We start from the raw sequence: 72,089 nt of genomic DNA on the forward strand, positions 1-72,089 counted from the left end.
TACAAGTAGTGTGGTTATTTAAGCGCCAAGGTCTGCCAGTCCCTATATCTATTGTCAGGGTTTTGCATGTTTGTGGACAGACGGCGCACCCTCCACATAGATAGTGACCACGTACCGGTTCTGTGTTCCAAAGAGTATTGATGACTTCTTTTCGATGGTATCTTGGCCTAGTATGGACAAGATTGTCTCTGATACTAGGGCCTCTTTTAAAGGCAAACAGGGGGCGTGGAACATCTCCCGACACTGTATTCAGTATTTTCCAGTGTCTAAGGACAATTTTCATCACACCATTGGAAAGGGTGTTGAAAGTGTGTACCATGGTCATACGATCTGCAATTGTTTGTCTGTTCTTGGGTTCAATGAGCGCTTTCCGGTTGTTGTTAGACGCTCTTTTACAGGCACGTCTGACCAGATGGTTCAGATAATGTCGTTCTCTTAGCTGTGTCGACAGTTCTTTTGCATGTTGTTGAAATAAGGTCTTGGAGGAACAGTTCCTTCTGACTCTTAAGAATTGGCCTATCGGTATGTTATCCCGGAGTGCCTGGGGGTGGAAACTATGATAGGACAGCAAGGAATTGCATGACATCGGTTTCCGATAAAGTTCACTTTGTAGGCCTCCTGTTCCTGGAAAGATCAAGATATCTAGAAATGGAAGTTTTTCTTTGCTTGATTCCATAGTGAAATTAAGATATTGATTTTGTGAGTTGAGCCAATTATGGAACGACTCGGCGTCATTGGTAGAACCTCTCCAGATGACTATCACGTCATCAATATATCTTCTCCACAGCAACACCTGATGGAGAAAAGGGTTGCTGTGGTGAAGGACGTGATCTTGCTCAAATTGATGCATGTATAAATTCGCAAGGCTCGTGGCGAAAACGCTTCCCATAGAGGATCCAGAGACCTGCAAAAACAGTTCGTCCTCATATTGGAAAAAGTTTTCCATCATGGCCAACCTGGCACATTCCATGATGAAGCCTACTGGGGTGATGGTAGTCAATTGTCTTGATTCAAGGAGACTTCTGATACATTCTAGCGTCTCTTGTTGTGGAATGCATGTGTATAAAGACTCGACGTCAAAACTGACCAGGAGGTCAGTCGTGACGTCGAATTCCATTGCTGCCAATAATCTCAGAACATCACTGGTATCCTTCAAATATGTTGGAGTTTCTGATATGATTGGTTTTAAGAAAAAATCCACAAACGTGGACAGAGGCTCCAAAAGTGAGCCTATTCCCGAAATAATGGGACGTCCTGGTGGTGGCCTTTTTTCTTTATGTACCTTGGGTAGGCAATAAAAGTAAGGTGTTACAGGATGAGTCGTAATCAAGTATCTCGCTTCTTGAGGCGTGATCCAGCCTTCACCTGATGCTTCTTCAATAAGGTTTTTGATTTCGTGTGCGATCCTGGTGGTAGGGTCTTCAGTGAGGCGGCAATAAGCTCTAGTGTCATTGAGCTGCCTCATACACTCTGCTCGGTAGACCTCTGTATCCAGGAGCACAATTGATCCACCCTTGTCAGCTGGTTTAACTGTCAAGGATGTATCTTTAGCCAGATCTGTAAGAGCAGCTTTTTCAGCTCTCGTGATGTTATGATAGGGTCTGCGCTTGCATTGACTGAGGTTCTGGATATCATGGGTTATAGCTTGTTCAAAAGCAATAACCCGTGCTGGAACTTGATGGCTCAGAGGCGTGTAAGCGGATTTAGGTCTGAGACCTGTGTTACAATCTGTCAGTTCCTCGGTGTCAACTGTCTCTCGATTGGTGTTAAAGAAAAAATGGAGACGTATCTTCCTGTAGAAGTTCTCAAGTTCACATCTCAAAGTAAAGGGGTCACATATGTTCGTAGGGACGAAACCTAGCCCTTTGTTCAGAACAGATTTCTCGTCTGCTGTGAGTGTCCGAGTACTTAGGTTTACGACCATCTTCTTTCAGCATCAGGATCTACTGGCACCAAGCAATGACCTTTGGGCTCGCCATATAAGAACCTGCTGATAAAGTCCTAGATGACGATGTTCCGCCATATGGGTAGGCTGATAGGACTCCTTTACAACTGATGGTCCTTCACCGTTAGTCGTGATAGTGGTGTGTGAAATTTCCTTGTGGCTACTTCTTTTTCTCAACTTTCTAGACCTTCAAGTTTTCTTGTTGTTATATATATATGTAGCCAAGAAATTGGTAGGGAAGAACCAGTCCCCACACCTGATGGTTGAGAACGAAGGATTCCATTTCTGCTTCAAGGAAGACACCCCACAAGGAAAGTCAAACGGCTGTTTGTCGAAGATTCAGTATGCAGGACCAGGTGTCAGCTTGGAAGGAATTCTCCTCCAATTTGTAGGAAGGAGTGATGGTCTTTTATACTAGAGTGGTCACTTCAGGGTTTCTTCTAGACTCAATGGGGCATATTATCAAAGATATATCGCCGAGTTAAAGGCACTTTATTGCAGCCAAAGTCACAATAAATTTATCGCACCATTCACAAGCTGGTGCAAACAGCCTATATCACCAGTTTACCTGCAGTAGGAGCCTAAAAATCATCGCCATAGATGACCCTGGCAAGTATCTCCCATGAGATGCAAAATAGGCATTCCCGTGCAAAAAGCTGTGATAACACCATTTGGCAACATTCTCAACGACCAGCCAAATCGGCAATGAGATCCCATAACAAACGAATGGGCGTGTTAGCAGCAGGAAACTAAGACCTGCTCTGACCTGATGTAAAGTCGGATGACAGCCTGCACCAGAAAAGAAAGCCCAGCCCAGAGCCACACCTGAAAGGCAACAGATACCATGGAGCCACTGTACAAGCAGCTGGGAGCCCTAACAGGGCTCCCGATTACCCTCCCTCAGGCAAACACATGTCACATCAGGTTCAAGAAATCATGTACAAAAACATTTGCCTAATGTCGCACAATCACAACAGGCAACATGCATGTGTCTTCACAAAAATGAGCATCACAATTCACCTTCGAATTACCAAACTGAAATGTATTAAAAATAAACTCAAAAGAACATTAATGAAGACTCATGGTGGGACTCCTTGGACAATATGTACTTCACAGCCTGCAAGACAAAAATCCAGATAAAAATTTGTGTCATGCGTTCATCAAAAGACAGGGAGAGAGCAAAGGAGAGAGAGAGATACAGAGAGAGAAAGAGAGGGAGAGAGAGGGGAAGACAGAAAGACGGGGAGAGAGAGTGGAAGACAGAAAAAGAGGGAGAGAGAGAGGAAGACGGAAAGAGAGGGAGAGAGAGAAGAAGAAAAAGAGGAAGAGAGAGAGGAAGACAGAAAGAGAGGAACAGAAAGAGACACAGAGAAAAGAAGAGAGGGAGAGAGAGTGCTGACATTGCGCACCCTGGCCTCCCTGCTCACCTGCTTCCACCGGTGTGTCTTCAACCACATGCCGGTATGTAGAGCAGTTCACCAGGTCCCTCATCTCAAACAGATCCCTCATCTGAAACAGAGTCCAGATACATGAATGGCGCAGTACATACAATTGCACATGCCATCATTGCCTGTCCACCCCCGCACACCCAGGCTGCTGCCCCAGCGCCTCCCACTGCCCAAAGGTGCATGCCCTCCCCAGCGTTCCCAGGCCTCACTTCTCAACTTCTGCCCCCGGCGTGTCACAAAGAGGGCCGACAACATCCTGGTGCAAGCCCCAAACTCAGGCCGTTGAACATGACACCCTCCACATCATGCAGCCCTGCTCCGTGGGCCACCATGTCTCACATTCGATTCTGGGTCTTGATTTCTTTATGGCACAGGTCATATCAGTGCACATGGCATCATCGCAGGCTGCACACCCGCTCATCTCTTAAGGTACCTCTACCTTAGTCCACCGAAAGTCACCGTCCTGTGGCAGTGTGCCTGTGCCGGCCGCAGTGTATCCGGTGCCACCAAGTCTGTGTCCCGCAAGTCAGGGATCCTCTATGTTTGAGTATCGTGGGGCGGACGACATCATGTCACCTCCGGCCCAGGACAATGTAATGTTGCAGGTCCCTGGGCAATCATGCCTTCAGTAACACCACACGGATACACCCAGATAGAGAGTGGAAATGGCATAGAGCACGTGCGCCTGGCCCTTTTTATTGGCAGGGTCACATGTCCTGTGACAGGTGTGCTTGATGGGTGTGGTGTGGGTGTAAACCGGCTGTGATGGATGGCTGTGGCATGCTGACAACTAGACCTGTGATCTCCAGAACAATACAGGGTAGACCTGGGACACGTAGCGTTGTCATCAGCCCCTGTAAGCGTCGGCGGAGTAGGATGGCCTGGCGTATGCCAGTCTAGCGTAAAGGTTTGAACAGTGACCCTGGGGCTCTGGAAATGCTTCTGTACTGGGCTGGACAAGGAAGTAACTAATGCTTGTATCTCTGTTGATGTGTCAGGGCCACCCGGACCGCTATCGGATATGTGTGATCCTGTGACCCAAGTTCAACGTAATGAGCAACATGGACATAAGGGGGAATCTATGACGCTATATTCATCCTTACTTCCAACTTGAAAGATCATAGGCATGGCATATCTGTGTGATTATGAATGTTTAATGCACATTCAGTGGAGTGTTGCAGCTTGAGCAGTACAGGGCCATGCAAACCCCACTTTACAATGTTGGCCCGTGGAGGGCCAGTCAGAGTACTTCAGGGAATGGCAAGTCCATATATGAGGAAGAGTTCAGTCCGCAGTCTGATTGTTGTGTCATTGGCGATCAAACAGTATATGGCAGCCCATGTCGAGGTCCAAGGTGAGTGTCGCAGAGTGTATCGGGGACAGTGGAAGGTGATGATGCACAGGGCAGAAAAAACAGAAAAAAACAGAAACAGGCCATATGGCGGAGATGTATGCTACTGTGTCCTTCATACCACGAAGGCCGGTTCATCCGCATCTTCGTCCACTGCTGTTCCATGTGCCTCATTTGTGGGTGGTGTTGTTCTGTCTCCAGCACTGTGTGGCAGTGACACATCAGGGTCTGAAAGTGGAATGTTTGCCGCACTGTGTGGCACTGACACTTCAGGGGGCGGAGAGGCGGATGTAGTGGTAGCAGCAGCATGCATCAGGGCCAGGCCTTGTGGCAGCAATGCCATGAGGATGGCCCTGAGGTCATTGAGGACCCCAGCTACATGTTGCTGGTGTGCAGCCGTAGCAGCCGCTATTTTTGCTTGTGTCCGCTCTATGGCCTCCATTAATCTCTGCCTGTGTCCCAACTCGTGTGTGACATCTCTAGAGCCACTCTGACTGGACACGTGTTCTAGTCTCTGAGTAAGGGCTCCAGCAATGTCAGCAATGGTCCATTGGAGAGCATGGAACGGACTGTGGGTGTCCATTAGGGACTGTGAGTAGACCCTGATGGGACTCAGGCACCCATGTATGGAATCTAGTTTGGCTGGATGCGGTCGAAAACCACCCGCACCTGTTCGGCCAGCTTCTCCTGGCATACCAACATACAGTGTTGGAAGGCCATGTGTTCTTTGTGGGGGTCCTGGGAACCAGCGGTGTTGGTGGGTGCTGCCTGCTGCATGGTCTTTGCAAGGGGTAGGCTTGCCTTGTGGCAGCTGGGGTGCCCTGCTCCTGGCGGAGGGATGTGGAGGCTCTACATGAGCTGTTGGAGGGCATCTGAGTCGAAGCTGTGGTGGTCCTCCTCGTTATCAGAGAAGAGAGGTTTGGGCTGCTCTGCAGGAGGTATTGTATTTCCCTCTGCAATGTGAAGGGGAGATGCAGTTTAACAATTTGTTCAAATGTATGTTGTGGCATTGTACAGGTTTTCATATAGACTGCATGACTGTGTACATTGTGGCTGTTTGGGAGGAGATGCCTATTTGATGCTGAACAGTGGACATTTCAACAACATGACTGTTGTGTGTTTGTACTTGCACAATATCAACTCACATTTCCCTGCAATGCCAAATGTGATAGGCCAGTTTCTATACAGAAGCTGCACCAGTTATGTGTCCAGTGTTCTGTTGAGCACGTGTTGTGGTTTGTACCACATTGTTGTCCATGTTGATGTACTCTGCATGTTATGTATGTGTGTGCTGCATTTCGGGGAGTCGCCCCTACAGCTCTGATTTTGCTGCCCCTTATACATTCTTTCATGCGGTGTGCCTTTGACGTCTGTGCTTGTACAGTGCTGATATGTTGCATACTTGGGTACATTGGTCTCTTGGAAGGAGTTGTGGGCTGGGGCATGGTTTGTCCACAGATGTGCTCTACTTAATTGAACATGTGTGCCATTGTGCGCATCTCCTCCAGTCCCCCAGTCCCTGGTCTTTATTTACCCTGTTGCTGTTGTGTCCGGTCATGTTGAGCAGTGTCCAGTCCCCCAACTCCTGCCACTGTCTCCTCACTGATGACTGTGGACCCCATTTCCGCCATCTCATCCAGCTTCTCCTGTGGTGCAGGATTCCCACCTCCAGTCTGCATTGCTGCCTTCCAGTTGTTGGAGAGTTTCAGCTTTGTTTTGCACTTGACATCATTCCAGCTCCTCTTGACCTCTTCCATTGTCCTCTTCAGCACTCTGACTGCATTCACCTTGTCCATGATGGACTGCCATGTTCCATTTTGTGTTGCCAATGGCACAGTGGAGGTGATGACCAGTTGTTGAGGGTGTTCTTCCACCTCCGTTATCAGTATCTTGTTTTCATGCGGACTGAACCGCTTCTTCCTACTCTTTCTACTCTTTGACTTTCCCTGACCTGAGGTCCCAGGCTGGTCCTCCGGGGGGCTTGTGGGATTCTGGTTGTCCTCCGTACTTGCTCCGGCAACATCCATTGTGCTTCTCTGTTGTTTGGCATTTGTCTGTCTTTTTTCTACTTTTATAGTGATTTTTCCTGCCTGACTTGTGTGCATTGCAGGCATTTCACTGGTTTTTGCTGAGTTTTAGATCACGATTGGCCTCATCGCAAGTATTTTTGCGTTTGTGTTTCACATTTTTGCGGTGTTGCATTGACTTTATCGTGGACATTTGATGCGCTATCGCGGACATTTGATGCGTTATCGTGTGCCTATCGCATGGTACCTCCGTGTTGTGAATACTTAGTTAAAACAGCATTATTTTCTCGCGATAGACTGCGATATGAAGAGTTGCGTTAAGCTAATTTTGCGGTACTTATCACCATTTTGAGAATATTCCCCAATATGTTTTTAAAAGTATCATAACTGTTTTGGGAACAATAATGAATGTTTTTCCAAACAAATGCGATCATGCACAGCTGGCTGTTGGCCAAGGATGAAAAAAGTGGTGACCCTTGTAAAGAATATTTATACTGAAGACATGTTTATGTACGTCAGCACAGGGATTATGATAGAATACCGAAAGCCTGGTGTCGAAGTGACAGGAGCAAGCTACATGGTTAAAAGTCACCTGTTTAGAATTGTTATTGTTGTGTGGATGGGACAATGTTTGTAAAATGGGGTATACATGACAGGACTATTCTAAAAGACATGACACCCACTCATCATTAAAAGGTCAACAAGGTCAGCTAGGTAATGATACAGCTAACGCTATTAAAAGACATTCAATAATTTACAATAAAACATACTAAAAGCACTTTAAAAGCCTTAAAAAATGTCCAGAAAAGAAAAGGAATTTTTCCCTAAAAGCATTCTAAATGTCCTCTAAGCTTGTATATGTGGTTGTTAGCACACTGAGCACCATAAAACACAATATGCTCAGTTAGAGACCAGAAAATGAAAAAATGAAACAAAGTCAGTTTCGACCTTCAATTTAGAAACGTTTAAAAACTTGGCAAACAGTTACCAGCACAGGAGAGGCCAGATTGTTTAAGAATCCTGCGCTGAAGAATCAACATCGCTGAATATCATATTCGAAGGAGGCAATCCCTCCAGAACCTCCAGTATCATGACAAGCGAGCAAAGATCTTCATCTTTGGTTCACACAGCAGCTGCCAAGGAAGAATTAGATGCCTGAATACCTGAACCCGATGCCTGTGTGTCCAGAGCAGAGCTGATTGCCCTTCCAACAGGAGCAGAAGAATCCCTTGGAGGTTCTATAAATGTTGTCATCAACATGGGAATATGCTGTGTACAACTGTACACATGGGACTGCAAGGGCTCCAGGAGCACTTCCATGTTTGGTGGCGCAACCAATCGAAGTTTCAGATACAGGTCTAATACACAGCCAAATCCGCAGAAGAGGTAATGTAACACAGGCAGGACACAGTCTAGCCAGACCGGTCTAAAATACTGGAAATAATGCTCACTCAGCTCTCAAAGCCGAGGCATAGTCAGGTAGAACACCATATGCTCACGATAATGTAATTCCAGCAGTGTTCTCTCCATTTCTTGAGGGATTGCGACATCCATTGTGAAGCGATAGCATTAAAATTAGGATACCCGCTGCTGATAGCAGGACCAAAGGAAGCCCTCCAAAAATGCTTCCAAGTACAGAGTGTATGAAAGCTGGAATACCTCCGAAGATTGTCTGAAAAGTGGTTAAGAGGCCTGATCCAAGGTGCTTAAATAAGTGTAGGATCCCACATGTTTCAGACATGTTAAAGATACGATGATCCATTTCTCAGAAATGGATCAGGAAGTTTGTATAAACCAGGGCCTGTATCTCTGTGGAAGATCTTGCAACCTGGAGATCAAAGGTCTCTCGCGCTGAAGTTAAGGCCACATTTTTTTGAAACAACATGGCTTTCAGTCTGCTCAGCGAATCAAACTGTAAACTGGAAACATTCAATGAAGGCCATAGTGGTGCCTCCCTAACTGTGTGAGCCAGGGGAAACAATACTTGCTTACAGCAAACAACCCTGAGGTTTACTGTGACTAGATATGCGATGCCTTGCGCCATATGGCAACAGCCTTGATCATTCAGCAGGAAATACCTCCCATTTGAGAATAACTCAAAAACTGGATGAATCACTCCTCAACTGGGGAGCCTTTCAAGCAGCAAGATAAATTTGCTTTTGACGCATTAAATACTCCATGAAACAACACTTCTTTGCACACAAAAAACCCACTTAAAGCCTTCCCACAGTCCGTATCACTTAGGAAAACTTCAGTGTCCGTTTTTATGCCCCTATATCTATATAGTAAACCCCAGGGTTCATGTATGAATCTTTCAACTAACTCTTTAAACCTGCCTGCTTGATGTATCTACAGCAGTATTGGAACTGGAATGTCATGAATGGCAGTGTGATGTAGCCATGAATTAACCATTGCGTAGACGGTGACTCTGCTGCTGTAAAAAGTAACTTCTCTAATTTTTTAAATGAGCAGCATGGTGTACTTTGCATCTCTGCGTGCTATGGTCAACTGTCCGTCAGTGAGATTATAAGCTGAAAACAAACTGGAGCCATTAATGTACCACCATGGCATGTGGCCAGAACGCAGCGATTGCAGCATCCAGCTTAAAATCACAAAGGAGCGCATTTGAGGTTGCCCATGTTGTAGAATAGACAAATCTTGTTCCATTATGTCGATTGCTGAGGACACAATGTTGCCTAGTGAATAAATATGTGAAAAAAGTGTGATCATACCATTGTGTACCATTGCTGAGTCCTTTTCTAGGTTAATCCTATCAATCTCCCGTAATCTCTCAGCAGCATCCTGTTGGAAGACTTTCCATAGTTCATTTTAGATGGCATATAAGAAGTTTTCCTTTATTACGCGGTTTTTTGGGACCTAGCAAAAAATCCCTAAGATCCATTTTGTCAGTTAGAAGGGACAAGTGTTGTTTACCCTGTTGTAGTGTCGAGGTTTTTAGCCATTCTGGGCACAACTTCCCAACACTATAAGAAGCCACTACCGTCTGTGTGTACATAGCGTGGGTTGGGCTTATGGATACTAAACCCTTCAGTGGTACCCTTGAATCTTGACTGACACCTATTTGTGTTGAGAGGCCAAAACCAACCATCCCTTCGAATTGGGAGCTGATAAGTGATATGTATTATTCTGTATAATTGCACCCAGCATCTCCTCACTTATCAGTGTGTCATTAAGTGAACCTTCAATAGGTGTAGGTAAGTGTATGCTTGGTGTTTTTAGGTCTTTAATTTTTAAAAACCTTTAGCAGGAAGTCTGTTGCACTGTTCTGTTCAGGAAAATTGCTTGTAATTGTATGAGGCAAGGTCTAAATAAAGTCACAGATCCCAGAACCTGCCACTCAACGACCAGCCAAATCGGCAATGAGATCCCATAACAAACGAATGGGCGTGTTAGCAGCAGGAAACTAAGACCTGCTCTGACCTGATGTAAAGTCGGATGACAGCCTGCACCAGAAAAGAAAGCCCAGCCCAGAGCCACACCTGAAAGGCAACAGATACCATGGAGCCACTGTACAAGCAGCTGGGAGCCCTAACAGGGCTCCCGATTACCCTCCCTCAGGCAAACACATGTCACATCAGGTTCAAGAAATCATGTACAAAAACATTTGCCTAATGTCGCACAATCACAACAGGCAACATGCATGTGTCTTCACAAAAATGAGCATCACAATTCACCTTCGAATTACCAAACTGAAATGTATTAAAAATAAACTCAAAAGAACATTAATGAAGACTCATGGTGGGACTCCTTGGACAATATGTACTTCACAGCCTGCAAGACAAAAATCCAGATAAAAATTTGTGTCATGCGTTCATCAAAAGACAGGGAGAGAGCAAAGGAGAGAGAGAGATACAGAGAGAGAAAGAGAGGGAGAGAGAGGGGAAGACAGAAAGACGGGGAGAGAGAGTGGAAGACAGAAAAAGAGGGAGAGAGAGAGGAAGACGGAAAGAGAGGGAGAGAGAGAAGAAGAAAAAGAGGAAGAGAGAGAGGAAGACAGAAAGAGAGGAACAGAAAGAGACACAGAGAAAAGAAGAGAGGGAGAGAGAGTGCTGACATTGCGCACCCTGGCCTCCCTGCTCACCTGCTTCCACCGGTGTGTCTTCAACCACATGCCGGTATGTAGAGCAGTTCACCAGGTCCCTCATCTCAAACAGATCCCTCATCTGAAACAGAGTCCAGATACATGAATGGCGCAGTACATACAATTGCACATGCCATCATTGCCTGTCCACCCCCGCACACCCAGGCAGCTGCACCCCAGCCCCTCCCACTGCCCAAAGGTGCATGCCCTCCCCAGCGTTCCCAGGCCTCACTTCTCAACTTCTGCCCCCGGCGTGTCACAAAGAGGGCCGACAACATCCTGGTGCAAGCCCCAAACTCAGGCCGTTGAACATGACACCCTCCACATCATGCAGCCCTGCTCCGTGGGCCACCATGTCTCACATTCGATTCTGGGTCTTGATTTCTTTATGGCACAGGTCATATCAGTGCACATGGCATCATCGCAGGCTGCACACCCGCTCATCTCTTAAGGTACCTCTACCTTAGTCCACCGAAAGTCACCGTCCTGTGGCAGTGTGCCTGTGCCGGCCGCAGTGTATCCGGTGCCACCAAGTCTGTGTCCCGCAAGTCAGGGATCCTCTATGTTTGAGTATCGTGGGGCGGACGACATCATGTCACCTCCGGCCCAGGACAATGTAATGTTGCAGGTCCCTGGGCAATCATGCCTTCAGTAACACCACACGGATACACCCAGATAGAGAGTGGAAATGGCATAGAGCACGTGCGCCTGGCCCTTTTTATTGGCAGGGTCACATGTCCTGTGACAGGTGTGCTTGATGGGTGTGGTGTGGGTGTAAACCGGCTGTGATGGATGGCTGTGGCATGCTGACAACTAGACCTGTGATCTCCAGAACAATACAGGGTAGACCTGGGACACGTAGCGTTGTCATCAGCCCCTGTAAGCGTCGGCGGAGTAGGATGGCCTGGCGTATGCCAGTCTAGCGTAAAGGTTTGAACAGTGACCCTGGGGCTCTGGAAATGCTTCTGTACTGGGCTGGACAAGGAAGTAACTAATGCTTGTATCTCTGTTGATGTGTCAGGGCCACCCGGACCGCTATCGGATATGTGTGATCCTGTGACCCAAGTTCAACGTAATGAGCAACATGGACATAAGGGGGAATCTATGACGCTATATTCATCCTTACTTCCAACATGAAAGATCATAGGCATGGCATATCTGTGTGATTATGAATGTTTAATGCACATTCAGTGGAGTGTTGCAGCTTGAGCAGTACAGGGCCATGCAAACCCCACTTTACAATGTTGGCCCGTGGAGGGCCAGTCAGAGTACTTCAGGGAATGGCAAGTCCATATATGAGGAAGAGTTCAGTCCGCAGTCTGATTGTTGTGTCATTGGCGATCAAACAGTATATGGCAGCCCATGTCGAGGTCCAAGGTGAGTGTCGCAGAGTGTATCGGGGACAGTGGAAGGTGATGATGCACAGGGCAGAAAAAACAGAAAAAAACAGAAACAGGCCATATGGCGGAGATGTATGCTACTGTGTCCTTCATACCACGAAGGCCGGTTCATCCGCATCTTCGTCCACTGCTGTTCCATGTGCCTCATTTGTGGGTGGTGTTGTTCTGTCTCCAGCACTGTGTGGCAGTGACACATCAGGGTCTGAAAGTGGAATGTTTGCCGCACTGTGTGGCACTGACACTTCAGGGGGCGGAGAGGCGGATGTAGTGGTAGCAGCAGCATGCATCAGGGCCAGGCCTTGTGGCAGCAATGCCATGAGGATGGCTCTGAGGTCATTGAGGACCCCAGCTACATGTTACTGGTGTGCAGCCGTAGCAGCCGCTATTTTTGCTTGTGTCCGCTCTATGGCCTCAATTAATCTCTGCCTGTGTCCCAACTCGTGTGTGACATCTCTAGAGCCACTCTGACTGGACACGTGTTCTAGTCTCTGAGTAAGGGCTCCAGCAATGTCAGCAATGGTCCATTGGAGAGCATGGAACGGACTGTGGGTGTCCATTAGGGACTGTGAGTAGACCCTGATGGGACTCAGGCACCCATGTATGGAATCTAGTTTGGCTGGATGCGGTCGAAAACCACCCGCACCTGTTCGGCCAGCTTCTCCTGGCATACCAACATACAGTGTTGGAAGGCCATGTGTTCTTTGTGGGGGTCCTGGGAACCAGCGGTGTTGGTGGGTGCTGCCTGCTGCATGGTCTTTGCAAGGGGTAGGCTTGCCTTGTGGCAGCTGGGGTGCCCTGCTCCTGGCGGAGGGATGTGGAGGCTCTACATGAGCTGTTGGAGGGCATCTGAGTCGAAGCTGTGGTGGTCCTTCTCGTTATCAGAGAAGAGAGGTTTGGGCTGCTCTGCAGGAGGTATTGTATTTCCCTCTGCAATGTGAAGGGGAGATGCAGTTTAACAATTTGTTCAAATGTATGTTGTGGCATTGTACAGGTTTTCATATAGACTGCATGACTGTGTACATTGTGGCTGTTTGGGAGGAGATGCCTATTTGATGCTGAACAGTGGACATTTCAACAACATGACTGTTGTGTGTTTGTACTTGCACAATATCAACTCACATTTCCCTGCAATGCCAAATGTGATAGGCCAGTTTCTATACAGAAGCTGCACCAGTTATGTGTCCAGTGTTCTGTTGAGCACGTGTTGTGGTTTGTACCACATTGTTGTCCATGTTGATGTACTCTGCATGTTATGTATGTGTGTGCTGCATTTCGGGGAGTCGCCCCTACAGCTCTGATTTTGCTGCCCCTTATACATTCTTTCATGCGGTGTGCCTTTGACGTCTGTGCTTGTACAGTGCTGATATGTTGCATACTTGGGTACATTGGTCTCTTGGAAGGAGTTGTGGGCTGGGGCATGGTTTGTCCACAGATGTGCTCTACTTAATTGAACATGTGTGCCATTGTGCGCATCTCCTCCAGTCCCCCAGTCCCTGGTCTTTATTTACCCTGTTGCTGTTGTGTCCGGTCATGTTGAGCAGTGTCCAGTCCCCCAACTCCTGCCACTGTCTCCTCACTGATGACTGTGGACCCCATTTCCGCCATCTCATCCAGCTTCTCCTGTGGTGCAGGATTCCCACCTCCAGTCTGCATTGCTGCCTTCCAGTTGTTGGAGAGTTTCAGCTTTGTTTTGCACTTGACATCATTCCAGCTCCTCTTGACCTCTTCCATTGTCCTCTTCAGCACTCTGACTGCATTCACCTTGTCCATGATGGACTGCCATGTTCCATTTTGTGTTGCCAATGGCACAGTGGAGGTGATGACCAGTTGTTGAGGGTGTTCTTCCACCTCCGTTATCAGTATCTTGTTTTCATGCGGACTGAACCGCTTCTTCCTACTCTTTCTACTCCTTGACTTTCCCTGACCTGAGGTCCCAGGCTGGTCCTCCGGGGGGCTTGTGGGATTCTGGTTGTCCTCCGTACTTGCTCCGGCAACATCCATTGTGCTTCTCTGTTGTTTGGCATTTGTCTGTCTTTTTTCTACTTTTATAGTGATTTTTCCTGCCTGACTTGTGTGCATTGCAGGCATTTCACTGGTTTTTGCTGAGTTTTAGATCACGATTGGCCTCATCGCAAGTATTTTTGCGTTTGTGTTTCACATTTTTGCGGTGTTGCATTGACTTTATCGTGGACATTTGATGCGCTATCGCGGACATTTGATGCGTTATCGTGTGCCTATCGCATGGTACCTCCGTGTTGTGAATACTTAGTTAAAACAGCATTATTTTCTCGCGATAGACTGCGATATGAAGAGTTGCGTTAAGCTAATTTTGCGGTACTTATCACCATTTTGAGAATATTCCCCAATATGTTTTTAAAAGTATCATAACTGTTTTGGGAACAATAATGAATGTTTTTCCAAACAAATGCGATCATGCACAGCTGGCTGTTTGCCAAGGATGAAAAAAGTGGTGATCCTTGTAAAGAATATTTATACTGAAGACATGTTTATGTACGTCAGCACAGGGATTATGATAGAATACCGAAAGCCTGGTGTCGAAGTGACAGGAGCAAGCTACATGGTTAAAAGTCACCTGTTTAGAATTGTTATTGTTGTGTGGATGGGACAATGTTTGTAAAATGGGGTATACATGACAGGACTATTCTAAAAGACATGACACCCACTCATCATTAAAAGGTCAACAAGGTCAGCTAGGTAATGATACAGCTAACGCTATTAAAAGACATTCAATAATTTACAATAAAACATACTAAAAGCACTTTAAAAGCCTTAAAAAATGTCCAGAAAAGAAAAGGAATTTTTCCCTAAAAGCATTCTAAATGTCCTCTAAGCTTGTATATGTGGTTGTTAGCACACTGAGCACCATAAAACACAATATGCTCAGTTAGAGACCAGAAAATGAAAAAATGAAACAAAGTCAGTTTCGACCTTCAATTTAGAAACGTTTAAAAACTTGGCAAACAGTTACCAGCACAGGAGAGGCCAGATTGTTTAAGAATCCTGCGCTGAAGAATCAACATCGCTGAATATCATATTCGAAGGAGGCAATCCCTCCAGAACCTCCAGTATCATGACAAGCGAGCAAAGATCTTCATCTTTGGTTCACACAGCAGCTGCCAAGGAAGAATTAGATGCCTGAATACCTGAACCCGATGCCTGTGTGTCCAGAGCAGAGCTGATTGCCCTTCCAACAGGAGCAGAAGAATCCCTTGGAGGTTCTATAAATGTTGTCATCAACATGGGAATATGCTGTGTACAACTGTACACATGGGACTGCAAGGGCTCCAGGAGCACTTCCATGTTTGGTGGCGCAACCAATCGAAGTTTCAGATACAGGTCTAATACACAGCCAAATCCGCAGAAGAGGTAATGTAACACAGGCAGGACACAGTCTAGCCAGACCGGTCTAAAATACTGGAAATAATGCTCACTCAGCTCTCAAAGTCGAGGCATAGTCAGGTAGAACACCATATGCTCACGATAATGTAATTCCAGCAGTGTTCTCTCCATTTCTTGAGGGATTGCGACATCCATTGTGAAGCGATAGCATTAAAATTAGGATACCCGCTGCTGATAGCAGGACCAAAGGAAGCCCTCCAAAAATGCTTCCAAGTACAGAGTGTATGAAAGCTGGAATACCTCCGAAGATTGTCTGAAAAGTGGTTAAGAGGCCTGATCCAAGGTGCTTAAATAAGTGTAGGATCCCACATGTTTCAGACATGTTAAAGATACGATGATCCATTTCTCAGAAATGGATCAGGAAGTTTGTATAAACCAGGGCCTGTATCTCTGTGGAAGATCTTGCAACCTGGAGATCAAAGGTCTCTCGCGCTGAAGTTAAGGCCACATTTTTTTGAAACAACATGGCTTTCAGTCTGCTCAGCGAATCAAACTGGAAACTGGAAACATTCAATGAAGGCCATAGTGGTGCCTCCCTAACTGTGTGAGCCAGGGGAAACAATACTTGCTTACAGCAAACAACCCTGAGGTTTACTGTGACTAGATATGCGATGCCTTGCGCCATATGGCAACAGCCTTGATCATTCAGCAGGAAATACCTCCCATTTGAGAATAACTCAAAAACTGGATGAATCACTGCAACTGGGGAGCCTTTCAAGCAGCAAGATAAATTTGCTTTTGACGCATTAAATACTCCATGAAACAACACTTCTTTGCACACAAAAAACCCACTTAAAGCCTTCCCACAGTCCGTATCACTTAGGAAAACTTCAGTGTCCGTTTTTATGCCCCTATATCTACATAGTAAACCCCAGGGTTCATGTATGAATCTTTCAACTAACTCTTTAAACCTGCCTGCTTGATGTATCTACAGCAGTATTGGAACTGGAATGTCATGAATGGCAGTGTGATGTAGCCATGAATTAACCATTGCGTAGACGGTGACTCTGCTGCTGTAAAAAGTAACTTCTCTAATTTTTTCAATGAGCAGCATGGTGTACTTTGCATCTCTGCGTGCTATGGTCAACTGTCCGTCAGTGAGATTATAAGCTGAAAACAAACTGGAGCCATTAATGTACCACCATGGCATGTGGCCAGAACGCAGCGATTGCAGCATCCAGCTTAAAATCACAAAGGAGCGCATTTGAGGTTGCCCATGTTGTAGAATAGACAAATCTTGTTCCATTATGTCGATTGCTGAGGACACAATGTTGCCTAGTGAATAAATACGTGAAAAAAGTGTGATCATACCATTGTGTACCATTGCTGAGTCCTTTTCTAGGTTAATCCTATCAATCTCCCGTAATCTCTCAGCAGCATCCTGTTGGAAGACTTTCCATAGTTCATTTTAGATGGCATATAAGAAGTTTTCCTTTATTACGCGGTTTTTTGGGACCTAGCAAAAAATCCCTAAGATCCATTTTGTCAGTTAGAAGGGACAAGTGTTGTTTACCCTGTTGTAGTGTCGAGGTTTTTAGCCATTCTGGGCACAACTTCCCAACACTATAAGAAGCCACTACCGTCTGTGTGTACATAGCGTGGGTTGGGCTTATGGATACTAAACCCTTCAGTGGTACCCTTGAATCTTGACTGACACCTATTTGTGTTGAGAGGCCAAAACCAACCATCCCTTCGAATTGGGAGCTGATAAGTGATATGTATTATTCTGTATAATTGCACCCAGCATCTCCTCACTTATCAGTGTGTCATTAAGTGAACCTTCAATAGGTGTAGGTAAGTGTATGCTTGGTGTTTTTAGGTCTTTAATTTTTAAAAACCTTTAGCAGGAAGTCTGTTGCACTGTTCTGTTCAGGAAAATTGCTTGTAATTGTATGAGGCAAGGTCTAAATAAAGTCACAGATCCCAAAACCTGCCAATCTTTCATCCCCCAGATAGATTTGTATCTATTGTGTCCCTCCAATAGTCGAAACCTTGTAAAGACAGTTAAGAGATAAAAGGTGCTGAATATATGAGCTTGGTATTTGTCAGCCTCATTTTATTTGCAGTTGCATTCATTTGTGTAAGCTTATAATAGTGTGACATTGGGTCTGATGTATTATACCCTGAAAGTATAGACATTTCTGTGTGAATGTGGCAGAGCAACCTTTCGATGGCAGTGGGCAATGTTCCAATTGATGGTAAGTGATAACAGTGCATGGCATACTAGCTCCGTGCAAAAAAGTGATGACCATAATGCTGGTAACAATGAATACTGTCACAGTCGGGTATATCTTGGTACAATTTCCTATAAGAAAATGCATCAGATTGTTCAAAATCTGAGAGCATAGTATTTACAGTCTCAATGTCCCAATCATCAGAGAGTGTACTCGGGGTAATGAAATCATTCACTGAAATTTTGAATATGTGTGGAGTTTTTAAATGTTCAGTAGGACCAAATACATCATATTGAAACCCTATCCCAAATAATACCATCCAGTACTGGAGCTACTGTAATGTTCCCCAGGGACAAGTCTCTTTGTTTATGGTGTGATGACATATGTGGTTTCAGGACCAAGTTCACAGGTTGTACCGCAGTGCATTGTGGGAGGTAATGTCCATTCAGTAGTAGGAAAAAGACAGTTACTATACCAATCCAAATTAACAGAAACAGGATCCCTAATACAAACCAAAGATGCAACCAAGGGGACACAAAGTAAGTATTTTCCAGCCAGAGATAGACTTGTCAAACTTTTTCTTTCTCCGAAATGGGTGGTATTTGCTCAGGTTCACTTTGATCTGAAGAAAAGTCATCAAAATTGATAAAGTATCCAGATGTAGTTCAACCTATATTTGGGAGCTCAGCAGTGTTTGTAGTTGTAGAACTGGCAGTTGACTCTTGTGAAGACATGCTGATGTAAAGTTCATTATAGGGCCTAATTGCAATTTGCATTTCAGTTTTATTTGGATGTTGTTCTGTTTCAACAGGTGTAATTTGTACTCCGTTATTGGCTACTCCGGTATCTTGCGCAGAGGTGTCTGAAACATAGTAGTAAGAAGAGATCTGCAGCTACCCAGGGTTCCACACAGCCTACTGTTGAGAATCGGCACATAGTGTGGTTTGATCAGATCAATGGAGACAAATCTTTTTTCTTGTTGTCCGGCAAGAGGCAGAAGAAGTATTGTTCTTGTTCCTTGAACCACCAGGACAGGTACAAGTGTTCTATAGCATGATCAAAACTCCTTTTTGTCGACGATCTTTACTCTGACCAGGCCCCCAACCTTTGTGACCCAGATAGGTCTTGTGGAACCGGTTTCACTTCCCCTGTGGCAGTGCATTTTACTTGGACATTGCTTGTTAATGCCCAGAATTCATTGAACTCCTGTAAAACAACCAAATGATCATTCAATTCAAAAGGTTTTGTATCCGCCACTGTGCTATCATACTCAAGGTCAGGTACCACATTCCTGTCCCAAACAGGATCTCATAGGGGTACGTCTTCCCAAGGATTTTCTTGGCATATTGTTTAGTGCCCTCTAGAAACCATATAAGTGATTGACCCAACTACCGCCCGCACATAATACGCTTGCTGTTAAGGATTGCTTTATGTCCCAGTTTTTTCTCTCAACCACCGAATTTCCCTCAGGATGGTAGGAGAGGAGTACCACAAGGCCACGCCCATACTTTTCATGGCTTTCTTTTAAGCCCAGGAGCCAAACGCAGGACCACGGTCAAAATGTAACGTGCCAATTGCATATGTCCTGATGAAGACTCGCAAATCCTTTATAACAGTTCAAGCGTTAGTCAAGCCCTGAGTCCAAACCCATAAGAGTATAGATCATGAATCTACTGCCACCAAGATATACTGCTAAGCCCCATCTGAATTTAAGGGGTTGCTGCGATCCAAAGAGACACATGCGAGAGGTCTGTCTGAAATGAGTAATGGTGTTTGTGGTGGCCGTGATACGGTAGAACCTTTAATCTGCTGACAGATGTCGCACTTCACGACATAAACCTTTGTTTGCTTGGACAAACCTGGCCACCAGAAATGCTGCTTCAGTAATGAAACTGTAGCGGTGACTCCTGCGTGTACAGAGCCATGACCCTCGAGTGCAGCTAGAATTAAATCTAATCACGATATATCAGATGCTGTGCTATGCTGTTGTTTACTTCCTATGGCAGGCTGAGCAGAACCATCAGTATAAATGATGTATTCATATTTCTCTAGAGGCAAGATTTCATTCAAGAGAGGATATTCTTTTCGTACTGCAGGAACGCTTGTGTTTTTAATGTAGTCTACATCTTTTGCAATGAGAGAATTAGCCCATTGTATCCATAGCAGATGCAGTGCTTTTGCATTTGGAATGCCCGCTTTGGTAACAGCTTCTAAAGTTTGTACCAGGGTTAGAACAATAACGTGTTTCCCCTGTTTCTTACTACAGCAGTCTGTACTGCGGTCAATATGTTTTCAGTTGCCACAAATTGCATTTCGGCATTTGTGTATAAATGTGATATGTATGCAATTGGGACTGTCTCACCTTCATTAAAAGTAATTTATGTATGTCCTGATAAACCTGGGACCACCCGGATCACCACCTTGGTGGTATTCACATGTGTGTGCAAATGTTTAGATGCTATCATGTCAGCATGAATGGAACGGAAAGTATCTGTGTGTTGCTCTGTCCACTGATGTGGTGTGAAATCAGGTCTGATTACATTTTAGTAAGGTTTTACTCTTTCTGCATAATCTAGAATGTATGTTCTGCCAAAATGTATAAATCCTATTATGAATTGCAAACCTTTGGGAGTCTTTGGAGGTTGGAGCAGTGCACTTTTCTAAAAAGTTGCCTGCCAGTTCTTGCCTTCACTTGAGAGATCATATCCCAAAAACAGGACATTGAGATGGGCAATTTTTGATTTTTCGAAATTAAACTTATAGCCCAAATAGCGCCCACGCCTGCACTTATGAATGTTTTAGAGATTCTGGAATGGGATCGGAGAAAGCAGGCAAAATTATGCTTTCCCCTTTGGGCAATCCATCATAAACTCAGGTGGCCAATCTTTTTCTACTAGCAGTATGTCATACCCATATTTTAAGTTCTCCCAAAAGAGACCTCCAACTTTTCTTGAGATGTCCCCATCTATTTGAAGTGAAATCTTATGTAATCAATGTGGACACTAACTCTTGTATCAGGTGTTTCCACCGTGATGTGCTCTTTCAATACTGCTGTCACCAGAAAATCCTTCAGGTTCTGGCAAGCTATTGTTACTTCTTCCGCGGTGTCTAGCATCATCAGAGCGCTTTACCCATTCAGAAGCTGAGTCATCAGTAACCTGGGCATGTCTAATTTGTAAGCCAGCTACTTTCTTCTTTTTGAATTAAGGATTTGATTTAGGTTGCTTTTCCTATTTGATAATATATTCTGAATTTCAATGTGTTTCCTTTTTTGTCTTTGGTTGAGCTTCTTGTTTTTGTTCTGATCGTGCATCCCTCTCCATGCTTTTTGATGAACTTTGAAAAGAACAAAAGGAACGTGTATCAGTGTCCTGATACCTATCAGGTTTCCTAATAATATCATGATTCCTAAGGTTTTAACTCTTTTCAGAGGACTCCCGTTGGGGAGACCCACCCCTTGATCGTGAATTCTTATCTGAATTTCCTTATTTCTTTTTAGAAGAAGTGGGTGCTTGCTTCGAGTTGTTCTTGTCGGTACTACCTGCCTTTTGTGGTTTCCCTGCTTTGGTTCTTAAATTACCTCTACCTAATGCAGCACACGTTTTTTCAATAATTTTTGGTAATTCTCGCTCCTTATTTATAGGTGCTATTTCGCTTAGGCAGCTGTGTATGGCCATTGCTGCTTCCTCTCCCTTTGTATTACTCAGCATTATTGCAGATACATGGGCAAGGTTACCCATTAGTTGTATTCCTAAGTCCAGGGTAGGCCCTGCCCTGTACTCATTCTGTATCTGTTTCAATACCTTGGAATGACTGCTATGGAAAGGGCACCATGTATTTTAATGTATACAGCAGCAACGATTGTCTCCCAAGTGGTACAATCCTCAATTGAGGGAACCATCACCATTGGCAAGCAAATGGTTAGCATTCTTTTTTTTCTGCTGACCCGTATAGGAAAATACTGCTTCCAGCTGTGCAATTTTTTGTGCAATACAGTACAGAATTTGCTCCAGTTTGGAAGGAAGTGCCCCATTACTGATTTCGGAGTCTATGGGTTAAATATAGGTGTGGTCTGATGTGGACCAGTGGGAGCATTTTTCGCAGGTTGGACAGTTAATGTTCAAATGACAAACTGGACAATGTGTCTGTATAGCCTGACTATGTCTGTGTATATTGCACAGACTTTATCTACTGGTAGCGTATCTATCTCAGGATGTGGAGTGTATGTCTCTAAGACCGGCCATGTCACTCCTTCTATACAGAGTGGACTGAGTCTCACTTAAGATATTGTGTGTGGAAGGGTGCCTTTAAACCAGTTCTTGTGTTGCTAGTGAGTAACAGGATTTCAATGTTTTCGTACAGAATATTTCCATCTGGTGGTATACCTACAATGTGTGTGTGGAACAATTAGTCTGCGGATCTGCAGACGGGAACTGAACCCAAGAATAGAATACCTCTGGTCTGAACACCTTAAGTGCCTAGCTCACAAAGGTAACCGATTCACCTGTTGCTGGTACGCTGTGTTCTATCAATTTATTAGTTACAGCATTTCTACAGTTTCCATACTGTTGAGAGCATTTGCATACTCGTCTCCTCCCGAGCCCGAACCAGCTCTCTATGACTCAGTCATTCTCAGGAAAAGAAAAAGCTTTAGTTACTAAGGATTTTGCACAATGTGGGGAACTTTTTACCCTTACAAGCTTGTAAAACCTTCAGCAATACACAGAGTATATCTGCTCAGCTGAGGTGGGTTTCTCTTCCCACCTCAGACGTCTCTGAAAAGGTGTGAGCAGGGCTTTCTAAAAAAGCATGACTAAACTACTCAGATTTTCACTGTTATTATAAGAAGCAGACCAACACTGGCAGCATCATGTCATGAAGTTCCTAGAAATCCTCTTGACCTGCATGTTTTGGATGACCTAAACTGAGGGCTTGGTGTCAGAAATGATTCCGGACCCCACCACAGGATATGCCACCCATTAGACCAGCTAGCTCTACAGGGCCATACCACCCCCCTGTATTCTACAGTGGTGTAGGTAATTTTTGGCAACCACTGAACATGACAACCCTGATTCCTCAGAGATTGTGAAAAAGAGTACAGCATGTTTCTCTCAGACACTCGTGCTTGCTTTCTCCACGAAAATACACAGGATGGTGATTAGGACGTTTCAATAAGTATTTATTTCTCCAGGTACAGTCTTGTGTGAAACACATGTGGTGCGACAATCAGGAGACAGAAGCATACGAAAGAGATTGCTAGTACCAATATAGTAAATAGTAGATACATTCCCACCATAGTGCTAATAGGATGAACATAAGGAGTTCAGATAAAAATAATTGAGCTAACTATAACTCTCGCCCTCGCAATGCACTGCTGATGACATCACATATTACATCACTCATGACATGGTCAGTGAAATCACTGATGACAGCTCAACTAACTATAATGGCCAAATTTCTCTCATTTTGTACGAGTGAAATATCCTACTAACTACAATGTCCCTGAAACCGGTGTTTTTTTCAGTAAATCTCCACAGTATTTAAATGCTCATTTCTAACTATAACGTCCCTGAAACCCATGTTTTTTCAGTAAATTTCTAAGGTTTTTTAAATGCTAATATTTAACTATAACATAGTAGTCTTGTTTCCAGGGTGGTGCAGAAAGGGGAATGGCCCTCCAACCCGTACTCAGGAAGTCTGCTGCTTCGGACAGCAGGATTGGTAAGTTCTCATAGCAGGCTACGCCCCTTGGCCCACCACTCTGCAAATACGCTCCCTGGTGCACTTTTGGATGGGGATTAAAGGCACCTTTACTGCTGGGGATCCTTAGGGGCCAAATAGCCAACCTGATACCTCCAGTATGTCCCAGATAGTGGGATTGCTGAGAGGTGGACACAAGCCACGCCCCCTTTCTCCACCAGTATGCAAACACGTCTCCTTGCTCGCTATTGGTTGGGGGATGACGTCCCCTTGCTTCCTGAGAGTCCCTGAGGGCCAGCTAGCCCTCCTGTTATCTCCCTGGGGGTGCACTGCTGCTCGGGGGATGAAGTCCACTTTAGTCCTGAGGTCCTCAGGACACAAGAGGACCTCATCGCCCCACCAGCAGTGCGCAACGGACTCCCATATTCAAATGATGTGTTCCCCATGGAGGTGGTGGTCCCCGGGACAGTCTAGGGGGCTCGAGCCCCTCAGACAAATTTTTCAGAAGTAGCCCCACAGAGGTGGCGGGCCCCCCGTGCTTGGGAGGCCTGCAAAGCTACCCACCCAATACTAATTAAAGCCCCGGGATGGTGGCTTAAAAGAAATGAAGCACTGGATCCCGTGCTTTGTTTTAAAAATAAATCTGACAGATTTGCGCACCCAACGTGAATCCCACCAAAAAGTTTTTTAGAAAGTACTTTTTTAGCAGGGACCCCCTGACCAGGCCTAGGGGGACAGTGTGTTTCTACCCTGTCCTCTTTTCTTCTTTTTAATCTTTTTTACCTTTTTGCTTGTGACTCGGTTCAACCTAGTCACAAGATAGCTACCAACACTTCCTGGTTTGAAATGTTGACAGCTAATCAGAGTCAAGGTTGTGATCTGGAGGGCTCAGCCAATCAGATCTCACAATTCTCAAATATCGATATCTGTAAATATTTACATTTCTCAAAAACTACTGAACGGATTTACATCAATAAAAGCCTGTTTTCCGGACTAAAAGCTACCTTTTTGCCAATTTTGGTGTAATTCCGTTTAGCAGTTGAGGCTGCAGCCGTGTCTAAAGTTTCCAATGGAAATTAACATGGAGAAAGCAAGTTTTGGAACCCCCCCTTTTTTCTCGGCCCCCACAAGACAAATCACCCTGAAACTTTCAAGACAGCCGCTTACCTGAGCAGTTCATTAGTTTTGAACAATTTGCGAACATTCGTCAACCAGTACCACAGATTTTGGCAAAATAAAAATGACTTTTTGAATAGAAACAAGGTTCTAACTATAGCTATATATGCAGGAGGTGAAAAAGATAGAGGTACTGTCCCACAATGGGGGTCCGCCTGTTGCAACTCAGCTGGCTGTTGCGGTAAGTTGTGACAAACTTGTGGTAACTGCGAGTGGTGGCATGAGTTAAATCCGAGCAAGGATGCGTGGCGTATGGGGGAGTGAGGACACAAGGCCAAGCCGTTAACACCATCAGTACCCGGGCGAGAAACTGTGAGGCGTGAGCCTGTGTAAGGGCCAATGCGGCGCAGAGGCAAACAAATATTTATGCCGGCTCCTAGGCGGATACCAGGGCGCCGGCGGGAGCGGCCGTTGCGGGGTGCTATTGTGCTGCCACGCACTGCGTGAGGGCTGATGAATAAAGTGGGGCATTCCGTTCACAATGACCCTAAGCGCGACTTACCGCTCAGGTTTAGCGTGGAGTCACCGGGGCACAAGTTCCCAGGACAGGGACTGTATTGGTTTTACCACTGTGCATTAAGTAGTGTTGGATGGTCACCTGTCTAGTGGGAAGCAGGGAGGATGATGGGAATTGTGAAAACACTTCCTGATGGACGCTCTACCTCCGGAAGTCTTGGAAATGAAGGGATCGTAGTCAGGTTGCCCCTGGGCAGGGCCTGACACACCAGGTGTAAATTGGAAACTCACATACGTAAGCTACACGGTGAGCCGGTGAGCATGACACGGAACAGACCGCTTAGATGAATAAAGTGGGGAATGTCAAACGACCATGCTGCTGAATGTACCATTATGTGAAATTTATTTTTAATAAAGATAAGAGGAGGCTGAGAATATGGACACAGACCGAGTCCTAGACTGGTAAAAAAGATCTAATTATAAATGAAGGCCAATTTTGCCAACTATAGGAGTGAGTAACTGTGGATCGAACCAGCTATAGGGGTGAGCGACTGGGGTCTGAGATATCACTTAAGTGGCTCTTCTTGGTGGGTAGAGGCCGGGTGAACCACTATAGGAGAACGTGACTTGAAGGTTAAGAGTCACCCAATAACTACTTTAGATGGAGGGTAGTAGCAAACTGATGAGTATGAGTTGTCAACTCAATTCAATTCATAAGCTTTTATTCGATTTGAAGATACAAATCATACAAGCGACATTAAATACAACACCATATATATACAATTGGTACTCAATATTCACATTAATGGTGTATAAAAAGCTAATATAAATAGAAACATATACATCAATCATTGGGCAGCAGCTGAGTTAAAAAAATAGAAGCGATATAGTGATATATACAAATATGTACAGACAGGAAATCGATAAATTTGACACACAAGTGGAGTTTCCTGGCAGCTGTACATTAAAACAAACCAAATCCAAACCGCTCTAATGGTATAGGAAGGTGAGTGTTTAGAGTATAAAAAGGACCTTACGATACATACTATGGACATAAAACACAAGTGACCGTTCCGAAATTCTAACCATTTAAAAACTGTTATGTACAGACAGGGATGTATAAAAAGAAAACAACATTATACATTTCCTGGCAGCTGTACATCTCAAAGATTTACAGACAGGTAAGTATCAAAAGGTTACAGTACTATACTTTTCCTGGCAGCTGTACATTTCAAAATATAGGTGGCCGTAAAAAAACAGATATCCACATTCTCCATTGAAGTTAATAGTATTAATGCGGTCTTTGTGGTACGAGTATTGTATTTTATAAAAATAGGCTTAAGGTATTTTAACCTAAGGAAATGGTAAAATTTACAAAAACGTAAAAAATGGCAACAACTCTGGCGTGAAGTGTTGTCACATGGGCAGGGAGTCTCTGATCTGACTTTCTGAGTTGGAAACGCAACAAGGTGGTGGACAATACCCAATCTAACACGGGTTAGTACAAATTGGTGTGACGGGCAAGTCACGTTCACAAGGTAAGATTGTAGCCCCGGAGTTAAATTCAGGTCTTTATAAAACTTCACGGTGGCTAATTTACCGTACACCTGGTCCCGCTCCCCTTTTTTAAAGTTTAAAAATGTTAACTTAATTTCTTTTTTGGGGATGACAGCAGCCTGCTCTTCATCAAGAAAAACATCGATGTCAAATAGAAGGTTATACCAGAATTGAATATATCGCATCCACTGTATGCGCAATGAGTGGTCAAGACCTATACAATCAAGAATAATCTCTTGAGTGAATCGAGTCTCTGACTTAGCCCAAATAGAACGCCACAATAAGAGTGGCCGAACGGCTGCTAAGTCAGATATAAACTCGATCCCTACCTCATCATGAATCAATTGTACTGAGGCGGAGGGAGGAACACATAACAATCTCTTTAGAAATTTGTTTTCATCAGCTTGGAGCGAAGGACCTTCATTGTGGCCCCATACACCTGCCCCATACAGTGCAGAAGAGACACAGCGAGTGTTATAAATGTTAATCATATCTGGGATACTTCTAGAGCCAAGTTTAGAGGCAAATCGGAATATGCTGCTGGTGGACCGCAACATTTTCAATCTGATGTTGTCAAATTCAGAGATCCAGGACCCACAGTTATTATACGTAATACCCAGGTAACAGAAGGTTTTGACGTATGTCATTTTATCTTTGGCCAGGAAAAAGCTATGCTTAGACTTATTTACAGCCTGCCCGCATGCCATGACATACGTCTTGGATTTGTTCACACAGAGCCTCCTATTTTGAATGAACAACATAAAACTATCAATTAGGCGCTGGAGACCAATCTGTGTGCGGGATAAAAGAACAGCGTCGTCCGCATAAAGTAAAAGTGGGATAGGTTTTCCTCCAATCAATGGGGCATCTGCAGGAGTATCAACCAGGTTACGGTCGACGCCATTAATAAAAAGTGAAAATAAAAGAGGGGCCAAAACGCATCCCTGGCGAATTCCCCGTGAAACTTTGAAAAATGGTGTACATTCGCCTAGGGTGCCATAGCGGACCTTACATGAAAGTTTTTCATAAAGCCTGGCTAAAAAATGGACTATTTCCTTCGGTGCCCCAGATTCAATTAAAACCTCCCAGAGAATAGCGTGGTTAACTAAATCAAACGCGCTGCTCAAATCAGCAAAACATAAAAAAAGGTTGCCTTTTTTGGCCACAGTATATTTATTAATAATAAGGTCCAAGTTAACACATTGTTCCAAGGTGCCCATACCTTTACGGAACCCATATTGTACTTTAGTTAAAATATTCGAATCGGTTGCCCAGGTTTCTAGCCTTTTAAGCAAAATACGACTCATAACCTTAACCGAAGCATCCAACAGAGAGATCGGACAGTAGTTGGAGGCCTCAGATTTACTGCCTTTTTTAAATAGGGGAATTATAACTGATTGGCCCCAGGAAGGGGGGAAATTATCTACTGCCGCACAATTAAAGATCCGCACCAGGATGGGTGCCCACAGGTGTGGTTCGGCTTTTAGCAAGTCGATTGGGACCCCATCCGGGCCCGGGGCTTTTCCTCCTTTGCTATTGGAGAGCCCATCATAGACTTCCTCCAGTGTTACTCCCAAAGGTAAGGGTATCCAAGATGTAGCCTCGAAAGTTAGCTCGAGGGGTATCCCATCAGGATTAAAGATGTTGGAAAAATGTGTAATCCAGTCATTGCATGCGATATAGGAAGTTAATTCCGGGATGTCGTCATTGTGGAGAAAAGGGCTGTTAATCGTTTCCCAGTATAATTTGCAGTTTTTGGTTTCTGCTGCTTCCTTTAACTTATCCCATGCCTCACACTGCAGGAACTTTTTCCTGTTGGTGATGGCTGTTTTATAGTTAACCCTGAGGAGTTTTATTCCATCCCTGTCTCGTGGTTTGGTACCCAAAGCCCTCTTTAATTCCCGGAGTGCAACCATGCAAGGTTTATCAAACCAACCCTGCTTTACCCCTCGGGCTGATGATGGTACCCTAGTGAAAATACTTTCAATGGTAGCATTGATATTGATAAAATTTAACAATAGGGACTTGGGAATAACTACATCGCTTAAACAATAGCTTATTTGGATTTTAAAGCTAATTATTATCTCCTTCTGTTTGGCTTTTGAATTTGTTCCAGACCATCTGATCCTTGGGCCATTTGGTCTGATGGGTACTAGGTCAGTAGAGCACTTTTCTCCTGACTCAGGTGATGATATACCATGACCCAGGAGTGTAATACAAATACTATTGTGGTCGCTGAGACTTTCTACTTTAACATATAAGTTAGTGAAGTCTCCAGTGCTGGACAGCAAGATATGATCTATAAATGTCCCAGCATCCCTTCCTGTAAAGGTAGGACATGTAGCTGCCTGTGCATTTCTATTACAATTTAACAGGTAAAGGTCTAGCTTAGTTGACATTTTGTTAAGCAATGTGCCATAATGACAATGTGGGAAATGGGGGAATTCCTCACTCTCACCCAGTCCCCCCCATTGATCAGACATTACTACTCCTAGACCACAGGGATTCCCATTGGACAAATGGCATGGCTGTAAGTTAAAATCCCCTGCCCATAGGATCTCGGCCTTTCTATTCGAAATGCCCATGACCCTTACAATCTCCTTTTCAAGGGGGTATAGAATGTTCCCTCTAGTGGCATCGAAGTTATTGTTATAGAAATTAACAATAATCAAATCGATCCCCTTACTGCACTTAACCCTCACTACCTGGCTGTGAGTTCCCACAGTCGTACTGCTTCTAACTACCCAGTTATTCATCCTGTTGGACACGAGCAGCAAGAGACCCCCCTTAGCCCTACCTGACCTGGATTTGGTAGCTTTAAGGCAATGGGATGAGTACCCTTCGATATTAATTTGTTCCTGGCTCCAGGTTTCCTGGAGGAGGATTATATCATATCCTTCCCCAATAAACCTGGTCCAAAAGGGTGAATCTAGTTTCCCTGCAATGCCAGCGATGTTCCAAGAGATAAGGGTAACACCAGCTGGCTTGGTGGAATCCTGGATAGCAGCTCCAGGCTGCGTAACACAGGATATAGGTGAACTAATATCCAGGGGACTGGCAACTGAGCCTATTGTGGGAGCGTCAATAGGTGTGTTCGCATCAGGACTAATGCAATAGGTGCCTTTAAAGGGGGAATGTTTAAGTCGTTACTAGAATCAATATATGAAGTAGGCTGTTCGTTGGGACTTCCCTCATTTACCGTATCATATCGTCTGTCCACCCGTGCAACGGCGGGTACACAGTCCGACCTACGAGATGTCATAACATTAGCATAGACTGATACCTTGGTGGCAAGCTCGCTAGAGGGTGTTGGGGCACTACGTCAGTCGACCATCTCCAGAAAATCGAATCTGTTGCTAGTATGGATACCTTGCCATCCGTTCCCCATATGTTGGCCTTTGTTGGGGTACCAGGGACGTGATAGCCAATCCTTGTTCCTACTTTTTTGTGTTGCCCAGGGGCCTACAAAATTCATGGTTGTTCATGAGGAATAACCCAATTAGGGGCTGATATTGGAGCGTGGAAGTTAAATACTGATGGATAGAAAAAGGAGAGCCGCTGAGTATCGATTCCCCCTTTCTTCTCCAACTCAGGCCAAGAACAAATGTGGTTCACAGAGCATGCGTCTTCGCAGGTAACAATGACGAAATCCCCCTGAATACTCTTTGGAGTCGCCCCCACCCATGGAACCCTACGGACAGAAGATATTCTACAAGTATTAGTAGGCTGTAGTGGCCTGTTGATGCTAAGCCATTGGAGGATTTTGTTCAGAAGGGACCAGGAAGGTTCATCAGTACCCACTGGAAGTTCCGGAACTCCCGTTAGGATAACCGTGAATGGTGTAACCTCTGGTGGAAGATGAACTGGGCGTTTAGACCTGGGCCCCCTCTTGGCATCCATATAATGTGATTTTTGAGTGACCGGGGCTTTATCTTGAGATGGCTGCAGTGACCCCTGTGCAACGGTGATATTAGCAACGGGGGGTAAAACTGCAGGGGACAGTTGGGTAGGGTTTTGTTGACTGATAGGATGTGACTGCGGTACTGATTGTGATACAGGTTTAGCATTAGATTTGGCAGATACACTCTTGTTTGGAGCAGGTACGGAGGTAGTTGGAAGCTCTTTGGTTTTTGCCTGTACTTTAGGCGTAACCGGCGGCCTGGCTGGGTTGGTCGGTATAGTCCCTGGGTTGGTTGAAACGAGTCCCCCTCCAGTTTTGGTAATACCCGCCCTGGTCTGGTTAGGTAGTTTGGTGAGGAGTGTGGCAAGCTGTTTTTCTATTGCCATGATACTCTTCTCCAAGGGTTGAAGGTGGATTTTTAATATGTCCCTGAAAGCAGCAAGGAGTCGTGATGTGTCGCTGTCAGGCGAACTGTGGCCGCTTTCTTGAACATTGCCCAATTCAGGACGTTGTGGGCTAGAAGGATCTGAAGTAACAAAAGTTTTGCTATGAGAAATATTCTTGGATGAGGTAGTAGTTGGCCCTTTCTTTTTGCTAATGGTATGGGGGTTTGGTTTGGTATTCCCCTTTTTGTGCTGTGCGGGCTGCTTTGGAACTGCACCTTCCCTGGCCCCCCTGAGATTGTTAGTTTGTACAGGGTCCTGAACCGGGTCTACAGAATGGATATGCTCAAGGTCAGGGGTTATCTCGAGGTTCTCAGCTGAATCCAAATCCAAATCCAGTGACAAGTTAGTAGCTGACAGATCCACCGCACTGGGGATGGAGTGGACTTGTGCTATAGTGCCAGATTGTATTAGGATAGGAATTGGGGTAGCTGAAGGCAATGGGGTTAGAGCAGTTGCTAAGGGACCCAATGAGGATCTCCGGGCAATTGCAAGGTCCTGTGAGACCCTGCGTTCTAGAACAGCGATGTTCTGGTTAATAGCCTCAGTTGTTTTAGAAATAAATAGGTCGATAGGACCTGTAAATGAGGCAGCTTTAAGGGCTGTTTTACTTCTTAAACCCCTAGTCATGGTTATAATACTTTAGGATTTCACAGTAAGTTAGACAAAAGTCCAATGTCAGTGTTTGGAAAAACAGTACCTTTAGGCAGAGACCATATGAAGATGTCAGGGTCAAGGGGGGTGGCCCAGCCCAGGCTGGAACGGGCTGAAACGGGCCCGCCCTTGGCCCGGGCTTCGCCCGGCGTCCCGCGAAGCGGGGCAAACGCTGGATTTAAGCGCCTCCTGGCGCGGCTTGCTACGTTGCAGCCCGCTTGGGCCGATGGGACTTGAAGTCTCCTGCCCCGCGCTCCACTCGGCGGCTCAGCTTAACAGCGAGCGGCGGGAGGCGGGCAGGATGTACAGAGGCAGGATCGTTCTTCTTTGCCCCTAACGGCGTTTGTCTGTCAGGCAGCAGGCTCACTATGGCAATGGCGATTCCGGGATTGTTGGGGCAGACGCCGGATTTAAGCGCCTCCTGGCGCGGCTTGCTACGTTGCAGCCCGCTTGGGCTGATGGGACTTGAAGTCTCCTGCCCCGCGCTCCACTCGGCGGCTCAGCTTAACAGCGAGCAGCGGGAGGCGGGCAGGATGTACAGAGGCAGGATCGTTCTTCTTTGCCCCTAACGGCGTTTGTCTGTCAGGCAGCAGGCTCACTATGGCAATGGCGATTCCGGGATTGTTGGGGCAGACGCCGGATTTAAGCGCCTCCTGGCGCCGCTTGCTACGTTGCAGCCCGCTTGGGCTGATGGGACTTGAAGTCTCCTGCCCCGCGCTCCACTCGGCGGCTCAGCTTAACAGCGAGTGGCGGGAGGCAGGCAGGATGTACAGAGGTAGGATCGTTCTTCTTTGCCCCTAACGGCGTTTGTCTGTCAGGCAGCAGGCTCACTATGGCAATGGCGATTGTCAACTCATTGCTGCTTGGATAGAGGTGGTCAATGTGCAGCAAGGCTCAGGAGAGCGCCACAAAGGAATGTCCTCATTCAGTCCCACACTAGAGGTGCCCAATCTAAACACCCATTTCTGCTTAAACCAAAGGAGTTTTGTGGTGAGGCCTGGTGTCGCGCACTGAGGTTTGGTTTATCAAGGACTTTCCAGGTTAGAGTGTCTGCCTGGTGACACATTTCTAAGAAATGCTTTGTGAGTTTTGTTGTTTTTTTGGAGCATCTAATTGTGCTCTTGTGTTCAAGTATACGTGTGCGTACCTTGCTAGTGGTCATCCATACATATCTGAGACCACATGGGCAGGTAATCAGATAAATCACTCACTTGCTGTTGCAGTTAGTGTGGTGTTGTAGCTCCCACGGTCTAGCTGCTCCAATATTGACAGTTTTTGTGACATTAGTTTGAGGACAAGCTGCGCAGGACCCACATGGAAAATGGCCTTGAACGCTTGGAACATGCCAGAGGGTACTGGGTCTGTGTGTGACTGTGGGTGGAGGTCTGGTGTGGACCAAACTGTCTCTCAGGTTACAGCCCCTTTTGAAGGCGAGCAAGGGTTTGTCAAGGGACAATTGTCCTTTATTCAGAATGTTCCCATTGCGCAGGATAGCTTTCTTCACAGTATTGGAGAGAGAGCTGATGGTGTTTTAAGCAAGGAGTTGCCCCTATATTGAAGCATGACACCTTTGGTGTGTGATGGGAACCATCCTTAAAGCGTTCACCCTCTAGTACATGGTTGATGAAATTCTTTTGCACCCCATTCCCGTATCTTGGACCCATGGCCCTTTTTTGTGTTTGTCACCATATCCACCTATCTGGATTTTAGTTGATTTATGGTGTGGTCTACACCAAAGACCCAGCTCATGTGCTAGGGCAATCTCTCCCACCGCTGCTGGCGCTCCTTGGTGGGGTAGCCTAGGCAGATACTACCCCTGTAGCTATCATGTGGGGGACGTAATGGGCCAGGAGACAAAGCAGGCCCCCAAGCTCTCCCTTTGATAAGTTCTTTGCTTTTCCCTTCCCCGACAAGGTCATATCTGGGCAAACCACCCTTTCCACTATGCGAAATACCCCTTAACCTTGCCCCTACCCATAAAACTGCAAAATCTCATAATGATAAACACCCAACAATACAGTGACAATAACAATACAAGTGACTAATACAATACACAATTGTCACTAGTGGCACATGACAGGGACAGCACAGAAATCTGCAAAAGAATCAATTGATGGACGGAATGCTTGACAATGCAAACATTCACCCCCAGTCACAAGGATCTGGGTTAAAAGTCAAGTTATCCTGGCTGATGAGGGTTGAAGCCCCGAAACTAGTCCTACGATGCTTGTTTCTAGTTCAGGGAGGACCTCGCCTGGCAGTTCAGGCTGCATTTTTCCCATTGGGCACAGGGTCAAGACTGATTTGCATATGGCTGGGTTCAAACTGGAATGGCATAGTGAGCAAAAATGATGGATTTAGGTCCAGATCGCTGTACTTGATTGAATATATGACATTGTTCAGCATTCTGTCCATCAATTGTTCTTTTCGTGTTTGTTCCCCCAAGTGGGACGGGCATGCCCAGATGTGGGTCCCGAGCTCTCCATGCCACTGGAGTCAAGCTATCTTGGCTGATGAAATCCCGAAACCGGTCCAAGGATGCTTGTTTCCAGTATAGGGAGGAACTTGCCTGGCAGTTTGTGCTGGACTGTTCCCATTGGGCACAGGGTCAAGACTGATTTGCATATGGCTGAGTTCAAACTGGAATGGCATGGTGAGCAAAAAAACAATGGATTTAGGCCCATATTTCTGTACTGGGGTGAATGTATGACATTGCTCTGCATTATGTCCATCAATTGTTCTTTTTTTGTATTTGTCACTTGAGTGGGACTGGTGTGCCCAGACTTGGGTCCCGTGCTCTCCATGTCACTGGAGTCAAGCTTTCCTTGCTGATGAGGGGTGAAAGCCTGAAACCAGGCCTGGGATGTTTGGTTCCAGTTCAGTGAGGACCTGGCCCTTCAGTTCGGCTGGACTGTTCCCATTGGGCACAGGGTCAGGACTAATTTGCATATGGTTGGGTTGAAACTGGAATGGCATGGTGAGCAAAGAGCTATGGATTAGTCCCAGGTCTCTGTACTGGGGTGAATGTATAACATTGTTCTGCATTCTGTCAATCAATTGTTTTTTTGTGTTTGTCACCCTGAGTGAGACGGGTATGCCCTGATGTGGATCCTGTGCTTTCCGTGCCACTTGAGTCAAGCTATCCTGGCTGATGAGGGGTGAAACCCCGAAAACGGTCCTTGGAGGCATGTTTCCAGTTCAGGGAGGACCTGGCCTGGCAGTTCGTGCTGGAATGTTCCCATTGGGCACAGGGTCAAGACTGATTTACATATGGCTGGGTTCAAACTGGATTGGCATGGTGAGCAAAAAAACGATGGGTTTAGGCCCAGATCTCTGTACTGGGATGAATGTATGACATTGTTCTGCATTCTGTCCATAACTTGATCTTTTTGCGTACAGCACAGAAATCAACAACACCAAAAACTCCAAATTCAAATGGACAAGCCCCATAACTCCTCCTGCAGCGAGCACAGACAAAAAGACTGTAAGTGAAAAGTGAAAGTAACTTCACACCTCCTAGTTTGATGCCTTTTAAGTACCATTGCCTCATTTCCTGGTTTCCTCCTGCCTATTTTCCACAAATATGTTTTTTTAATAATGCATTGACACAGAATTAGCTAAATGCGTGAATAACGCACAAGGCAAGCTAATGCACAATGCATTGTTTTTGATACATTCTCATTGATGCATGGCTTCTGACCGACTCTCCGGGTGCAATGTGATGACTTTGGGGTCAATGCATGATTGAGACAAACTCAACTGACCTATTGTCTGTAACACAGTGTAGTAATTTGTGGAATGCAGGTAAACACACCTTTGATTCACTTTCCTTGCTCCACTTTTCGTACCTGACAACCTAGATGAATTTGGATGTGTTGAATTTTATTGGTAACAGTGCGCCTATGTGTAACTGCCTTCCTTGTGCTGACATTATGAGTGACAATATATTTTTCAGTAAAACACATACACATTCACTCTGATGTGTAGAAAATTTACACAACATTTGTTGGTCCTATGGTGTATAATATGCATGGGTCAATGTAGGAAGCTGCGGATAAGGGATCCTTTTTGTCAAAAATATAGCACTGCTATGCAAATGTGATAGACCATAGTTTTCATGAATACACAGTCTAAATGCATTCTATCTGTCTACATTCCTACCATTTGATGTGGTAGGAATGCTATACACAATCAAGAATGATCAAACACTTACTGCTACCTCTAGTGTACAATGTATGTGGCATTCAGCTCACCGATCAATTGGATAAATATGAAAGGTAAGTTATTAGGCCAGCATAACACCTGTGATTGTCAGGCAGACATAATTTAGCAGATTAAAATAGCCAATACGCACTGTGGAATGTTGCGGTACAGTCATAGCTGCTGTCTGGGCTTTATTTCTAGAACTATACGTGTGACACATGTGCAATACACCTGACCAAAAGTGTTTTCAAAATCAGTTTGGCTATAGTTTGACCATCACAGGTCCAGCTTGAGTTGTGCCACTATGTATTTCAATTCACTGCATCACATTAATCTTCACTAGAGAGGGGTTCCTGGAGCTATGAATGTGGGTAGCCATTCACACCAGATGATCATATGTGCATGTACTGACATATGATGCCACACAAACATGCTATGAGTCAGTGAGCACTACCTTGACAGAAGTAATATTACATATAGTTAGACCTTGACAACTTATATTCACTTTTATTTTCTTTGAGTCCTATGAGAAGCAGCCCACATAAAAGGAGTTCTAGAACTTCCAGCATTCTTTGGTTTACAGAAAGAAGCACCATCACGTCACTTTGATTCCTGCATGTAACAATTGCATCCTTGCCTCATGGGGCACATGTGCCTGCATTGGGCCTAGATAACCAATTCAGCACAGGTCAAGAGCCAACATTTTTAAGTGTTATGTTAGACACTGTACTAATATTACTATGTGCTAGCAAACATTACTGTGTCATAGAGAGACTATCTGTGCTGCACTGTGTGACTATGACCATTATATGTCCCTCTCAGTAACAGGACATTCCATAAACTTTACTGTAATTGACATATGTAAGAGGGAAACATACATCATGAAGTGCATGTCACACACTCAGTCACTACACACTGATTGGTACTACACTCACTTTGGACTGCGGCAGAGAGTCTGTAGCTGAACACACTGTAGTGTATGTACACTTTTGACATCTGAGTATCCTTTAGGTATTCAGAAGTTTGCATATGACCTATCCAATTTCATAATGCTCTAGCCATGTATGCACTGCACAATGTAATCTGATCATGTTGTATTTTAAGGTCTTTGTTGGTCATTGCATTGCTGAGCAATACGTAGTAAATGAGTCTTATATCGACTGAACCATGATGAGGTACATGAGACATAGTAGCCAGGAAATAGTTTACATGAGCTTTGTTTAGTGGTTCTCCACAAATGCATGTATGCCTTCTTTCCAAGTGACTGTTTTTATATGTTTACATGACAGTGGGCCTTTGCCCACGGCAACTGTCACTCATTTTCTCTGATGGTATCTGCAACGACATGGGTTCTGGAAAAAGGCCATTTCTCAGTATGTGAGCAAATTGGTGAGACACACTGCAATGTGAGATAATTCTCAGGTATTGTTAGTTTGTGTTTTGTATTGCTAACTTCATTGAGTACCATCTGTTCTACACTTTGCAGTCGAACAACGCAGCAGGACATCTAATTGTGCAGCCCTTCAATACTTAAGTGCAAGGGGGAGTAATGATCCATTTAAAACGTTAACTGTGGTACAACTGGCCTGTCCATTTAATGCAGTACCCTGCTTTACTTAGCAGTTGTGTATGTGAGCAAATGATAAATGTGAGGCATGACATGGTGTTGGTCAACGGGTGTGATGACATGATAGTTACATTTAGAATCCTATTTCTAGTTGACAAGATGTGTGTGAGTTGGGGTTTACTGGGACTGGGACATACATGCCAACACAAGTATTGGATTCAAGCATTTGTTTCCATGTTGATCCATCATATTATGTGAAGACAGGATCTTCAGCTCTGTACATGTCAATCTTGTGAAGGAATCTTGAACAATGTGTGTGCTTTACCAATTTCCAACCACTGTGTTTGTTTTGTATCTTTCCTGAATCCTCATCGCCATGCTCATCCTCGATTGACTCTTGTTCATCAGGGACCACATCCCACAGGACATTTGTCCAGACACATATTTTATGGAAAATGGCAGAAACAAGTATGATCTTGCAGAGCATAGAAGGTAAGTGTAGCAATCTCCCCCCAGACATGTCCAAGCATCTGAAGCAATTCTTTAGCACTCCAAAGCTTCCCTCAATAATATTCCTTGTCTTGGTCAGTGTCTGATTGTAGTGTTGTTCTGCCTCAGTGTAGGGATGTACTCTTAGGGTCATGACCCATGGCTAGAGGCCAATCCTTGGTCAGTTGAAACTGAAAAAGAAACTACAAGTGGCTATGCATTTGCTCTGTTACAGCTACATTCATGTCCATATGTGTTATGTGCATTGAATAAATCAAAACCAAATGGAGGACACTGTTCCAAGGGCTGTATGCAAATTGTCATCCATATCCCTACAAAATAGAAGAGAAAAATATAGAAGAAAAAGGGACAGAAGTTCTAGGAGTGGTAGTCCCAACAATGAAGGGGGAAAACATATCTTGTCTCTTGTTGCCCTCACACACCCCAGGAGGTGTCATGCTTCATCATCGGGCATTACCCAATGGGTCCCCTGAAGGGTCACTTTATCGGAGATCTTTTGAGGCATGCCGGATGGTGCATGAGGGTGTGTGGGGTGTGGGTCCTATATGAGGGTAACATAAAATGTGCATGCATAGCGATTTAAAACTGACAAGGGGTGACCTTAGAAAAGGTCAATGTAGGTAGTTGCCCCCTTTGACGGAGTAAAAAAGCTCCAAATGGAGTATAATCCAAAAAAGGGGCATATCATGCCTTGATGTCAAAAAACGGTCAACATGTTTCGTGCCTCTGTTGCCGCTAAAGGTCGTTGGCGCTTCATCGGGGCCAGGATTATGAAATTTGTTGTGAAGTGCACGTGATTCTAGTAAAAAGTAATAAATACCCATAATGCATGTCAGGGTGGGCCAATGTACTGCTCCTGATCAAAACCTAGAACAGAAAGGAATAGACACACACACAGGATGTGCATTAGACTAGCTTAATGCTACATACTGTGCCACAATCGGGTGCAAAACAGACCTGTGACAACAAGAAGTTAAAGAACACAAGACCTATTTTTGTAGGGATATGGATGACTATTTGTATCCAGTCCGTGGAACAGTGTCCTCCATTTTGTTTTGACGTAATAATGGGGAGCATGGACACTGGACCATTAATGGCTCCTGGGTTCCCCTTCTTTTGTTAATAGAAAAGCATTGAATAAATTAAACACATTTCACACAGTAATTTGCAAAGCATATATATTATACAGATGGCCACAGGTTTATACATGTCTATTCAAGTTATCTGTGTAATTGCTAATGTTGAGCAAGGCCTGATACATCGCACACTTCTATATCATGACTTTCATATTTCGCCTGTTGCTTACTGTGATGGGGATTTCGAGATGTTCCTAATCACTCAATGATAGGTGTACTCTCTACATGTATAAAGTGACAGTATAATGATCTGATATGTGTTTATTTGGTGGTCCCTAGGTAGGGTGTGACATTGCCAACACATGTGGCACTCACACATACATATTTCCATGTTGAGGCACAGCTTTAGTTTGTGGCCTACCTGACATTGGCACAGCCACTTTATTGATCACTTCCTCTACCATGTGATTTTGATGCAAACACCTGGTGCAGTTCATACATGTGACATGGATTGGTAGGCTATTTCTTAACAGCATTCAACTTAAATGTTTTGCCAACTAAGTTGTCATGGTACACTTTATTTGACACATATGTATTGCAATGTGGGCCATCTTTATATGGGTCAGAATGCTGTTGTTAAAGGGAGCTATCTAGTCAGAATGTAGACACAAGACAAAGATTTTTGACATGTATCGGTATGGCTGCAACTTGTAAGGTAATGTGTACTTCAATGCATTCATATTTGACTCATTGCTTGCGCTATTGTATATTGTGATTGTCAATCTGAGTACACTGCAGTACCTTGTCCAGCTTGGAATTGATTTTGTCAATGACTGATGTATGACATGTTTGGCTGCATTGTGTTTGACTTTGTAAGTTTCTATTTGGTAGATTCAAATGCGTTTGATTTGGGCTGCTTAATCTACAGAATAGGTGAGCCATCTCATTGTTACATCAGTCAATTTGGAGGTTGGGCTTCCTGTATGTACGGTGTGCACCTGTTGCAACGCATTTTTTACAACGCACTACTGTTACAACGCATCCATTACAACGCGGATACTGTTACAGCTCATGTTTTTACAACGCATTTTTTTACAACGCAGGTACCTTTACAACGCATACCATTACAACGTAAGTATTGGTAAGTATATAGTTATTTTTTAAATGTTATATGTTTGGGGTAAAGGGGTATTTTTAGGGGTTAGGGTCAGTTTTGGGTTTTTGGGTAAAGGGGTATTTTTAGGGTTCAGGGTCAGTTTTCAGTTTTTAGGTAAAGGGGTATTTTTAGGGTTCAGGGTCAGTTTTCAGTTTTTGGGTAAAGGGGTATTTTTAGGGTTCAGGGTCAGTTTTCAGTTTTTGGGTAAAGGGGTATTTTTAGGGTTCAGGGTCAGTTTTCAGTTTTTGGGTAAAGGGGTATTTTTAGGGTTCAGGGTCAGTTTTTAGTTTTTGGGTAAAGGGGTATTTTTAGGGTTCAGGGTCAGTTTTCAGTTTTTGGGTAAAGGGGTATTTTTAGGGTTCAGGGTCAGTTTTCAGTTTTTGGGTAAAGGGGTATTTTTAGGGTTCAGGGTCAGTTTTCAGTTTTTGGGTAAAGGGGTATTTTTAGGGTTCAGGGTCAGTTTTCAGTTTTTGGGTAAAGGGGTATTTTTAGGGTTCAGGGTCAGTTTTCAGTTTTTGGGTAAAGGGGTATTTTTAGGGTTCAGGGTCAGTTTTCAGTTTTTGGGTAAAGGGGTATTTTTAGGGTTCAAGGTCAGTTTTCAGTTTTTGGGTAAAGGGGTATTTTTAGGGTTCAGGGTCAGTTTTCAGTTTTTGGGTAAAGGGGTATTTTTAGGGTTTAGGGTCAGTTTTCAGTTTTTGGGTAAAGGGGTATTTTTAGGGTTCAGGGTCAGTTTTCAGTTTTTGGGTAAAGGGGTATTTTTAGGGTTCAGGGTCAGTTTTCAGTTTTTGGGTAAAGGGGTATTTTTAGGGTTCAGGGTCAGTTTTCAGTTTTTGGGGTACAGGGTAAAAATAAATTAAATTTAATTTTAAATTAAATTATTTAATAGTAAATAAATTAAATTAAATTACATTGTATTATTTTTGGGGTTGAGGGTCAGTTTTGAGTTTTTGGGGTACAGGGGTACAGGGTAAAAATAAAGTTATATATTTTTTTATTTTCATTAATTAATTTAAATTATATTTCATAAAATTACTTTAATTTATTTTTGGGGTTTAGGGTCAGTTTTCAGTTTCTGGGGTACAGGGGTACATGGTAAAAATAAAGTAATATTAATTTAAATTTAAAATAATTAACGGAAATTAAATTATTTAAAATTACATTAAATTATATTTTTAAAATTAAGTTACTATTATATTATTAATATTAACATATACTTACCAATACTTACGTTGTAATGGTCTGCGTTGTAAAGGTACCTGCGTTGTAAAAAAATGCGTTGTAAATACATGCGTTGTTACAGTATCCGCGTTGTAAAAACCGCGTTGTAACGGTATGCGGAGTAAAAGTCCGCGTTGTAACATCATATATCCAGTTGTAACAAATGTATGGCAAATAAACTATCTCTGTGTCTGTTGACAGAGAGAGGGCCATGTGTACGAGGAGTGTGCCTCATTCATGCACCATGCATCATGGTGCACATGTAAAGTGATTCACCAAGTCACACATGTTAAGGCAAAATGCAGTGTACCATCACTGTGTTGTGATGTCATAGTGAAATTTCCAGGGTTCATGAGGCATAGCATGTATCCCATATAACTGAGGTTATCAAAGTCATTCTCAGTACCAACATGTGCAGCGTTCTTTTGCACGCACACATAGATAATCAGCACTCAGAGGTCCTCATTTTAGAGATTTTTGTGTATGGTAGTGCAGCAAGGCAGCTTGCTGTACTGTCCTACACCAAGTAGAAAGGGCAGGAATGCACTGTATTAAGGCTAAACGGTGCATTCCTGTACTTTCTCCCTGCATTGGCACCATTTTAGCTGTCTAGTGCCAATACAGGCACTCTTGTACCGTGATAGAAGGGTGCCTGTGTAAGTTTTAAGTAGCACATTGTGTGCCACTGTAGTCTGAAATGTGAGGAAAGTGTGGTATTGCTACATTTGTGTGCACTACGGATCTTTTCAGTGATGCAGTGTAGTGCAGATATGTGACTTGCTGCACTGCACAGAGCCAATTTCCCAATTATCTGGGCCACAGTGTCATGTGCACATAGTGGGAACAACATACTGCAACTTGTAGACAAAAATGTACCACATTGCCATGCACTTGCCAATTGATCAATGGCAGTAGTGACAAAATGTCAGCATGAAGCAATGTGTCCGTTCGCCTTGTGCGGATGGATGGAACCATATCAACTGGACTGGATAACAAATCACTAATGAAACCATGTGGCAGGACAGAGAAGCCAGCATGAGTACTCAGACAACACATGAGATAAGTGTAAGATCAGTATCTCTTCTATGGTATACCAGCTATTGCTATCAATCAAAGGTGAACGAGGTCAGTAATGTGTGAAAAAGTACTGTGAACATGAGCAAGTGTGTCATACACAGGAGAATAAATCTATTTTGATCAAAGTTATTGGAGCAATGTGTGGCATGGCATGCTAGTGTAGGTCACAAAGGTGTAAATTACAATACTGGTTAACAGTGTGACACCAGCATTTAAAAATATAAAGACATATGTCACAGCAAAGCTAAGAGTCTACGTACACACGTACATACAGGATATATGATGTTACAACGCGGACTTTTACTCCGCATACCGTTACAACGCGGTTTTTACAACGCGGATACTGTAACAACGCATGTATTTACAACGCATTTTTTTACAACGCAGGTACCTTTACAACGCAGACCATTACAACGTAAGTATTGGTAAGTATATGTTAATATTAATAATATAATAGTAACTTAATTTCAAAAATATAATTTAATGTAATTTTAAATAATTTAATTTCCGTTAATTATTTTAAATTTAAATTAATATTACTTTATTTTTACCATGTACCCCTGTACCCCAGAAACTGAAAACTGACCCTAAACCCCAAAAATAAATTAAAGTAATTTTATGAAATATAATTTAAATTAATTATTGAAAATAAAAAAATATATAACTTTATTTTTACCCTGTACCCCTGTACCCCAAAAACTCAAAACTGACCCTCAACCCCAAAAATAATACAATGTAATTTAATTTAATTTATTTACTATTAAATAATTTAATTTAAAATTAAATTTAATTTATTTTTACCCTGTACCCCAAAAACTGAAAACTGACCCTGAACCCTAAAAATACCCCTTTACCCAAAAACTGAAAACTGACCCTGAACCCTAAAAATACCCCTTTACCCAAAAACTGAAAACTGACCCTGAACCCTAAAAATACCCCTTTACCCAAAAACTGAAAACTGACCCTGAACCCTAAAAATACCCCTTTACCCAAAAACTGAAAACTGACCCTGAACCCTAAAAATACCCCTTTACCCAAAAACTGAAAACTGACCTTGAACCCTAAAAATACCCCTTTACCCAAAAACTGAAAACTGACCCTGAACCCTAAAAATGCCCCTTTACCCAAAAACTGAAAACTGACCCTGAACCCTAAAAATACCCCTTTACCCAAAAACTGAAAACTGACCCTGAACCCTAAAAATACCCCTTTACCCAAAAACTGAAAACTGACCCTGAACCCTAAAAATACCCCTTTACCCAAAAACTGAAAACTGACCCTGAACCCTAAAAATACCCCTTTACCCAAAAACTGAAAACTGACCTTGAACCCTAAAAATACCCCTTTACCCAAAAACTGAAAACTGACCCTGAACCCTAAAAATGCCCCTTTACCCAAAAACTGAAAACTGACCCTGAACCCTAAAAATACCCCTTTACCCAAAAACTGAAAACTGACCCTGAACCCTAAAAATACCCCTTTACCCAAAAACTGAAAACTGACCCTGAACCCTAAAAATACCCCTTTACCCAAAAACTGAAAACTGACCCTGAACCCTAAAAATACCCCTTTACCCAAAAACTGAAAACTGACCCTGAACCCTAAAAATACCCCTTTACCCAAAAACTGAAAACTGACCCTGAACCCTAAAAATACCCCTTTACCCAAAAACTAAAAACTGACCCTGAACCCTAAAAATACCCCTTTACCCAAAAACTGAAAACTGACCCTGAAACCTAAAAATACCCCTTTACCCAAAAACTGAAAACTGACCCTGAACCCTAAAAATACCCCTTTACCCAAAAACTGAAAACTGACCATGAACCCTAAAAATACCCCTTTACCTAAAAACTGAAAACTGACCCTGAACCCTAAAAATACCCCTTTACCCAAAAACCCAAAACTGACCCTAACCCCTAAAAATACCCCTTTACCCCAAACATATAACATTTAAAAAATAACTATATACTTACCAATACTTACGTTGTAATGGTATGCGTTGTAAAGGTACCTGCGTTGTAAAAAAATGCGTTGTAAAAACATGAGTTGTAACAGTATCCGCGTTGTAATGGATGCGTTGTAACAGTAGTGCGTTGTAAAAAATGCGTTGTAACAGGTGCACACCGTTACAACTAGTTGTTCTGTAATGTACCTCAAATTTGCTTAGCCACAGGTAGGCCATTCCCCTACCGCCCATTCTGGAAGTGGGCGTTGATAATGCAGTGCCTGAAGATGTAGGCATCACGTGCACTCCCTGGGTATTTTGCCAGCACATTGGTGAACATTCCCCAATGGTCCACTATGACCTGGACATTGATAGAGTATGTGTGCTTCCAGTTTCGGTACAGGTGTGATGTTGCTGCAGGAGGTACCAGCTGCCCTTGTGTGCAATTCATGGTGCTTAGCACATGCAGGAATCCAGCAATGACAACAAAACCTTGCTTGGTATCCAGCTGTTGTTGTTGTGTCTTGGGAAAGAAGAGGTACTGGGGTGTTAGGCGAATTATGGCATCCAGGACATAAGGTAGGAATGCAGAAAAAGATGGCTGTGATATCCCAGCTACTTTGGCTGTTGTTATCTGGAATGAACCAGATGCCAGCATGTGGAGGACATCCATCAGCTTGACCTGTGCATGGATTTTGGTGGGCCTGGCAATTTGTTGCGGAGCCTTGGCGCTATCTGGTTCAACAGTTCTGTTATGGACTTGCTTCTAAGTCAGTAGTACGTGATTATCTCATTTTCCCGAGGTCAATGAGAGAAGAACGCCGGAGAAAAAGGCTTTCCCTTCTCTTGCGCTGCCTATGTGGTGGGGTGGGTGTGGTAGTGGGGGACACCCTCACGACCCCCATCTGCAAATTGAGCACCTCTACAGTGTAATGGAGCTTACAAAAGTGTTTTATGTGGCATATTTTTATGTACCACCGCCATTGCGTCATTTTCTACGGATCTATGACAGAATTTCGACAGACAGAATTTCGACCTACACAAATATCGGCGTAATTATATCGATAGCAAAAATATCGACGCCCTATGTACAACATGGTAAGTACCAAAATATCGAAAATTTAATATCGATGTAAAAAATATCGTTGTTAAATATATCGATTTTTTTAAAATTTAAAATAACATAAAAAAACTGTAAATAATACATAATAATTACTTAAACATATTTAAATATATGTAATAATTGTTAAAAAAAAATAATAATACATATTTAATTAAAAAAAAATGAATCATATATAATATATAATTACTTAACAATAATTACTATTCCCACTCCAGTGGGTGCAACAGTAGGGAAAACTGACCCTGAACACTAAAAATACCCCTTTACCCAAAAACCTAAAACTGACCCTGAACCCTAAAAATACCCCTTTACCCAAAAACCTAAAACTGACCCTGAACCCTAAAAATACCCCTTTACCCAAAAACTGAAAACTGACCCTGAACCCTAAAAATACCCCTTTACCCAAAAACTGAAAACTGACCCTGAACCCTAAAAATACCCCTTTACCCATAAACTGAAAACTGACCCTGAACCCTAAAAATACCCCTTTACCAAAGAACTGAAAACTGACCCTGAACCCTAAAAATACCCCTTTACCAAAGAACTGAAAACTGACCCTGAACCCAAAAAATACCCCTTTACCCAAAAACTGAAAACTGACCCTGAACCCTAAAAATACCCCTTTACCCAAAAACTGAAAACTGACCCTGAACCCTAAAAATACCCCTTTACCCAAAATTAATTAATATTACAAATAAATTACTTCCCACCCTATTCCCCTATAAACCCACAACCCGCTCCAGTAGTAAAACATATAATTTAGTTAAAAATATACATAAATTATCAATTAATTAATCAATTAATCAATTAAAATAAATCATTGCCAATTAATATTTAATTGCAAAATAAATTAATAATTGAAAAATAATTATTTAATTACAAATAAATTACTTCCCACCCTATTCCCCTATAAACCCACAACCCGCTGTGGTAGTAAAACATAATTTAGTTAAAAATATACATAAATTATCAATTAATTAATCAATTAATCAATTGAAATAAATAATTGCCAATTAATATTTAATTGCAAAATAAATTAATCATTGAAAAATTAATTATTTAATTACAAATAAATTACTTCCCACCCTATTCCCCTATAAACCCACAACCCGCTGTGGTAGTAAAACATATTATTTACTCTTATATATTTTTAAATTATAAAAACATAATAAACACATATTATAACAATTAATTTAAATACTTAACTTATATTTCTAACACATATTAGTAAATCGAAATTACTTACATCGATATATATGCTATCGATATTAGTAATTTCGATATTACTTACCTTAGGGTCGATATTCTGGCCATCGATATTCTGGACATCGATATTCTGTCCCATCGATATTAGCAACTCGATATTAGTGTAGGTCGAAATTAAAAACTCGATATTTTGACTGTTTACCATTTTCTACACCTGGGTTGCAGAGTTGCAGGATTTTTTGATGCAGTTCATGCTCTGCGCGCTGCTTACAGATGATGCATCACATATTGTCAAACCCATAAGTATCAGTGCGTCAGTTTTAGCCTGGATTTTATGATGGAACATCTACCGTGAGTATATTATTATCTACATGGCGCAGCCGGAACTGGCCCAGGCAACTTCCAATGCAGGCCTTCCAAAACTGACGCATTCAGTGACATGCGTCAATGTGTAAATATGCCCCACCTTTGTGTCAAAAAGAGTGACACAACAGCAGCACAGGTCTCTCATAATTAAGCCCCTTAATGTCAAAACCAAGGGGCATATTTAAGAGAATGGTGGTGCAGGGCAACACAGCAATTTACCTTGTTGTGCTGCACCACAGGAAAAGGCAGGAATACACAATATTTATCCAATAAAATGCATTCTTGTCCTTTCTCCCTGTGCTGGCGCTGTTTCTGCAGTCTAGCACCAACACAGGCAGGCTTGTTTTTGTGCAGGAAGGGGCACATTCCTGCATAAAAAAAAACCATAGAGGCGTTTTCCTCTTTTTAAGTGTGCTACAGAATGCAGCACATATAGAAAGAGGTACAAATGAGAAGAAATAAAAATGTCTCCTTGTTATGCCTCACATGGGGAGGTGTAAGATTTTGACAGATACCCAGGTTTTCAAGTCCTTGTAAATCTGTGAATGTGTAAAAAACAATGGGAATTGCATGGACTACCCACCACAATGCCATTGAACTCCTGCCTTGTGCAGAGTAAGGCACTAAAGTGATTTGTGCTGAATTGCATTACTTCATAGTTATAAAGCCAAGCAAGGTGGCTTTGCGTAGCTTCATAAATATGACTGAGAGGTTTGTGTCATGCATTCACCTTGTTGCGTGGTGCAAGCATGATGGAAAGCCCTCATAAATATGCCCCTAAGTCCGTACAAAAGTTAGTTGTTTAACTAAAATTGGCAAATATTTGGGAAAAAATCTATGATAGTAAATGAAGAGACCATTGTTTAATAATTTTTCTGTGATATAAGTGGGCACAGTCATTACCAATGGAAGTTAGTCAGGCTTGTTTACTTTTATGAACATTTTTGGGGAAAAGTTAGGAAAATGGCTTAGCCCCAAAATACAACTGGGTCTTGAAAGAGCAGGATATTTTATGTACAACACAAATCCTGAGCAATATGATAAGCTATTTATTAGGCTCAGTAAGTACATCACATTCCGAGTTTTCCCATTGAAAATGCGCAATTACATGATAGTATGTTGTTCTGAAATATGCAAATATCATAATATACCACAGTTGACCCCTGTAAATGTCAGCAGGCTTGACCTTCAGAAATTACTGCAGTATTTGTAAGAATACATGGAATTCTGATTACCTGAATAGAGGGGTATGCAGGGAATCGTCTGGCCCACTTGTAATCCAAGTGATAGTTTTACTGAAGGTGTTATTGAGGAGACATGCTGAATCATGAATGAACAGGGCTGGACAAGGGCATAGGGGTTTAATTTTAGTAAACTAAGTTATGTTCAAATGTTGAAGGTTAATGAAGAAGAAACTAGGGAGACCCCAGGTATCCAAGGGACCTGGGTAAATATTATTATAAAACAACAGTGGACTACAGGTAGAAAAGATCATACAAAATGCTAAACAACATATGCAAATCAAAACAATGTTTGTATTATATAATAATTCATCCATAAAAAATACAAAATCAAGTACTGCTGTGTGCTGTGAACAAAGTGAGGGAAATTCTCAGGCAAAGATGCAATATGTGTGAAAATTAGGCACACTGTATGTGTAACAATTGCATTTGCAGAGATACAGCCCATAAGATTCATAAGATGGGGTCCCCCAATGCAAAATCCCCATGCAGTTTCCATAGATGTATTTAGAAAAGGCTACAGCAAAAACTGCTGAATGGAATTCAATTACATTCACAGGAAGCTAGATCTTGGTTCATACATTGTGCTTCTCATGATATGGTGTAATTCCATTTAGTAGTTTTTGAGATATTAAGAGCAAAATATTACAGATATTTGGACAGTTGGGCTCACAAGAGTCTTTCTAGCGTCCCGATAGATAGTTCCATGAGCCTTCACTCTCTTGCAGGAGCGTGAAGGCTCCCATGGATTTTACAAGAGCGAATACTTTGATTGGCTGGCTGTTATAATTTTAGATATTAATTGGCCTCCATTACTGTTTACTGTGAAAAATTGCACGTGTTGACAAAATTAATCCAAAAATGTGTGTAAAGGGGCAGGAGAAAGGCATCCTACACCCCTAGATTTGGAGAGGAGGTATTGAAGGCATAATTGCTGTGTTGAGAATAAATGTATATTGTTTTAAAAAATATTGTGGTCTTACTGGTCTATAGTGCAATCCAAAATAGTAAAAAAGGAGCAGGTGAGTTCTCAATAAATTCCACTAGTAGAAATGCATATGTTGGCCGTTGTTATTGAGTGGAAGTATGTAAGACATAAGTGCTGTCATGAGTAGAAGGCAAATTACTTTTTTCAAAAATGTTATGATCTCCCAAGACTCTCGTGGGATCATGGAAAATAGGAAGGAGTAGGTACTCTTGAATACTCTTTTGGATACACACTTGGTACTGTAGTAAATATTTTTAGTGGATAGGGTGTTTATCAGATGTTATGTTATGTTATTAAATTATTTATTAAGCGCACTAACACTGATTAGTTTCTTGGCGCTGAGTTTGACAGTAACACAACAGAGGTAAAAAAAATAGGGTTTAAAAAGCTTGTCTGAATTGCCAAGTCTTCAGTGCTTTCCGAAAAGGTAGAAGATCTTGACAGAGCCGAATTTCTAGTGGCAAGGTATTCCATAGGCGGGGGGCAAGTGCTGCAAACCTACGTCCGCCAGAATGTTTGAGCTTGAACGGGGGGATCTGAAGAAGGCCCAGATGGAGTGAGCGAAGGTTGCGGGGGGGAACATATCAGGTGAATATTTGATTAATGAACTTGGGGCTTTTGCCATGCAGTGATTTAAAAATCATGCAGCCTGCCTTGAAAGCACAGCGTTGTGTGATCGGAAGCCAGTGCAGTTTAGTAAGAAGGGGGGTCGCTGCTTGCCACCTTGGTTGCTTCAGTATCATCCTGGCAGCATAGTTCTGTACCATCTGGAGACGCTTGAGTAGAAAGATTGGCAGACCCAAATAGATGGCGTTCGCATAATCCAGATGGGACATAACAGTGGCGATCAAAACCTGGGTCGTGGCCTCTAGCGTTAATAGTCGCCGAACCTTCATGATTTTTTAAAGCTGATAGAAACACTTGGAAACCACCTGGCCCACTTGTGCCTTTAATGAAAGGTCACTGTCCATGATGACTCCCAGCGTTTTAGCCGATGGTGATGGTTGTGGAGCTTGGCCCAGGTCTAAGGGCCAGTATTGAGGGCCCCAGTGCTTAGCGCTGTCCCCAGTCAATACCAGTTCTGTTTTCCCCGGGTTCAATTTCAATTGATTTTGGTCCATCCAGGATTTAATGAACCTCATGGGTGACTGGAAGTGACTGACGGATTTTTCAGAGTTATCAATGGTGAAGAGTAATTGCAGATCATCTGCGTAGTTAAAAACTCTCACCTGTTTGTCCCTCAACGTTTGTATCAGGGGGAGTGTATATATATATTGAAGAGGTGAGGTGACAAGGAAGAACCCTGTGGCACTCCGCATGAGGTAAGCTGTTTAACGCCAGTTAGGTCCCCCAGGCTTACCGCTTGTGAACGGTCCTCCAAGAAGGATCTCAACCAGCAGGCCGCTGTGCCCTGTATGCCGGCCTGTCCGACACGGTCGATTAAGATGTTGTGGTCGACCGTGTCGAACGCGGTCGACAGATCCAGGAGCACCAGTGCCTGGGGAGAGCGTCTGTCTGCACAATCTCGGAGAGTGTCCAACACCGCAGTGACTACTGCCTCTGTAGAGTGCGCAGGGCGAAATCCAGTCTGATGGGGGTCAAAGCAGGAGGACTCCTCCAAAAAGTTGGAGAGGATTTTCGCCACATGTGCCTCTAAGATTTTTGCCAGGTAAGGCAACAACGAGATGGGCCTGTAGTTTGCTTTACATGCCGGGTCAGCCCCAGGTTTTTTCAATAGGGGTATGACCGTTGCTTCTTTGAAAGCAGACGGGACTATGCCCGACATCAGAACCTACTATTTACTCACATCAGCTTGGGAAGAGTTGTGAGTAGAGTTAAGACTCTTCCCAAACCCTACCTTTCACACTTATCATTCAAGAGAGGGGTTTCAGTGGAGATGCCAGTGCCTCCACACACCCTACTATGCACATCTGTCATCTGAGAGAGGAGTCTGAAAGGAGAGGCCCATCCTTCCCTGCACCCTACTATGCATATATGTCATCTGAGAGAAGGTTCTGAAAGGAGAGGCCAGTCCCTACCGATACCCTACTAGACACACCTGTCATCTAAAAGAAAGATCTTGGCTAAGAGACTAGTCCTTCACCACAAACTACTATGCACACCAGTCATCTGAGAGAAGAGTCTAAAAGGAGAGGCTAGTCCCTTCCCACATTTCTTTGTTTTGTTTTTTTCAGTCCAAAACATTAATGGTGTCACTGGGAAATTCACCTAACTACATCATTACTTAAACCTTTGCATTGTTTTAGTGAAAAAACGTAATCTTCCCAGGAATCAAGCTGGTACTAAACATGGTATTGGTAAAATCAAATGGCCTCCAGGTGTGAGAGACATGGGACTGCAATTCCGATAATGCCTTTGCTGCAATATAAAGGAATGGGGAACAGCAGTAACGAGGGACGCAAGACTAAATCAACTTGAAAAAGACAGAGAGTTGAACTATTCTGTCACATAGCCCTTTATCAGACTGTATATACCATTGGTGTTTACATTTTGCTTCCACCCACCACAACAAACAGCTTGATTGTTGGATCTCTTGTGCTGTGATGGTATTTTTCCTGAAAAGATGTACATATCTACTTACAAAGAAGTACACTTCTTTGAGCGCTGATAGGTCAATGTTTTACTATGCGCTGTTTTTTTCTTTTTCATTCTGTTTACTTTTTTGCCTACAGTACATTTTCTTTTCATTGATAAGTCTCCTGTTTGCATATTTGCATTGATAAGCTTCATATTTTCTTACTATGGTGCTGTGTATGAAAACTAAAAAGTGCTTCTCTACGAGTTCTAAATAGGCCTGATCCCTAGAAGCCATATGTCGTATTTTAATGCAATTATATGCATTGATCATTTATTTTTTATGAGGACCATTTATATTTAGGTTTTACTTTTCCTTCTTTTTTAATGTGGAATGTTCTTGTCATTTTTATTTTTTTTAAGTTACTAGGGGCATATTATCAAGCCAAGCGATAAAATTATCGCCATTTTAGGGGCAGGAAACTGTGTTAAATGTGAAGTACATCTAACATGGGCTTCAATTGGAATTCCATAGAGCATATTATCAAGCCCATTATCGCCGTTTTAGCGGCAGTTTCCTGCCGCTAAAACAGCGATCATTTTATCGCCTGTCTTGATAATATGCCCCTAGATTGCATAGGCCAGACGTTCAAGCTTTGCCAATAACAGTTATTCTATGAATCTCCACAATTGAGTAATGGTGCACACTATTCAAAAGATAATAGCGGTGTTACTATAATGTCACAGTCATTGCTTTAAAGAACAGATTTCAAGTATCTAATCTATTGGTGAAAAGAAAGGCGAGTTGAGGTGGCCCTGTCAAGATTCGATCTAGAGGTCTAAAATTACCCTGGTTAACAGCAATCAGTGACCACATGGAGAAATGTTAGCAGCATTAATGTTGCCCATGCAACGAATTATTTTGTTTGGCTGTGCTCGTTTCTATGGTATATTTTGTTTATCTAATACTTGCGTTTTATTTTATATTTATCCACTTCAATAATTTTCTTTTTAGAACTAACAAAAAGTATGTATTTACTTAGGTCTGTGTTCTTTCAGTCTATCAGGCTTCCTAACCTGTTTTTCATTGTGAGTATCAGAGCTTTCCACGCCTTGCTGCAATTTATTGACTTCTTTAATGATGTGCAATTACTTTGATCTTATTTTTAGTCGTAGAAAATGTGATTTGTAGACTTATTCTCTCCCAGTTAACATCAAAAACAAAACACTGCAGACATGTTTAATGGTTGCCAGGAAAACAAGCAAACCAAAGAGAGGTAATAAAAGCTGCATTTGCTATGACTATAAACCTGACAAAATAAATTGTCTTACACTATGTTGTACACAAAATCTTTTTGCTGGTGGATTTAAGTATGAACATGATTAGAAAAGGAAGAAAACTGATATATGTACAATTGGACAAAAGTATACATTTTACCCAGTCGCTTAAATGTGACGTTTGAATCATTTGTTCAAATACTACACATTTTATATTTACTCATCTATTATATATTAAACCGAAAAAAAGAAGTGCACTATATTGTGACTGCCTTTACAAAGTGCTTCCTATGCATGAAGAGAAGGCAAAGAGCACTGGCCCATTGGTGGAAGATAACACTGTGGAGGAGTTCTAGGTTTTAGAACTGTTAACGTGCAGTGTAGTCTACGTGGGAAACATTTTGGTGTATTCGAAAAAATTGGTACTTTCTTGATTAAGGTCACAGTATCTAAGAATATTGTAGAGAGAAGGGGAGACATACCAAGAAGTTCTCTGGTTGAGAGTGGTTTATGAGCACAACCTTTGTGGGAAAAAGTTTGCTGCTCTTCATGAAGAGTGTTGGAATGCACTCTTCTTGCCACTGCATTAGTGTAGTTGTACTTCCACCTGAGGTGTAACAAAATAGTGGGAAAAATATTCGCACTTTTAGACTGGTAGGCCATCCTAGAAGAGCATAATGGTTCATACTTGAGTTTGTGAAACATAGGATTAATCAATAGGAATGTTCAAAATAACAGGTAGGCATGTTACATGCTCTTTGGAGCCCACCAGAAGTGACGGAGGGCAACCACTAGGCAAGTACTATGGACAGACAGACACAGCAAATGATCTGAAAAGGCCACTTATGGGCGACAAAGGAGAACATTACACACGTGCACTGCATTTAAAGAGCTACTGAAAACCTCCTGAACATTTCACGCAGGTGTTACAGAAGAGAATGGCGCTTATTTAAACCATTTACAGGCAGCTAGGGATGGCAGATGAGCTACATAGTCAATCCAGGTGTCTGCACAAAAGAATTGCATCCATGAAAAATGCTATTTCGAGCCCACTCGGATTCAATACATTGGAATTTCAATTAGGCAGTGCATACAGGCAGCCATAGTCAGTGCTCTGAAAAGTTCATCCTGGAACGATAAAGAGCAAGTCTCATGCATGAAATGGTTCCAGCCAGCCAAGGTAAGCGTTCTCTTGAGTCCCACTAGGTGGGAGAGTAGAGCAGTCCATTGGAGTGGACTGCTAACAGTCAGCTATTGTTAATCAGACCAAGAGCTAAAGAAAAACACCCCACAGAGATGCACTGAATAAAGTACTGTATTGTATGCACATTTTATAGCACTTTCCTACACCACATAAGGTCCAACCAAGTGGTTGAATAAGAGACCACGCCATTTGATTGGGGTACTTTTATTTATGTTGATGTAATAAGATTTTAGATTTGTGTGTCAGGGATGGAGGACTGGACTAGTCATGTTGCTGTGATTGTGTACTGTGCTTATGCATGGCTTGTAGCAAAGCTCTGTGGAAAAGATTGAGGTATTAATGCATATAGTATACACAGTAACCCTAATTACTTTATGTTAGATTTGGGGGTTTCTAGTTGGCAGAGGTAGGTACCTTTGACCAAATAGGGCCCCTTGTGTCTACTCAGGGTAAGTGGCAACACTCCTAAAATAACCCCTGCCCCCCCCCCCTCGGTAGCTTGGCACGAGCAGGCAGGCTTATCTCAGAGGCAGTGTGTAAAGAATTTGTGAACACATACAGTGATACAATGACAACACTACAGATGGACACCACACAGGTTGTATTATAAAAATATATATTTTTATATAGACTTGACACAAGACCAGACAACAAAAATCCACAATACTGTGCTAAAAAATAGTAGAAAATAGCTCAGTTCTCCCAAGTTGTAAATGCAACACTTTACTCTCAATGTACCTTGAATGCGTAACGCAAAGAAAACAAAAGGGCCTCAGGGAAGGTGATTCGTCTGTTCCTTACACGCAGGGGAGTAGATGCGTTGGTTCCTTACTACTGTGCAAGGGAGTTGATGCTCGCTTCCTTACTGTGATGTGTGGGGGGGGGTGATGCGTCGGTTTCTTACTGCTCTCCGGTGCAATGCGTCAAGATGGCACGTTGATGCAATACCCTTCTCTGTTGCGATGCGACAAAAAGGCGTCTTCCTCATGGTGCGACAAAGATGATGCGATGCGTGCACGCCCGATGGCCATGCAGCAATTCGATGATCTTTAGAGCCGTGACAGGCCCTGCGACGTGCTTCTCCAGTGATGCGATGGCGTCCTCTGTGGCAGCGGCATGTTTCTTCAGTGCTCTTCGGCAATGCGATGATGACAGCGGCAGCGGTGGCTCGCTTCTTCTGCGATGCGACGACAGTTGTTGCTACGCCGACACGCTTCTCGTTGTTGCGTCTCCCCTCCAGCTCCCAGCAACAAGCAGTCTCTCAGAAGGCCCAGCATAACAGCAGGCACTTTAATTCCCAGCAAGGGAATTCAGGGGGGAACTGGTTGGTGAAGTCTTGTATCCCTGAGACTTCAGGCAGGAGGCAAGCTCTAATTCAAGCCCTTGGAGATTCTTCTTCAAGTTGGTGAAAAGCATACTCAGTCCTCTTCTCCTTTCTTTGGCAATGAAGCAACCACTGCAGGCCAACCCCCAAACACACAGCCCAGGGATAGTCTCCTCCTTCAGCTTCCTGGTTCTTCTCCTCAGAAAAGGTTTGTCTTGATTCCCAGAAGTGATCTAAAGTTTAGGGGTCTGGCTCCTCTTTTATAAACAAAAAATCCTTTGTCTCTGAAGGCAGAGAGTGTATGTGCCTAGTCCAAACCAGTTCTGTTCAGTCCTGGAGCACTTTGTTTACAGGACTCCATCTCTTCCTTTGACAGTGTAGGCCAGAGACATCAGACACACCACAGGAGGTAGAGTCAGCATTATGGAAGGCCCTGTGCTGACTCACCCTGTCTCCTGGAATCCCCCGGCCCCTGTCACTCAAACTCCAGACAAGGAATACACAACCTAGCAGAGGCAGGCTTGGACAGTTAGGCAAGAAAATACCTACTTTCTAAAAGAAAGTGGTACTTCAATCACAGAATGTTAAAACAAACTTCACTAAACAATGTATTTTATTATTCTGTGTTCAGGCACAGTAAACTCTAATTTCGACTAGTTCCCTGAGTCAGTTAGGATTATAAGCTGTTATAATCAAACTACCCATTCTGGCCTATGGGGAATAGGTAGCCTTGCAATAGTGAAAAACGAAAATAGCTGTAATTCACTATCAGGACTTGCCACACACATCAGGGCATGTACTACCTTTTACCTACAATGCACCTTGCCCTTGGGCCTACCTTAGGGGTGACTAATATGTATAAAAGGGAAGGTTTAGGGACTGGCAAGTGGGTGCACTTGCCCAGTCAACATGGCAGTACCAGAAGAACAAATCCTGTGCACACGCAAGTGCAGTTAGTAGTCCTAGTGTGAGGACATGAAATCTGCTGAGAGAAAATTAATGCTTCAAAGTTCAAAAAAGTCGGATACAAAGGTTCATGTGAATAAAGTTGTTTATAAGTCAAGTATTGGTCAGTACAGAAAATAGTAGCCAGCCGTTACACCGTGACGGAGATGTGACTCATCAGGGCTGAAGGGCTACAGTGGTAACGGGATCGAGGAGGCAGGGAACGGTGGAATGCCAGCCATTCCATTATCCGAACCTCGGATGACCTACAGACGCACGTATGGGGTGCACTCCCCTTTTTTGCCACAGGCACCTCACTGAAGCTCGGGACGCAACCGTCCTAGCCTTCCACACCTGCTAGCTTAGCAGCTCTCTGGCGTTACTTTATCCATAGTCCACACGGACGTGGCTGGCATTCCACCGTTCCGTGCCTCCTCGATCCCGTTATCACTGTAGCCCTTCAGCCCTGATGAGTCACATCTCCTTCACGGTGTGACGAAACATGTGCCGGCTGGCTACTATTTTCTGTACTGACCAATACTTGACTTATAAACAACTTTATTCACATGAACCTTTGTATCCGAATTTTTTGAACTGTGAAGCATTAATTTTCTCTCAGCAGATTTACTTGTTCTCATACTAGGACTACTAACTACACTTGCATGTGCCCAGGATTTGTTCTTTTTCCCTTTGGTTTAGGCCTCCCTACACCATCTCAGGGGTTCTTTTTTACTATTGGGTTTGTGTTCCCCTGTCCTGTTCTGCACCGCGTCCCTACCTCACAACCCTTTCAGCAGCAAGATCACACTGCTCAGAGCGCCACTACTTCCTGCTCTCTCAACGCAAACCCATTCTCTCTCAAAAACATGGCAGTACCAGACTTCACACAGGCTCTGCAATGACAGACCTGAGACACACTGTACAAGCTGCTCCAGTGGGTGGCACAATCACTGCTGCGCCCACCAGCAGAATTTGATTTACAAGCCCTGGGCACACGCAGTGCACTGTACTAGGGTCCGACAAGTAAACCAAACAAGCCAATCATGGAGTCACTAAGCCATACATCAATTTACCATAGGGAGCATTTGCACTGTGGCACTGAATAGCAGTGGCACAGTGCCGACAAGCATCTTAAACCAGCAAAAACATGAGACAACAGCAAAAAATGGAAGGGAGACCCACACCAATGGTGCCAGGTAAGACCTTACCAATTGTATTCTCTTCCTGGGTTATGTAATCTAAAACGATTGGAAAATAAGAGTTGCTAAACAGTTGGCCGACTACATGTTTCTTGGCCTGTGGGACTACTTGAGGCCCTGAAAGTGTAACCTAAGAGATAAGGACACTGCTGTAATGTGCTTATGGGTCCACTCAAGTACAATTAAAGCGATACCACATTCATCACAATACTCCTCCAATAGGGTGTAGCTGTGTACACTCTTCACATTTATTTTACAATTCTTACCCTCTGCAGAACCTTCATAATCTAACATGAGAGTTGATTTAATCAAGAGTCAGTAGTAGCAGGATCCAGGATGTCATGTCACCAAATGTATTTCAGACTATGAGATCACATGGAACACAATGAATAGCAGGGACACCATAGAATTCAGCTCATTGAAAGTACTGTGAGTCCACTGTGGAATGGTCAATGATTGGGATCTTTCTGGAATGGTGGAGGAAAGCCCCAAGGAATTGTATACACACAATAGTATTGGGCCTAGGGTTTCTATCCTGGAGGAGTGATTGTGAATCTTGAAAATAGGTGTCTCTGGGAGACAAGTGGAAAGGTGACCTTCCATTTAATCTTCTGTGGAAATGTTACATGGGGCTGTGAATCTAAATGAAGATTGAGTGCAGGGAGGGATTACAGTGCAGGACTGGGATCGTCAATGCATTGTGGTTAGCCAGTAATATGCCAGGCTATTCAGAGGTGTTGACAAGTGAGGGCGCATTCGTTAAGGGGGAACACTGAACTTAAAATGAAGAAACAAATTGTGAGGAAAGAGAAACACACAAAGTATCCAATAAAGATCCTATGAGCATACAATAATCACACTTCACAAAGACTCACTTTTCAACCCAATAAAACTAAACATTTTAGTGTATTAATTATAGCTTTTTATTTTCACCCTGAATAAAATCCATGTGTTTTGTGCACGTTTACTACATAGCACCTTTACATGCATCAACAATTAGGGTTCTGCTCTGGCGAAAAGGTGTATGGGTGCCTCATCTAGGCAGGGTTTGCTTTGGCCTCTATTTAATAGATTATTTATTTTGACCAGGCAGAATGCCACAATGTATTAAGATGCATATACTATATTTGCCCTGTATCTAGCTTCTCTGCAGCAGCGGATGCAAATTTGTACAACTGAGTGAGTGTGGTCCCTGACCATTAGCCAATGTGTTTTAGAGGGAAAGTCCGCCAATACCCAATGTCTTGGTTTTTTATCCCACTGAGTTAAAACTCCACAGTTTTGGTGTTTGATTATAAATGTGTGAATGAGGAAATCTACATAATTTTGTCTCCATTTAACCTAGTAGGTAAATACAATTTTCCTGCAGTTTTGCAGCAAGCCTCTTCAGACATGCTTTTGATGTATAACAACAGTTCCAGGCCAGTAAGAAGCCTGCAAAAAAACATTTAATTAAACATCATACAGATGCACCCCTAACATTTACTCCTACAAATACTATTTTTTGGGAATTCTTACACCAACTCTTAATTCTAGATGTAATTCTACTTACTCCTGCTCATATGCTTAGATTTACCCATGGACCTTCAAAAACATATTTCTTATATGTACTCCTGTACCTACTTTAATATACATTACAACTTTTATTTCTATACTTACTCCTATTTACAGTCATTCTTGCATCTATTCTTACTGTTTCTTCCATGCTGATTTCAAATTACTGCAACCTACTTTAATGCTATGTAGTCATACTCTTACTGCTACTTATTCATACTTACATCTGCTGATTCCTACCCATGCTTACACCTATCCCTATGAACACATGCACAATCTGTTTTCTTCTTGCGACTACTCTTACTCTTACTGCTTTGTGTAACTATGTACATTTTTACTCTGGTTTATGAAAGTCTTGCTAATATCTATTTCTATTCACGTCTTATTTCTTCTAGCCTTTACTCCTACATACTATGGAAAACTCAAAGTTGTTCCTCCATGTACTGATACCTTTCCCTAAGGTTACTTGTTCTTCTATTCCTGCACAAATTAATACTTAGTCCTACTCTCATTTCTACCTCTGCTTACTCCTTGTCCTACTCCTACTTCTAATGAAACTTATCTAATCATATGCTTATTTTTACTCTTAGTCTACTTACTCCTACTTACTAGTTCTTTCCCCTACTGTTACTCCTACTGTAGCATATCATTACTCCTTCTTATAATCCTGATCTGCTCTTTCTCTGAATTGTATCTGCTTCCAGTCATTCCACCTTACTCCTATTTATTCATTCTTTTACTCCTGCAAATTGTCCTTACTTCCACTCTAAACCTACCCTTTCATACTCATAGACTTGCTGTTATGTACTCTTACTTTTATTCCTACTTTCACTTAAAATTATCCCACTTTCCTTCTAATTACTTCTACTTATTGACACTTTTATTCCTACTTAGTCCTACTTCAACCTACTTATAATTTACCCCACTCTTACTCCTACCTACTCTCTCTAGTGTTTCTTCATTATTTTATCCTGGCATAGACGTACCCTCACTACTGCTGATGCCGATTCTTCCTGCCAGCTATACAAAAATGTACTTCTCCTTACTGCTATTTATCACTGTCTTCCACAAAAGTTCCCTCCGAATGACAACCACCGACCCAGATGACGCATCGCTCCCCATGGGACATCTCCACTTCCAAATCAAGACCAACCCCAAAATGTCTCTCCGCGGAACACTCATCTACAGATAGCAGGGCCCCATGCTCCGTTTACCAACTTCATTGCCGACCTCATCGCCCCCCAGCCCACGCCCTTGCATCCACAGACTACATACTACTCAGAGACCTAAACTTCCACCTGGACAACCACGACAACCTCGACACCACCACCCTCCTAGAGGACCTCACCAACATAGGACTGAAGCAAATCATCTCAACCCCCACTCATACAGCAGGAAACACACTTAACCCTGTCTTCGCAGGAGGAACAGCATCTCGGGAACTGCTCTGGATGGACCACCACTGCATCCACTAATCCTTAAGGAAGAAACCCACAGAATACAAGCATGGGCACGGCCTCTTGTGCAGAAGATGGAACAAAGTCACTAAAGAACACCTCACCAGCACTCTACCCCCAACGATGCCAGACGTCAACACTGTCGCAAGCAACATCCACAGATGGATCACCAAATGTGCTGACACACTCGCCCCCTCCAGAAAGCTACAGGACAACACAACAAGAACGAAAACTGGTTCACCATGGCACCACAAGAATACAAGAGCTCCTGATGACATCTTGAAAAGACATGAAGAAACAGCAAAACCCCTGAAACACGCACACCTACAGAACAGCCACCACAGCACACCACTAACTCATCAAATCCACAAAAAAACTTCCTACAATACAATATCCTTTCCAATGCCCACAACTCCAAGGAACGCTTCTCCATCATACAGGAATTTGCCAGACCCAACAGTGAAACAACAGCCTCCCAAGACCTCTGCAACAGACTCAGCTCCTTCTTTCACCTCAAGCTCAAGGCACTTTACGACAACTTCGACAACCAAGACCTCTGCAACTCCTACCCCCAGCATTGCCACCCAACAGACCCTACTCACCTGGATCCCACTCAGGATGGAATACACCTTAAAGATCATGAAGAGCATCACTTTCGAGCACCCTCAGACCCCTGTCCACACCAAGGTTTCCACAGTGTCGCCACAGCCATCACACCTGAGCTACATCAAATGATCAACTGTTCCTTCGAGAGCACCACATTTCCCAATGACTAGAAGCATGCAGAAATCAACCCCTCCTGAAGAAACCATCTGCAGACCTGACAGACCTCAAGAACTTTAGGCCCATCTCTCTGCTTCCATTTGCAGCCAAGGTAATCGAAAATTGCTGTCACACCCAGCTAGCAGTCTTCATTGATGACAACAACATCCTGGACATCTCCCAATCCGGCTTTGCCAGCAACCACCACACTGAGATCACCCTCCTTGCCACCACAGATGACATCCTCATCAGACTTTGACACAGTCTCCCACCACACACCAGCCACCAGACACCATGACGCTGGTATCCAAGAAAAGGCCCTAGACATGATAAGTTCATTCCTCGCAGGCAGAATACAGAAAGTCAGACTCTTGTCCTACCTCTCAGAACAGGAAGAGCGCAGTTGCTGAGTACCCCAGGGATACTCCCTCAGCCCCACCCTCTTTAACATCTATATGCCCCCCTCACATCCATCTTCAGAAACCACAGGCTCCAGATCATCTCTTATGCCGATGACATCCAGCTCATCCTCTCCCTCACCAAAGAATCGATCATGAACTGACACAACTTCCAATAAGGGATGAAAGCCATCTCAACCTGGATCAAGAACAGCTGCCTGAAACTAAGCTCAGAGAAAACAGAAGTCCTCATTACCGGCTCCATCCTCTCAGCTTGGGACAACACCTGGTAGCCCCCTGCCCTCGGAAACCCACCCAACCGTACAGACCATGCACATAACCTCAGCAACATATTGGACTCATCGCTCATGATGAACCACCATATCAACAATGTCTCCTCAGCCTGCTTCAACACCCTCCACATATTCCTTAAAACATTTAAATGGATCCCCCCTGAATTCCCAAAACTAATTGTGAATGTCCACATCACCAGCAGACTGGATTCTGGCAATGCCCTCTATGCCGGAATAAACAAAAACTCTTCCACAAGCTTCAGACTGTACAGAATGCAACAGCCAGACTAATCCTCAACATCTCCTGGCACAACCACCCCATCCAACACCTCTGTGATCTCCACTGGCTCCCCGTCAAAATAAGAATAACATTCAAGCTGCTTACGCCGCATACAAGGCCCTCCACTACATCGGACCACAATACCTCAACAACCATCTCTCTTTCTACGCCCCCAAGAGAAACTTTCACTCAGCGGACCTCTCCCTGGCTATCGTCCCATGCTTCTACAGGACCAGAACAGGTAGAAGGTCCTTCTCCTACCTCCCAGCCAAGACCTGGACCATCCTCCCCCTCTACCTCCGGCAAAGCCCTACACTGCTCAAGTTCAGGAAAGACCTAAAGACCTGGCTTTTCAGATGACCCCAAAGGTACTGCACTCCCCTCCCCCAGAGCCTTGAGACCCGAATGGGTGAGTAGTGTACTTTACAAACCCCTGATTGATTGATAGATCATTTAATTAATCCTACTCTTGCAATACCTTCTAACCCTACATTTACTTCCACTTCCTCCAACTCTTAATTCTACTTACTTGCAATTTCATACACCCAACCCTGTAAATCCATCCGCCATCGTCAGCCTAGTGTAGATCCATCCATTAACCATATTTGCAGTCTTCAAGCTATGCAATCACACTTGTGAGAACCAGGGTCACTAACAAAACCTACACAAGCAGCAACCACTTTCATTGTATGAGTGAGAAGCAAGCGAGCCCCAAATTTACTTATGCTCAGTCCTGTGGTTGCTTGGCACAGAACAGCCAGGCTTCACTTAGAGGTAGTGTGTATAGTGTGCATGCAGTACTTCAGACAATATTCAAGTGAAAAATCCCATACCAATTTAGAGTTATAGAGTACATTTTAGTAGATAAAACAAGACCAAAAATGACAACATTCCAATCAGTAGAACCTGAGATTCAATTTTTTAAGATTTCAAGGAAAATGGTGCGAAAAAGCACTGAAGATATCTAGTTGCGCCAGACCAGAACAAAGTCACAAATTCATGCCGACCGTAATTGAACCTGGGCCTTCTACAGGGACACAGTTAGGCCCACTGAACAAGAGTACCTTAAGTCTTGGTTGTGGAGCATTGTGAGGTCCCAAGTCGATGATGCTTTGAGCAGCTGAGGTGATGCACCAATAATGAGGGGCTGTGGAGTTGCATTGCGAGGTCCTAGATCATCATAAAGGATTCCATTGATGAGGGCATGCAAAGCAAAGTCCGGCATAGAGGATGTGTCGCTCAGTCAAGGCAATGCATCGGTTCCGAAGAGCTGTGAGGCTGTGATGTGAGAACCTAATTCATTGTCAAGGCTGCTGTCAACTAGATTTGTGGAGCAAGGGCCTGCATCGGTGAAGCTTCACACATCAGCAATTCTAATGCGGGCTGCAAGGTTGATGCAAAGTCTTTGCACTTGGAGAACCCTCACAGCAGAAGCAATATGTCACTTCTGCTTGGGATTGCGCTGGGCAGCAAAGGTAATGTGCCAGGTCTGCGTTCATCGGATGCAAGTCCAGTACTTCTCAGGCAGTTAAGAGAGCAACAGGTAAGCACAGCAGGGCAGCAGTCCTTCAGAGCACAGTCCTTCAGAGTGGCAGTCCCTTCATCAGTACAGCAATCCTTTCCCCTGAAAAGGCCATCCACAGGACCAGACGTGTACAAAAGAGTTCATGTTAAGGGTCCTATATTTCTCCTTCAGCCCTCCTTTGAAATGAGAGAAGCTTCTAGATGTTTCCCTTTGAAGTGCACAGGCATCATGCCTTCTGTCTGTCTCAAGACTAACTACAAGGGGTATGCAGTCCTTTGTGTGGAGGCAGCATACAGCATATTCAAGTGTGAGTAGAGCTGTGCCCATCTCCATACCCCACTCATGCCAGTGATGGCCCATCCAAGAACACCCAAGATCTCTATTGTATGTAACTGTCTAGGAGGAATACACAAAGGCCACCTGTCAGCTGCATCCAGTCATATGACCCATAGAAGGGCTACAGGCACTAAGTAGTTAAGGCAGGGAAATGCCCACTTTCTAAAAGTACAAATGCCTATGTCGCTATTTCTGATAGAGACAATATTTTGTCAAAACATCCGGGTAAGACAGTATGTTTTGTTGATTTAAATCTTTATTCTTTATGTACTTTTTAAATTTCAGGTAATCACTTCTATTTGGGTGATTTTACTTGTTTGTACTAATTTTAAAATCTGATATACACAACAAAATTTGATTTGTATCAAAATCCACAACCAGTATTTACAAACATTTACATTTTAGTGACCATTCAATCCACATTCATTCGTGACTCAAACCAATACACACAACCACAACAAAACAAAAATAATTCACAAAAAGTTGGAATTGCAATATTCACAGCAGCAAGCCAATATTTTTCAGCACAAATATATATATACAGTTTATATTTCCCTTTATTCTTGATTTATTGAATTTGGCTTGAAAATTAAACAGGTCTACGCTTTTCGAACTCTCGTAATTTCGGAGTTCTCATCAGGACCAATATCTGAAATGGAAGAACAGAGGTTGTTTTAAATTCTAGGATGGCTACTGCTGTCCTGCCTATCCCCTAAACTACAAGTTTCCTCACCTGCCTCGTGCTCAACAGAGCATAGTTGGAGTTGTTCTTGGAATTCACGTCTGCAAAACATGCAGGAAACCAAAATCAGGAAAAGATCGCACTATTGAAAACTGATTCAACACCACATTTGTCAGCATTCAACTTCCATAACCACTTACTTGTGAATTTCTCTAATCAGTTATATATATGCCTGGCTCGCCATTTCTGAAAGAAAGGAAAGAGGGGCAATGGCGTGGTTTATTGGTTTGTGGGTGCTCTGGTGTAAAGTTTAGCCCTGTGCGTTTGGGGCGCATGCTAGTGATGGAGCAAGGATTCGCACGTAACGCGACTTGCTCGCACTCATGAACCTCGCCTAACGTATAATCATATTAACCCCACTGTCCGTCATTTATTTAGCATTTTTCCCAACACGCGGGTGTCCCCGAGAGGCTTGCCTGTGTGTCTTTTCATCCTCACAATGCTTGCACTAAGAGAATGGCTGCTTTGCAGAAAATCCAATCTGCGCATGCGTCGGTCATACCCATGTGATGTGACGCACTCGCATTTTGGAGGGATTGTATTGCTCATGCGCACTGATGCAAAAATGGCCGCTTGTCTCTCACCACGCTCTCTGCTTGCTACCGCTGCTTTCGCCTATCTGTCTTTTCGCACTAAACTTTAATACTATTGATGTTATAAAATGAGGGGTGCGTTAAAATCTATCACGGTATACAGTGTGATCATTTTTATGTATGATTCTAATTTGTTCTCGCTTACTTTTCATGTACCGCGTCTCTGGGGGCTGGGGCACACATGAGCTACGCCATGATGAAGCTCCTCTGAAACCTGTCATGTGACCTGGGAGAAACCTCACTGCGCAGAAGCTAATACAAGCCAGCTGGCTCCTGAAGCCCAATGCGCCTGGGAAACCTCTCCAGGAGACTGAATCCTACCTTGAGCGAAGCAACACTGTTGCTATATGCTATGTACTGTATTGTCTTGCTGTATTCCTATGCCTGGGAACGTGAACCCAAGGGGCGGGTAGGCAAAAATTACTATTAATGATGGGAACACTGAATTCTAGGAGGCGACAATGACCAAGTCACCTCTCCTGACCAATCATATTGTGGGAAACTGTCACTTGCAACATTGGTGGGTGGTCTAAGGGTCCCCAAACAGTATAATTACCCTAGTGTAGCATAGAGAAATTGTCCGACTTGTCCGAGTAGCAGACCTGTCACTGACCCTACGAACTCTATAGGTGCTCGATCTAGAGTGCTGCGGAGCACTCTGTCCATACTTTCCACAAACTCCTAGGGGTGGAAATAGTCTTAAGTGCTGGCAAAGCATTTTGCTGGGGAAATTCGAAACCCAATCGGGGTTACTGGCGGATTACTTGCAGAGAGGGGTAACGCAGGCGTTGCATCCGAAGCTGTGGGTGTTGGTCGTACCTTGGTGAGCCCAGTCCTGACCCAGAACCTGAGGGGTATCCTGTCCTGACTATCCGTGAGCTATACCTGCTCGCATTCTGGTATTCCTTTCCTTGAGGGTCCTTGTCCCCGTTCTTCTAAACTGACCCGTGGCCAGGGTTAGTCCTCATTCCTAATTAGGTAAATATTACTCAGTGGGTTTGCGTCTTTCTATTACTTTCTCTTCTTTTCTTAATAAAGCACTCTTGCCTGTGATATTGCCCTATTGCCTTTGAAAGCAACATATATGCTATTGTTTATTAGACTGTTCCACTTTTTCCCTGCCCGTAGGTCGTTACTGAATTGACATATTATAGTAGTATGTTCCAATTTTTCCCTTTTCCCTTAGTATGATTGCAGTGAAATTCAGTAAGAATAGAATAACTAGTCTAGTTAAGTACTTGTTTTAGGTCCGGTTTTCCTGTCCCTTGCCCTAGTTTAAGTTTGCGGTGAAAACCTATTGCTTTCCAGTGTTCTCACTTACTCTAATGATCCTTGCCCTAATTCATAGTTATATTGTGGCTTTGGTTCTACTGATAGATGTGTTACTATGTATTTGGCTTGTCATTTTGGCATATTCATTCTGAAATCTTTTGATAAACTTTAAAAACTCATCAGGTGTCTGTGGTCATTTACAATAACGTGTGGTTAAACGTACTTGGTATATGCAAAGTTTTACTCCCTTTAGCAGACTTGTCACCTATCCACTGCTAGCTCCTGATCCGTCAGGAGTAATGTGCCTGTGGTAAGTCAGGTACATGAATAGTAAGTGGTGTAAGAATCACCCCCCGAATTACTCATAGTGGCGTGCAAGAAATCACCCGGTTCGCGCAAACTCAGTCCTCTTACTCACGCCAGGGCCCAGTGCGTGGGGAAAATTGGTAAACTTGTGACCCGAGTGACCTGAGCGCTCTATCAGTAATTTTCTGGTAGCAGAGTTATGGTTAGGACTAGTTAAGATAGGTAGATAGGATAGTTGATAAACAAACCGTGAAAATAAAATGTGCTGCTGATTTTTCTATTGCATTGATTCAAATAATTTTGCAATGTTTTAAGGATTTATATGTAAATGTATATGATTTTTGCATTGCTGCTATAAGTGTTACATGTCGTATTAACAAACAACTGTTTCTAAGCGTTCAGTGTAGTCCGAATCCCCGGGGAAGTATATAGCTAACGGTGAGGAGAATCCGGTTAGCTGGAAAAGTCACTTGTCTAGAGTCATTAGTGCAGGGTTAGGAATACCTGGAAGCACTAATTAGGATCTTCTTGCATCTGAATATATGATAGCTACGAGTCCGTTATAAAACTTCCATTGTGATATCACCTAGAAAGGGTCACATGTGGGAGGAGTAATAGGGTCTCCGAGGCTTGACTGGTAAGTAAAATAGTTCGCTGGTGAAATCCTGGCTCAGTATATATCCCGGAAAGAAGTGGATGAGTCAGAAGAATAACAGGTTCTATATTGCTCGTGTGAGAGGTTAGGCAAAGAAGTCTATCCAGAGTGAATGAAAAGTAGACAGAAGTGGTTTACTTGTAGTGAAAGAAAATTTTTCTATCTATTTAGAACACTCAGACACAGTGGCAGACATTGTGTGTTATTGACTAAATTTTGCACTCGCACTTTAGGAAAAGTTAAAAGTTTCCGTTACCTTGTGAAGGAGGGAGTCGGTCGGAAGACTGCTCTGACGTCACTCCGTGCCGCGCTGGTATTGGTCACGACAGCGGGTGTGTAGTGAAGCTGAATTTGTAAAGGAGGGGTGAGTGCCGGAGCGTGAGACCTGGTCTCGCGAAAGGCCGCGCACCCATTGGACAAGGATTTTTGTATTCACAGTATTGATTGGTTTCTACAAAATAAGAGTCGCGCTAGCATTGGAAGTACAAAAGTAAACAAAATTAATCAGGCTGAGTTAGAAGCGAGCCTGGAAAGGCATATGTGGTATCCTGAGTTCTTACCTAATCCACAAAACTCAGGCTTCTATAAGGAACAGATTATACGAGGTAGACCGCACATGATGTATGGAATAAAAAGAAAAATGTCATTTGCCGACAAGGTAAAGAATTTTTTTAAAACAGACAAGCCCATTAGAACGAGGGAGGGTATAATCGTTTCTCCACCGAATACTCCCGCTTCCTTCATGATGTTTGAAAAAGGGTATCATACCTGTGTATGGCTAGAGAATTGGGCAAAGTATACTGCAGATGATGGAGTCCTAGCATTTCCTATTGATGGTACGTTTAATGGCAGAATCCTGTTTAACTTAAGGACCCGCATGAATGAATTACATCCCAGACCCAGATTAACCCAATACGAAGCCCTAGAAGAATGGGAAATTGAGGCTTTGGAAAGAGATAGACCCCGGATGGACAAAGGAGTGAGTAAATGGTATCCAAGGGTCCATAGAGAAACCAAAGAGCAGAAAATGAAACATTGGAGGCAAAGCATGATGGTGGAGGGGTTGTTTCCCATGATGGGGGTATTAGAACAAGGGAAAGGAAAAAGTAAAGAAAAAACCCATCACTCAATGCCCGTAGGGGACTCAGAAGATGAACACCTAGAAGATTTGTTGATGAAAAACCCACCTCCCTATGTAGCAGAGTCAGAGCCTTTAAGTTCACCAAACCCGTTTGCCAAATATCCCAGATGTCGGAGGGATAGCGAGACAGATGGAACGGGTACGGATAGTAAAACCAGTGAAGGGAATGGGTTTTGCAGACCTAAATCCACGGTCCCGAATTATCAGCCGTTTGGAGAAGGCCCACCTCGGTTGGTTACTCCAACTGCCCCAAGTATTTACCCTCCCTTGGTACCCCAAGTATTGCATGACAATTCCGCAGGAAAGGTTTTACGAGAACAAGAGAAGGAAGCCCTGGCTAGGCAGCGAGATGATTTAGTCCGGACCATAGCCCAGATACATCCCCATCCAGATTCCCTGACTATCCCCGTAACCATTGGGCCCGCTATTCCACTTTACAGGGATAACCTGGCTAGTCCTCGTCCTCCTGTTATCTCCCCCATAATGCCAACTCCTAGCATCCTGCCCCCGAGAAGAGAAGTACTCATAGATGATGATCAAGAAAGTGAGTGCGAATCAGTGGTCCTGATGGATATGCCCATTAGGGAACCTAGAACTAGCATGCCGGGGGTAAGAGGTCAGAGTAGGACAAAAGAGGTTCTGATTGAAAGTACGTCTGGGGTTAGGAGTGCCACGGTAGTATCCCCAGAAGAATTAGACAGATGGACCAAAGAGTTGTAGAAAGAGACCACTCCCCAATCCAGACCATTGGAGATCTATAAACTAAGGATAGAAATAGTAGAGATGATGGCTGGAAATGTAGGATTAGACCGCTTAAACTCCTTCAGTGAAGAAGAATTACTGTTCATCAGTAAAAACCTTACCCGGAATGCTAGATTGCTCCATGAAAGATTAATGGACACAGCCACAGAAATGGGAATCAATGTCAGTCGCTCCAAAATCCTTCAGAAACCCTACAGAGTAGATTTTTCGGACAAAGACTTAGAGAGCTTGAATGTAGTATGAAAACAGATCCAGATAAAGGAATTATTGAAACTCTTGCAGAAATGGGGAGATGTAGGGAAATGGAGAACCCGGTGGGCAAAGAAAAAGGAAGACAGTAGGGCTAAGTCTCAGGCTTCAGAATACGTGCTAAAAGAAGTAACCCAGACAGAAAAATTGTGTCCCATGAGAGAGGTCCCGGGGGGAAAATATGTCCATGTCCCTTGGTCCCGACAGGATATTGTGTCATTTACTAATGACTTCCCGAAATTACGGGAAAAGCCAGTTGATTGGTACAGACAGGTCGAACGCTTCATAAAAGTTCAGAAATGTCTTCTGAAAGACCTGGATGGGTTTTTCGACATTGTGGTGCCTGTAGATTTATGGACCGAGTGTAAAATTGAAATTGATTGGCCCAGTGAGGAATATGCAAGGGACGACAAAACCGGAGCTCCCTCACCCGAAGTAATGAGGAAGTATGATCAAGTCATACAGTACCTCAAGAAAAAGGTGCCCGCAAAGGAAACAGATTGGACCAGGATAGATAGAACCACCCAAGAACGCGATGAAACTGTCCACTCCTTTTATGAAAGGTTACTGCAAGTATTCAAAACTTACAGTGGAATCGATAATGTGGACATGAAGGACATGACCCATTTCAGTTACAGATTCGTGCTAGGATTAAGGCCTGAAATATCACAATGGATTCAAGCCCATAGATGATGTTCTAAAATACGCCAAGTACTGTGAAGATGAAATAGAGAATAAAAAGAAAGCCCTCAAGGAGAAAGTGATGTGGGCACAAGTGAAATTGGCTGAACAGCAAGAAAAACAGTTAAGTAAATTGAATTCTAATAATAATGCCCAGAATACGAACACTGGGGGAGGTGGGAAGCCCCGGGTAAAAATGAGTCGCGAAGAGGCTATGAAGAAATTCCCCTGCCACGGGTGCGGCCAGATAGGGCATTGGAGAGACGAGTGTCCACACCTGCAGGCCGGTAATGCCCCTATAAATGGTTTAAATCCACAGGTGCAGAAAGAGGGGACAAGAAAGAACCAGCAACAGGTAAAGCTACCTCCAGTACCTCGCGCTCCTAGACAGAATTATAAAAATCAGGGCCAGCAGAATGAAAGGGCGGAAATATGGGAAGGACAGAGTGAAAGAAATGCAGCAATTCCGCAGTACTTGTTGAACGATACGTTCCTCTATGATGAACAAGATTGATGAGGCCTGAGAGGGGAGGACAAGGAGTGCGTACTTGGCGCCTCCTTACCGGTAGACCAGACTGGACCATACATTGAAGGAAAGGATGAAGGAAAAGACGTCACCTTTCTGTTGAACACTGGTGCTACCCGGTCCACTGTGAGAACAGTGGATGTTCCTAACCTACCCCTCTCGGGAGAAGCAATCCAAGTAGTGGGTGTCTCCAATCAAATAATAAGTACTCCAGTAACTGAGCCTATGGAAATCTCCATAGGAAACTTTAAAGAAATGCACAGATTCGTGGTGTGTGATTCCAGTCCTGTGAACCTGTTAGGACGCGATTTGTTGTGCAAAATGAACTGCACCATCTTTTGCTCACCAAAAGGCGTCGAAATTCAGACCCCCGATGAAGATGGTTTGTACAAACTGATGTTAGTAAGACCTGACGCTGACATTAAACCCTTGTCGGTTGAAGACTTGCCTGAAGAACTCCAGTTAAGAGTGGTACCAGAAGTGTGGGATTTCACGGGAAAAGATGTAGGCTTAATGGCAAACGTGGACCCAGTTAAAATAGCAATAAAAACAAATGCAGTATATCCCAAAACAAGAAAGTACAAAATGAGTGCAGAAGTAAAAGCAGGAGTCGCAATTGAAATTACCAGGTTGCTCGAAGCA

This window comes from Lissotriton vulgaris, chromosome 4_1 (assembly GCF_964263255.1).
Source record: "Lissotriton vulgaris chromosome 4_1, aLisVul1.2, whole genome shotgun sequence".
Classification (NCBI taxonomy): domain Eukaryota; kingdom Metazoa; phylum Chordata; class Amphibia; order Caudata; family Salamandridae; genus Lissotriton; species Lissotriton vulgaris.